Source organism: Thamnophis sirtalis, unplaced genomic scaffold, assembly GCF_051295495.1.
Source record: "Thamnophis sirtalis isolate CommonGarterSnake01/CBP01778 unplaced genomic scaffold, rThaSir2_p1.2 scaffold_4, whole genome shotgun sequence".
NCBI lineage: Eukaryota > Metazoa > Chordata > Lepidosauria > Squamata > Natricidae > Thamnophis > Thamnophis sirtalis.
The window spans coordinates 120,199,525-120,252,248 of NW_028261384.1; the positions used below are offsets into that span (position 1 = coordinate 120,199,525).

At 42.4% G+C, this 52,724-nt stretch overlaps 3 protein-coding genes across 3 annotated transcripts; 1 reads left to right on the forward strand and 2 right to left on the reverse strand.

The window, feature by feature from the left end:
* Positions 1-6,136: 6,136 nt before the first annotated feature.
* On the forward strand, positions 6,137-10,644 carry ZNF784 (zinc finger protein 784). The gene is made up of 2 exons (XM_087713963.1): positions 6,137-6,273; positions 8,470-10,644. Exon 2 carries the CDS (start codon positions 8,493-8,495, stop codon positions 10,467-10,469), a length of 1,977 nt encoding a protein of 658 aa, XP_087570089.1. The 5' UTR covers positions 6,137-6,273; positions 8,470-8,492; the 3' UTR covers positions 10,470-10,644.
* Positions 10,645-19,414: 8,770 nt separating this feature from the next.
* Positions 19,415-28,600, reverse strand: ZNF865 (zinc finger protein 865). Its single transcript, XM_087713961.1, has 2 exons — positions 28,397-28,600; positions 19,415-23,838 (listed from the first exon to the last, which is right to left on the reverse strand). The coding sequence occupies exon 2, from the start codon at positions 23,813-23,815 to the stop codon at positions 20,864-20,866; it is 2,952 nt and encodes a 983-aa protein (XP_087570087.1). The 5' UTR covers positions 23,816-23,838; positions 28,397-28,600; the 3' UTR covers positions 19,415-20,863.
* A 12,223-nt stretch (positions 28,601-40,823) lies between these two features.
* Positions 40,824-44,928, reverse strand: LOC106539208 (uncharacterized). Its single transcript, XM_087711986.1, has 2 exons — positions 44,711-44,928; positions 40,824-42,183 (listed from the first exon to the last, which is right to left on the reverse strand). The coding sequence occupies exon 2, from the start codon at positions 42,139-42,141 to the stop codon at positions 41,020-41,022; it is 1,122 nt and encodes a 373-aa protein (XP_087568112.1). The 5' UTR covers positions 42,142-42,183; positions 44,711-44,928; the 3' UTR covers positions 40,824-41,019.
* Between the last annotated feature and the right edge of the window lie 7,796 nt (positions 44,929-52,724).

Genomic DNA, 52,724 nt, shown 5'->3' on the forward strand with positions numbered 1-52,724 from the left:
ACGCTGGATCTAATCTCTGTCCACAGCCAAAAAAAAGGAGAAAGGCTGTGAATTACGAATAGACCCTAGCACACAGAGCTACTTCCTGCCCCTTTCTTAGCCAAAAAGGGGTGATATCTATGATCTTAATTAGATATACAGACCAGATCTCTGAGAGGAGCTCGGTTGAGCTCTCCTCGGCAACAGGCTCCGCCCCCCGGCTCTCAGGTGCTCAAGTATTCTTGTTGTTAGTTGCAAAGTCTCATCTGACCCATTGCGACCCCATAGACAACGTTCCTCCTTCCTGTCCTCTGCCATCCTCTGGAATCCATTTAAGCTCAGGCCTACTGCTTCAGTGATTTCATCCAGCCACCTCGTTCTCTGTTGTTCCTTTCTTCTTTTGCCCTCAATCTTTCCCGCATTAGGCTCTTCTCCAGTCAGTCCTTCCTTCTCATTAGGTAGCCAAAGTATTTGAGTTTCATCTTCAGGATCTGGCCTTCTGAAGAGCAGTCAGGGTTGATCTCCTCTAGGACTGATCAGTTTGATCACCTTGTAGTTCAAGGGACTCGCAGGAATCTTCTCCAGCACCATAGTTCAAAGGCATCAATTCTTTGTCAATCAGCCTTTTTTATAATCCAACGTTCACAACCATACATTGCAACTGGAAAACTTTTTATGCAGGCTGAACTGGCAGTAATGCTGGTAGCAACCTACCCCTGGCCCTAAGAGAGAACCTTAAGGTATCTCACTGCATACTTCACCCCCATGTAGATCAGTGACGTGCGGTGAGGTTTATGGCTGATGAGGCAAGCGGGCAAAAGCTGCCCTATGTCTGCTGACTTCGGTGGGGCTTTCAGCGCTGTGTCCGCCACAGCGGTGGGGCTTCAGCAGGGCTTTCAGAAAGCTGCGCTGGGGCTTAGTTGCGGCTTTCGGAAAGCCGCTCCGAAGCCCCAAAGCCCCAGCATGGCAGGGCTTTCTGAAAGCCCCGCTGAAGCCCCAAAGCCCCGGCGTTCAGACCTTCACTTTCCGACTGCTTCTTGCTGCTGCTGCACTCTGCCGCCTCACCCCCGCTGCCTCTGATGAACAATCCTCCGCTTTCTTCAGCTCGGACAGAGTCGGGACACCCAAGCTGCTGGCAGCGGCGGCGGGGGCCACCTGAGTGGCCATGATCCCCCCTCCCCAGCCAGCCAGCCAGCCAGCCAGCCAGCCCACCCCCACCCCACCTACTCCCTGCCTGGCCAGCCAGCCGGCACCACTCTTCTCCTCCTCCTCCTCCCTGCTCAAGTGGCGGTGGGCTCCGCGGGACAACGGGTTATCAATCCTCCCCCAGTGCGGCAAGCTCCAGTGGGCTGGATGTGGGTGCAAGGTGCCTGGCGCTGTGGTGGCTCCTCGCTCAGTTGCAGCTGGCAAAGAAAGGGGAGAGGAGGAGGAGGAGGAGGAGGAGGAGGAGAAGGAGGAGGAGGAAAAGGGGAGGAGAGCAGGACGGAGCTCCTGGTGGGGGGAGAGGAGAAAGGGAAGGGGGGCACAGCGGGCAAAAGAAAGAAAGCACCAGCTCACCAGCAGAGGCGGGTAAAAGAGGTGGGCTGCCCCTCTCTTCCCAAACAAGGCTTCCCCTCTCTTCCCAAACAAACTCTCTCTCAAATTGAGAGAGTTTGTTTGAGTGAAGTGAAGAAACAAACACACGCACACACACACACACACAAAAATTACTTACAATAAAAAATTACTTATAAATTACATTAATTTTGAACTCCTCCCCCTCCCTCCGACCCACATACCTTTTCCAGTTGTTTCACAATCACAGAGGATTTCAACTCTGTCTGCCATGATGAAAATGTAAAAAATGTAAAAAGAAAAAGGCAAGAACTGCTGAGGTCAGGCTAGATTAGCTGCTGCCAGAGCCTCCAATAGATGACTCTGCTTAACTGTTTTAAAAAAAGCCTCTAAAACCATGCCCTCTACAGGAGGAGGTGAGAGAACAACGTGCCTCATCTACATAAGGGATTTTTCGGCTTTTAACCCTTGCTTAACTCTGCTCGAGTGATCATAAAGATAGACTAAATGAGGCACATGGTTCTCTTGCCGCCTCCTGCAGAGGACATTTTTTAAGAGGCTTTTTTAAACAGTTAAGTACTAAGCAGAGTCACCCACTGTGACTCTGGCAGCAACTACCTCAGCCTTTTTCCTTTTAATTTTTTTTTCTTTTCATGATGACAGTGGTGAGGCCCTGCCTCCCCTGCCTGCATGTCCCTGATGTAGATGTAGTGCAGTTGGTCAGCCAATTGTGTATCCATCTGCTAGATAGTGGTACTGTCTATTGCACATTGTTCTATCTCACCAAGAAATAGATGGTGGTTTACTTTTTCAAATTGAATTGAATTGAATTGAATTTATTATATTTCTATGCCGCCCTTTTCCCAGAAGGGACTCAGGGCGGCTTACAACCCAAGTCAGGGGGGGGATAGGGGATACAAATAGGGGGGAAAAAGACATGGACAAACAATACCACAATTTAAAAACAACAGGCACACCATTCGAGCGGGGACAGGAACTCATCAGCCCCAGGCCTGTCGGAACAGCCAGGTTTTAAGGGCTTTGCGGAAAGCCTGAAGGGTGGTGAGGGTCCGAATCTCCATGGGGAGCTCATTCCAGAGGGCCGGAGCAGCCACAGAGAAGGCCCTTCTCCGGGTGGTCGCCAGTCGGCATTGGCCAGTGGATGGAATTCGGAGGAGGCCTAATCTGTGGGATCTAATCGATCTATTGGAGGTAATTGGCAGCAGGCGGTCTCTCAAGTACCTAAGTCCAATACCATGTAGGGCTTTATAAGTGACGACTAGCGCCTTACTGTCTTACTGTAAACAAGGGATTTCTTAATTATGCTGGACAAACATTGACAAATCAACCAATTAGTAAAAGAAAATATTTAACACTCTAAACCAGCAGAGTTGCTTATTTTATAAGCAACTATAACTATTACTTTGGGGGATGCTGTAGGTGATTACAAAATGATAAAAATCTTTTCAACATTTCATCATTGTCTAATGATCCAAGACGGTGCTCCAGGAGGGGATGTGGATCATGAAATCTGGCATGTCTTGAGGATCAGAGTATTCACACAATAAGAGTCTGGAGTCTGAACTATCATGATTGCAACAAAGGTCAAAGAACATGTGAGTAGATCGATTCCTTGGAACATCTCTGGATAAGGCGAGGAAGGAGATTGCCCAAAATGTGCTCTGGCTGGCTACTCCCCACAATCAGATCATAGGATGGTTTTCTGCATTTTTGAGTATGAAGATGATAGGACAGTGTTTCTCAACCTTGGCAACTTGAAGATGTCCGGACTTCAACTCCCAGAATTCTAGGAGTTGAAGTCCGGACATCTTCAAGTTGCCAAGGTTGAGAAACACTGTGATAGAATTAGTCATCTTGATCTGTGGTGAAGACTTTCTGTGGTGAAGACTTTCAGAGGAAATTATGTTTGCAAATACTGCCTTTAATCCTGGACCAAGGAAAACTTTAAGCATAAGAATTTAAAGAGTGAATTAAACAACAAAATAGTAAATAAGAGTTTAATCTTAGAAAGTTATAAACAGAGTAAGTGGCCAAATAAAATTGGAATATTGAAACTTTTACAATAAGATTTTAAAATTATTTATAAAATACAAACAGTGGCTTGTAGGAAATAGATCCTGTTTTGCTTTTTTGTAAGACACAAACAATAGATTTCAAAACCTGAACATTAGAGGAAACTAAAGATTTTAGTTAATGAAACTATAATAGGCCTGCCATGTTGGTTACAACAATACAAATACTGAGGAAGACTTTTGAAGAATGGGATCAGTATCCACTATATCAACAATGCAGTAATTAGGTCTGGTTCTATGGATAAACTATGTCCAAATGATATTACTGAAGAAGTGTCAAATATAGACCAAATGTTATATGACAAGATAGAGATGATATCGAAAGTAGATAATTACTTAGAAAAGGGAGTTTCATTGGATCTACAAAAGAAACAGACTGTTTTTTAAATGTTAAAATGCAAATGATAAACCAAGAGAATGACCTGGATATTCTACTGTATTTACAGAAGGGGCTTGTTAAAGCCTTTGAAGAACTCCATATGAAGAAACAAAAAAGAAATTATATTAAACCCTGCAACAATATTTGAGTAATTAAGACTGTTAGAAATAAAAAGAAAGAGTATAAAGTTGGTTTATTTGATCAAGGTTAAAATAAGATATGTTGTTACCTTTCCTGAACTTTCCTGAACTTTCTGCTGACACCAGGACTGAAAATATGATGTTTTATGGATTTGTTTATAGATAAGTGATGGGATATGAGATAGAGATAAATATCTGTAACATTCCATTCTTTGATTGTTTCAGCAACCATGTTGTTGAGGCACATCAGATTAACACCAACTTTTAGTTTGAGAGTAAAGAAGCAATACTATAAAATTGGGACAACTAAGCACTACTTTAAACTTCCTTCATGTGTCACAAAGACATGGCAAAACATAACATCATGACATGTTTGCACTGCAGCTAGGAGGAGTGAGATTTGTCAAATTTATTCTACCATAGAATAAACTTTGCATGGATTAAATTATTGGTATCCTTCCTTTGCCATCAAGTAATTTGGATTTTTGCATCTCAGATATAGTTGCCCTGCTCTACAGAATTGACTTTGCTGAAGGGGCAGGAAAACAATTGTTCTCTTAACTTTTGTTATATTTATTGCACTATGAAAGTCTCTGTTGAGCCATCAAATATGAAAAAATCCACATCACCATTAAATGACCTAACTGAACTACATATGTAAACTTATTTTTGTGACCAATTGGTGATCCTCCGGCTTGCTGCAACATAACCCTAACGTAGAAATGTTAATCCTAGAAGAATTTTAGGATTCAACTGTAATTTACCTTGTGTTATTGTTCCACTGAAAACCACTGTATTTAAACCAGGGGTGTCCAACCTTGGGAACTTTTAAGACTTGTGAGCTTCAACTCCCAGAATTCTGAGAATTGAAGTCCACAAGTTTTAATGTTGCCAAGATTGGACATCCCTGATTTAATGTAAACTTAATGACAGTGTGTATATATGTATGTATGTACGTACGTACGTACGTACATACGTACGTACGTATCAGTGGTGGGTTTCAAAAAAATTTAGAACCTCTTCTGTAGGTGTGACCTGCTTTGTGGGAGTGGCTTGCTGGCCATGTGGCTGGGTGGGAGTGGCTTGCCGGCCTTGTGACCAAGTGAGAGTGGCTTGGCAGTCATGTGACTGGGTGAGCGTGGATAACTTGTAAAATGTGGTGAAACTCACTTAACAACGCTCTTGCTTAGCAACCAAAATGTTGGCTCAGAAACTCTGGCATTTGAAGCACACAAGTCTTAAAGCTGTCAAGTTACAAGACCCTTGCACCCCTAACCCTTTAGGGGGAAAAACCCAGTGGTGTTCAAACTTGACAGCTTTAAGATTTGTGGACTTCAACTCCCAGAATTCCTCCTCCAGTCATGTTGGCTCAGGAACTCTGGCATTGAAGCATGCAAGTTTTAAAGCTGTCAAGTTACAAGACCCTTGCACCCCTAACCCTTTTAGGAAAAAAACCCAGGGGTGTTCAAACTTGATAGCTTTAAGACTTGTGGACTTCAACTTTCAGAATTCCTCCTCTTGCCCTTCATTTTGATGATGTGTGGATGGAGGGGGGGGAGAGAGAGCTGGAACTGGTCACTGTAGATTTGTGGAACCTCTTCTATAGAAGAGATTAGAACTGGCAGGAACCCATCCTTGGTATGTATGTGTGTGTTTGTGTGTGTGTGTGTGTGTATAAATATATGTATGTATGTATGTATATGTGTGTGTGTGTGTGTACACACACACACACACACACACATATATATATATACTGTTTATATATATATATAAACAAAAACACACACGCACACGACTGATTCTCGCGATTTTAAACGAGTGTCTTGTGCCTTTAAATTGGGAGCGGGGGCGGGGGGCGGAGACGATGTGGATTTGCGTTTTTGACGGCCGGCAAAAATAAAGAGGATTGACTCTGCCATTCCCTTTAATTTCTTTTTTTTCTTTTTTCGTTTTCATTTAAAGGGAATGCGCGCGCATGGGAAGAGAACGGCAGCCCAAGAGAAGAGAAGAGAAGCGGGGCGGGGAGAGCTCTCTCCAATCGTTTGTCCACGGAGCGAAGGAAGCCGAAAGTTGCGAAGGGCCCCAGGGCAAAAACCTTGGTGTTAAAGTGAATGGAAAACAGGCAAAGGTGAGAATCCATCCTAGAAGTGGGTATGCAGCCGCCGGATAGGTTCCGGCGTTCTGCCCAGGGATGAGTAGCAACTTCCATGCCTCGGGGGAGGGGGGCACACAAAGAATCCAAAGTGAATTGGGGCGGGGGGGGGCAGCGAATCCACCTTGTAGTAAAGGAGGGGGGACTCCCTGGCTTCTGGCACCTGGCACGCAGCCAGCCAAGCTTCGCGCAAAGCTTCACTCGCGCAAAGCTTTGCCAAGCTCGGGACTATTGTTCTCTGCGCTCTCCGATTTCACAGCCGAAGATTTCGGATTTCGAGGTGGGGAGGCCGCCGCCGCTTATGTCCCTGGCAGCCGGGCTCGAACACCTGGTTTCTGTGCACGTAAAGGCGGATTGAAGGGGGGGGGGAAGGAAGCGAAGGGGGAAGAGGGGTCCTTCGGGAAGGTTGAAGGAGACAGCTCGAATTCCTGGATTTCCGGAGATTCCGGCTTCCTTGGGTAAGGGAGGAAATCTCAGCCAGTTTAAGTAGCAACTGGAGGTATAACTGGACGTTCAAAAGCTGATCTAGTTAAAAACAGAATCTGCTCTCCAGTACAGTTGTATGGCATATCATAAATATGCTAGCAATATAAATTAACATATTACCCAGTATATTTATAGGGCGTTCAGAGGTTCTTCTGCTGGTCCGTTTTTCTGGGTTGGCAGAGAGGGCGGCTTTGTAGCTCAACCTGCTTCAACCTCTAAGAACTGGGGCACAAGGAAGACCCATAAGTCAGCTCTGAGTCAGGACTGTAGCCTGCTGGCAGAGAATGATAGGAAGTGTAGTGCTGATGTCAGCTGGCTTAAGGGAAGCCTAGCAGGGATTCTCAGCCGGTTTCTTGGTTCATGTGTGAGATTTTTTTTTTAAAATCTTACCTCAGGGTAAAGAAGCAATGAAGTTCACACATTGCATAAGCTTTAATTTGATTTATTTGGTTTTGGCATCAGCCTAAACGTATCAGCCAAGCCAGTGGTGGGACACAGTCTATGACTGTGCTGAAATGCAAAAAGGAATTTACTTTCTGCCAACATATAGAACACCATGTCCTAGATTTGTCTGGTGCTTTTGCTTATTATTGCTGACTTCAGTTGGAAACATATATTCTAGTAGCTGTTTGATTTCTCCACAATGGTCAGTTTTTTGAAAAAAGGTCAGGGGGAAAATGCCCTTGGGTTACATTTGACTCCTGGGAGATCAATGGACACAATCACACAGTTTTCCTGGCAAGTGTAGACATTACTTGCCACTGTCTTCTTCCGATGTGCTAACCTACAGCTCTGGGTTTCCCTGATGCTCCAACTATTAACTACGATTAGGTCAACTTTTAATGTCTGAACCTGGACAAAGACGGTGGGGTGCTGTCAAGAGCCATGGTAGCGCAAGGATTAGAGTGCAATACTGCAGGGTACGTCTGCTGATCACCAGCTGCCAGCAGTTTGGCAGTTTGAATCTCACTAGGCTCAAACTTGAGCCTTCCATCCTTCCGAGGTGGGTAAAAGGAGGACCCAGATTGTTGGGGGCAATATGCTGACTCTGTAAACCGCTTAGAGAGGGCTGTAAAGCACTGTGAAGCGGTATATAAGTCTAAGTGCTATTGCTTGAGCAAGATGTTTAGCCAAGATCCATTATTTTGTTACGTGTGGATCATCAGACATTAGGTGCCATGGAGTTATTTTGGGTTCCCAGTAACCACAGGAATCTTCTCCATAGATATCCTCGGGCCTAGGTCAGGGGTCAGCAACCTGCGGCTCTGGAGCCGCATGTGGCTCTTTCATGCCTCTGCTGCAGCTCCCTGTTGCTCAGAATATGTGCCAGAACCGCCAGTGTGCGACACCTGCTGGCACGCAATTTATTGAGCTACCCCCATTAGGTTTTCTGGCTCCCGGTGTATTCTTTTGTGTGGGAAACGGATCCAAATGGCTCTTTTAGTGTTTAAGTTTGCCGATCCCTGGCCTAGGTGAATGAGTACAACAGCATGCATATGAATGAATGGGGAGATCAAATTTGGATGCCTCATTTCTTGCCAGAAAAGCTTCTTACTCCAACCCTTTTTTTTCTAACATCAGGAAATGGTTTCCACTACCCCCCTATTCTCTCTGTGAGCCCTGGTTTCCTTTCCATTTGTTCCTGCTTGGTTCTTGCAGTTTGTGTCTTCTTTCTGCCTCTTTCAGGAACAGATGCTGGGGACCAGCCAATGGAGATCCAGCTAGTAACAGTGAAGGAAGAGATTGGATCTGTTCTGCCCCCTGTGTGCCAGGAAGACCTGCCAAGCCTTGATGGGCCCCAGGAGCAAATCCAGCAGTGCCAAGGGTGCAGAAGCCTCCTTTTAGAGCCTCAGAGCTGGTTGTCCAGCAGTATTGACGCTCTGGTGCTCCCCATTGAGAGGCCTTACAGCTGCTCTTTCTGCCCTAAACACTTCAAGAGGGCTTCAGACCGACGTGATCACGAACGGGTGCATACCGGCGAAAGGCCGTATGAATGTGGCATCTGTGGCAAGCGCTTCACTCAGAGCTCAGTATTGTCTGGCCACTTGCGCATTCACACCGGCGAACGGCCTTTCCACTGCAGTGTCTGCTTTAAATCTTTCAACAACGGCTCCAACTTCCGCAAGCACCAACGCATTCACGGCCCACCATCTGGGTGTAGCGAAGGGAGAGTTGGTGGGAAGGACTGTGATTCTTTGTCCGGAAAGATACCCGCGCAAACGAAAGAAGGAAAGGGTGGCAGATATCTAAGCCGTACCTTTCTGCCAAAGCAAAACGGCAGTCAGCCCGTCATAGAGTTAAGAGAAGGCAAGAAGAAGGCTGATCAAAACCTCCCAGGTAGGCAAAGTTGCTTTTATAGCACTAGGCTAAGCCTAGAGGACTATTGCACCAGCAGCCACAGACAACCAGGTGGTAGCATGGCTGCATTCAAGAGGATAGGTCTGCAACAGGATGATGCCAGTCTTGGTATTAACCTTGCTATAAGGCAGGGCAGCAGAGATGGTCTTAAGGCAGATGCTCTGAAGCAGGCAGCTGATAGCAATGGGCATGCTGGGGAACTGGGTACAAACACCAATTGCCGCTACAGCCAAAAAGCCCTTCCCAATGGCCACAGTTTCAAACAACAACTGCCAAAGGCAAGCACTGAAAACCCCACAGAAGGCTCAAGGCAGAACAGAGCAGGGGGAAGCCACACTCAGGAAGAACAGAAGCAACTGGTCGACAGCTGCCCTGGTAAGTTACAGCTAGAGAGTGGCAGCAGTTGTGGAAAAGGCTTCTTGCCAGTTGGGGAAAACAGGGGCTCTGCTCACAATCAGAGGGGCTTCGGAGTAAGGAGGCCAAATGGCCTCAGAGGGCTCAAGCAGAGCAGAAGTGGAGGTACAGAGGTGAGGCAGAACGGTAGAGGGGAAGGCGATGCAGGGGGACTAAATGAAAAAAGCAACACTTTAGTTTCAGAGCCAGAGGAAAACGATAGCCAGGGAGCTTCTCTCAGTGGCCTTAGAGAAAGAGAGCTGACCCAAGAGAGTAGCACCTATGGAGACTTTCAAACATGTGCCCCAGAAAAGTTGAGTGGTCTCAAAGTAGAACCGCTTACGTGGCCCAAAGATGGCATAGCCTGGGAAGGTCCTGCCTCAGAAATGGACGACGCTGAAGGACCTTCTCCCAGTCTGAAGGCTACGAGATCACCTTGGCAATTGGAGAACCTTGATCCATGTTCCATACCTTGCAATGCTTGTGGGCCTCAGAGATGCCACTCTTTGCAGGATCAGCTTGGAAGCACTGCTCAGCATAGAGAAGGTAAGGAGAGGCCCACCCCTTTTCTTTTCCCAGTTCATGAGTCCTCTGATGGACATGCACTGCCTACGCTCGAATTCAAGCCGTTTCTCTGCTTTGCCTGCCCCAAACAGTTCCGTCGTGCCACAGACCTGAAAGAGCACCTGCGAGTGCACACCGGCGAAAGGCCCTTTGGCTGCAGTGTCTGTGGCAAGCGGTTCACACAGAGCTCAGCTTTAACCACTCACCGGAGACTGCACACTGGGGAGAAGCCCTTTGAATGTGCGGTCTGTTGCCGCCGTTTCAATAACTCCTCTAACTTTGCCAAGCATCGTCGAATACATGGGCCGGACAGCATAGGGCATAGGAATAAACCAGTGGAAAAAGAGCTCTGGAAGGTAAAACCAGATTGATTTTTGTTTTTCAGCAGGAATTCCTACATTGAAAGGTAGAATGAAAAACTAAGGATGAAATGTGTTATTACAATACCGAATGCTGATTTTTAGTTAATAACTGGTTACTTGAGAGACCGCCTCCTGCCAGTCACCTCCCAAAGACCTATTAGATCCCACAGACTAGGCCTCCTCCGAATTCCATCTGCCGGCCAATGTCGGCTGGCGATTCCCCGGGGGAGGGCCTTCTCTGTGGCTGCTCCGGCCCTCTGGAACGATCTCCCCGTTGAGATCCGGACCCTTACCACCCTTCCGGCCTTCCGCAGAGCAACTAAGACTTGGCTGTTCCGGCAGGCCTGGGGCTGTTGAACTATCCAGCCCCCTTCGAGGTTATGACTGTTGTTGTATTTTAAATTTCTGTTTTCTATTTTTATTTTTGTACCCCCTCCCCTTCTGATTGTTAGCCGCCCTAAGTTTCTGGGAATAGGGCGGCATACAAGTCAAATAAAACCATAAACCATAATTTTCCAGACAACTCAGTGCCTCCAGGTGTTTTGGAAACTCCATGTCTATGAACACCAGCCAGCATGTTCATAGTGGGCAATTGTGCCCCAAATTGTTGGAAAGCATCAGGATGTTAGCTGGGACCTGTCATTTCATAGGCAGGTCAGTTGTACCCCACTTTTCTTGACTTACTGCTCAATAACAGCAAACCAGGCACTGGAGATTGCAATCAAATTACAATTTCTGATTCCAGCTTGTGAATAGCCATAGAAGCTTAAAATGCAAAGGCAGGAAGGAATATGCAGATCTATAATACATTTAGGTAACCCCATCCTGGGTTCGGTATCAGGCTTGAATTGAGTCACAGGGATCAGAACAGTTCCAGTTAATGTTTGGCATCATCTATAAATCAATCAAAATCATGTTTTGGCTTGGCATTACAGGAACAGACGAAACTTGAAAAATTAGAATATTGTGCAAAAGTTCATTTATTTCAGTAATGCAACTTAAAAGGTGAAACTAATATGAGATAGACTCATTACATGCAAAGCAAGATAGTTCAAGCCGTGATTTGTCATAATTGTGATTATGGCTTACAGCTCATGAAAACCCAAATCCACAATCACAGAAAATTAGAATATTGTGAAAAGGTGCAATATTTTAGGCTCAAAGTGTCCCACTCTAATCATCTAATTAAGCCATAACACCTGCAAAGGGTTCCTGAGTCTTTAAATGGGGTCTCAATTAGGAATCACAATATGGGAAAGATTGCTGACCTGACAGTTGTGCAGAAAACCATCATTGACACCCTCCATAAGGAGGGAAAGCCTCAAAAGGTAATTGCAAAAGAAGTTGGATGTTCCCAAAGTGCTGTATCAAAGCACATTAATAGAAAGTTATGTGGAAGGGAATAGTGTGGAAGAAAAAGGTGCACAAGGTCAGATCGCATAGAGTAGGCCTCCTCCGAATTCCATCCGCCAGCCAGTGCCGACTGGCGACTACGCGGAGGAGAGCCTTCTCAGTTGCAGCTCCGACATTATGGAACAACCTCCCCGTGGAGATCCGTACCCTCACCACAGTCCAGGCCTTCCGCACAGCCCTCAAGAACTGGCTATCCCGTCAGGCCTGGGGATAGGATTACATTAACCCCGCCCGAATGTTGAGTGAATGTTGTGTTTTTACGATTAATTTTCTTTTTATCACGATTCTTTTCTTTTTAAGTCTTGTCTCGCACTCCCTTCCCTTATTGTTGTAAGCCGCCCTGAGTCCCCTCAGGGAAAAGGGCGGCATATAAATTTTCAATAAAATCAAAATCAAATTAAAATCAAAATCACAAGCAGCAGGGATGACCATAGCCTGGAGAGGATGGTCAGGAAAAGGTCATTCAAAAGTGTTGGGGACTTTTACAAGGAGTGGACTGAGGCTAGAATCAGTGTATCAAGAGCCGCCACCGCACAGAAGGATCCTGGACATGGGCTTCAAATGTTGTATTCCTCTTGTCAAGCCGCTCCTGAGCAACAAACGTCAGAAGCGTTTTACCTGAGCTAAAGAAAAACAGACCTGGTCTGTTTCTCAGTGGTCCAAAGTCCTCTTTTCTGATGAGAGCAACTTTTGTATCTCATTTGAAATCAAGGACCTAGAGTATGGAGGAAGAATGGAGAAGCACCCACTGCAAGATGCTTGATGTCCAGTGTGACGTTTCCACAGTCTGTGTAAATTTGGGGAGCCATGTCATCTGCTGGTGTTGGTCCATTGTGCTTCATTGTCCAGGATCAATGCAGCCATCTGCCAGGAGATTTTGGAGCACTTCATGCTTCCTTCAGCAGACGAGCTTTATGAGGATGCTGACTTCATTTTCCAGCAGTACTTGGCACCTGCCCACACTGCCAAAAGCACCAAAACCTGGTTCAATGACCATGGAATTACTGTGCTTGTTTGGCCAGCAAACTAGCCTGACCTGAACCCTATAGAGAATCTATGGGGCATTGCCAAGAGAAAGATGAGACGAGACCAAACAATGCAGAAGAGCTGAAGGCCGCTATTAAAGCTTCCTGGTCTTCCATAACACCTCAGTAGTGCCACAGACTGATAGCTTCCATGCCACGCTGCATTGAGGCAGTGATTGCTGCAAAAGGGGCCCAAACCAAGTACTGAGCACATGTGCATGCTTATACTTTTCAGAGGTCCGATATTGTTCTATGTACAATCCTTGTTTTATTGATTGCATGTAATATTCTAATTTTCTGAGATGGTGGACGGGGTTTTCATGAGCTATACGCCATAATAATCACAATTATGACAAATCACGGCTTGAACTATCTTGCTTTGCATGTAATGAGTCTTTTCTCATATATTAGTTTCACCTTTTAAGTTGCATTACTGAAATAAATAAACTTTTGCATGATATTCTAATTTTTTGAGTTTCACCTGTAGTTCTCCACTTAACAATCACAATTGGGACCAGAATTTCTGTTCAGTGAGTCGTGCCCAACTTTTGCCAATTGTTAAGCAAATCACTGCAATCGTTAAGGGAACCTTGTGGTTTTAGACAAATCTGACTTTGTCTATCCCCGTTGGAAGTCATCTGGGAAGGTCGCAAATGGTGATCATGGACACTGCAACAATCAAATACATGCCAGTTTCCAAGTGCCTGAATTCTGATCACGTGGCCATAGGGCTATTTGCAATGGCCATAAATGTGAGTACTGGTTGTAAATCATTTTTTCTGTGCTGCTGTAGCTTTGAATGGTTGCTAAACAAATGGTTGTAAGTGGAGGACTACCTGTTTATTAAAGTGAAACTAATGAACAGAAGCCTTAAAGTTTGTACCAATGCCTGTGAAGTTTCTAAAGTGGGGCACAGAATGGAAAACAGACTTGGTTAAATTGTGGGATTGCCTATATGCCCTTCTTGCTAGCTCAATGGACTGTGTGCTCAGCCAGTGTGAGTAACACAAGATGCCGTGCAAACTCACCTAACTTATGGTAGTCAAGTTAGTAAAACATGGTTCTCTTAATCATAAGCTAGCATGCTAGAAAAAAATGACACCTACAAATTTAAAGTACCTGGGAAGTGAATAGTTTGTGTTGAATTTCTAAACTTACTAGCCTGGGCACAAGTCCCATGGAATAAAACTGGCCTTAATTCTGACTTTATATTTTATGTTGGCATGGAATATAATTTTGCAATACATGTAGCTGTTACAATCCACTCATTTTAATTATGACTGTATTTTCAACTAGGTATAAAAGTATTTTAAGAATATGCCGCAAAAGATTTAAGTAAATAAAAACTTCTAACATTATGCCAATGAAGTAAACTCTGTGTGTGTGTGTGTGTTTGTACATGTATGGGGTGTCTCTATTGGCAAATATCCAAAGCCAAAATATTTACTGACATTCTACTTTGTACTTTTTAAGAGCCATAGTGGCACAGAGGTTAGAGTGCAGTATTGCAGACTACTTCTACTGAATGCTGGCTGCCTGCAATTTGGCAGTTCGAATCTCACCAGGCTCAAGATTGACTCAGCCTTCCATCTTTCTGAGGTCATTAAAAATGAGGACCCAGATTGTAAAGCACAATATGCTGATGCTGTAAACTGCTTAGAGAGGGCTATAAAGCACTGTGAAGCTGTATTAAGTCTTAAGTGCTATTGCTATTGTAAATCAAAGCATGTCAGACAAAATAGTTTATATCTACACAATTGATTTACATATAAATTTGAAAATCTATATAAAAATAACTGAATGACCTTTAAGAAATTAAATTGCTATGTTGCTACCGAACATATTTAGCTCAAATTCTCTTATCAATTTGAATACCTTTTTGTTAATTGAAGTGAAACTGATGTTTTCCATTTTTAAAGGAACTTTATAAAGCTCTATAAACTTGTTAAGATAAAATTATTTCTCAATTCTGCATTTTCTCACTGTTCTTATTTAATATAAACATTTTAAAATGTCCATGATGGATTCTCAACTACTTTCCACATGAATTGCACAATGACACTGGACAATGTCCATACTATTCTACTAGTCTCATGATGTAAAATATATCAAGAAACCCCATTTCAATCTGTATCCTCAAATTTTTCTGCAACACTTCATCTCATCCCATTATTGATTTACAAGAATAGATGAGCATGCATAAATGTTTCTAAACACTTTATTTTCAATAGTAATATGATTTGCCTTATTTAAGAATAAGGAGATGCAAAAGAGGTTTATTCTCTGTGGTGTCTGAAGCTTCTCTCACCTGCAGGAGTGGTTTTGAGCAAATAAAAAATATGCTCTGATTTGCTGGAGAAAATAAGCCAAATCTCAAAGAACAATAAAAGCCCTTTTTCTCTGCAATAGAGAAGATATATTTGTACCAGGATTACCTTGATCTATCTAAGTAAATGCAGCTTCCTTTTGTTTTTTTACACAGGATAGCAATGATTCAAAAGTGTCTGCTATTGCTGCTTTACTTTTTTTCTTCTTTATTACTTTGAGAATTATAAACCTAGTTATTCTGTGCTAATTCTAAGAGTATACTCACATTGTTTGAACATCAGCTTGTAACACAACCTGGCTTAGCACAAACAATATCCAAATTCTTTTTTTTTAATGTTTGTTTAGTCTGTACATTGTAAATCAGACACTTAAAATGATTGCTTGGCTTAAAACACAAAACACATTCCCATTCCCCCACCCGACTGAGAAACACACGCTGTACAGTTCCCAAGGGGTACAATGAGGGAAGAAGAGACAGGTTATCATTTTAGGTGCATTAGCTATGTGGACAAGAATGGGGTCCTATACATATTTTAGTACACATTATCATAGGGACATAAACCTTGGCATTAAAAGAACTGCACTTCCTGCACTCTGGCCAATGGGAAAAGGAGGGGAGGTTATTAAAAAGAAGTATTTATATAGAAATGTATTTATATATCTGTATTAATATAAAAAGTCATTAGCTAACATGATTGCGATGGGTTGGGTCCTATCAGTGGCGTACTCTTCACTAGTTTGGGGATGTTCATGTCCATCTCCCTCTATGGGATGAGAAAGGAGAGTACAGGACAACAGTACCAGTCAGAGAACTATAGAATCCATATTCCTCAAAGAACAGGAGGGTTGAAGAAGTTCTGAGAAGATGGCTGTGTATCAGGTAGCATCTCAAAAAGCAAAATCAGGTCTGATGCCAGCAAAAGATGGAATTATCTTCCCTGCCTTCTGCTTCATAGTTCCAGGATGGAGCAAACAAAGCCAAGGGGATAGTTGGGCATCTGTAAGATATCCAGCATCCTAGTCCAAGAACAAAGGCAAGGCAGTAGAGTACAGTGGAAAAGATGGTTGATCCTTCTTGATTACATACTCCAACCAACTGGTTCTTCAAAAGAACTCTATTTCCCAGCCACAGACTACTTCATCTCAATAACTCACCATTCCCTTAAAAACTCTTCCCACATAACTCTGTCCATGGAATATTGCCTTCTAGCCCCTTATTCTGGACTAGTCCTCATACCTTCTATATCAACAGTTCTCAACCTTTTCTTCATCACAGACCTCCCTTAAAATACCTTTTGTGGCCACGAATCATGGCCACAGACCTCCAAGCCTTAACTCAAGATTTAAAATCATAGCATTTCTTCAAGCGTTCGCAGACCCCCTTTGATGACATCACGGGCCAATAGGGATCCGCAGGCCACAGGTTGAGCACTACTGTTCTACATAAACTAGAGATTCTATGTATTTTGTCACTAATACATTTTGAAGTTAAAATGAATTGTACCTGCCAACAAAACCAACAGAGGAAAGAGATTTGGACAAATCAAATGGTTCCTAGGATGAGGAACGGATGCAAATAATCCTGACATTAAGAGTGATCAGATATGTCTCTAATAACAAACACTCTGCCCATCCACCTTTTAAGTATTTAGTTTGCTAGAAAAATAGAAAGGGCAGCTATTTTGCACTCTCAGCTTCTTCTCTTTGTCAACTATACATTAAGAGTAAATATATTTCCACTTTTGCTGTTTTCCAAACATTCAGATTGTAAGTAACATGAATTATAAGAATTAGTTAAGGTCAACTAATTCCTTTTAAGAAAGATCATAAAAATAAACATATTTGGATGGCTGTCCTGTCTTCTGACTAGGAAACAGGTCACCATTTTGAATTAAGCAAGACCCTAGCCAAATATGTTTGCACCAATTCTATAACTGAAGCAAGCATTTCATAGGCATACACAATCATAAAATTTGTGTCCCATATTCTAGGCCTGCCATTTTAAAGAAATTCTTTAGAAATCCTGTGTCCTTGAGAAAAAGACATAAAGTTCGTGATTTTGGGAACACAGTATGTTTTTTGATCAACTTTTGATCAAAAAACACAGTATGGTTTTTGTTTCTCCATTTTATATTCCACTGTCCATTTGGGAAGCTATTATGAAGCCAGTTAACAGGAACATCATCTATTGATTAGTCATGGTGAACTCATCTTTCCCCCCCAATATGAAGGAATGGGTGATATTAACCAATAACAGCATTTCCTGTAAGAACAAGTTCCCAGTTTGAGAAGTTGTCAAGGAGGCTTCTAAATTATATAGAATTCAAAAATACTTAGTCCAGGAAAGCACAGATAGTACATATGAGAAGGAAAACTAATAGATAGTCCTTGACTTACAACAGTTCATTTAGTGATCGTTTGGAGTTACAACAGTACTGAAAAAAGGAACATGACCATTTTTCACACTTATAACCATTGCAACATCCCCATAGTCATGTGATCAAAATTCAGATGCTTGGGAACGGACTCATTTATGACAGTTGCAGTGCCCCAGGATCTTGGGATCACCTCTTCTGACTTCCTGCAATGGGGAAGCCAGATTCACTTAACAACCATGTCACAAACACCTGCAGTGATTCATTTAACACCTGTTTCAATAAAATGGGGCAAAACTCATTTAGCAAATGCCTCACTTAGCAATAGAAATTTTGGGCTCAATTGTATTCGTGAGTTGAGGACTACCTGTATTAAACTCAGTTCTATTTGCAAATTATGAAGGCAGGGAAGAAAAACTCTGAGGAAAACGATTTATGTAAAAGATAGGCTGACGTATAATAGCCACCACAATTCACTGAATTTCAGTGACAAATTCAGACCTTTTAACTATTTAGTAAGAAGGTAAAACAAGAAAAAGAACATCCAGTTGCAATCACTTCTGGAGATAGAAAAGGAACCGGTATGTTTCAGACAGATGCTAATCTAACTGGGCCGACTCAATGTAGAGAACATGATTTGCCCTCCCCCCCCCTGTGCTCAGCCAATAAGGAAATTGTCTGGAAGGCTGGAAAACATTTTAGTCATCTTGTCGTCTCTTTTACCATCTTTGCACTCATCATCATACTTCTATATTTGGCCACCAAATTCTGCGGCAATTCCTTCAAGAAAGTATTTGTAATGGTGCCTTTCACAAATACTGCCACTATCCATTATCACCCCTCCCCGTGTGCTCACTGAGCAGAGTGTGATTAGCTATTGTAAGCCAAAACTTCTGGGGGTTTGGGGGAAGGCTGCCTTAAGAAATTCCTACACTCAATAAACTCCAATTTTTATTCTCTTTATGCTCAAAAGGCCTTTGGCAACTTTTCCCCTTCTAGGCACTGGACAACCAAGTATAAACAGTACATCTTTGGATCCTCATAATCATAGATTGCCACTCACCAATCTGGGAACTATGGGTGTGAGCAAGTGGGTGGTAGACCAAAAGCAACACTAAGCAGCTTTGAAGCAGCCATCTGGTAGAAGAGATGCTTTCACTTTGCTAGACTGGAGATGCTGAAATTACTTTCTATTGTACCGTCAGCTTGGGTTACAAGAGGGGAAGGAAATGGGAATTACCTGTTTGGTGTCCACAGTACACACAAGGGAGCCTGTTTTTAGAACTCTTTGGTTGCAGCTAGCAAATTAGTTTCCTCTCCAGTCTATTTAAAGGTGTGCTCTAATGTCTACAATTTGCTGGAGGAGGATTGAGGGGGAAAAGTTATTGGGGGGAGTCAGAGACTTTGCAAAGGATTTTTTTTAAAAAATAACACTCATGCCCGGGTCAGCATTCTCCACTTCAGGTGCAGCGAGGATCCAATCAGACTGGTGTCAAGTATGTATAAAGGGGGGGCTTTGCATTTCTTCAGATTTGATAAGGTGCTTCGGAGTGCTTGGGATAATGAACACAACACCCGTTGGTGACTTTTAGACATCTCCAGCAGTCACACAATCCCCCGATGCTGTGTGTGTGCTTTGAAGAATCTTTTTGGAGTCAAACCTGAAGCATTATATGAGTCTAATAACCATGGAGTTACAAGGTGAGGGCAGTTAGCTCAATGAACTATGTGGATACAACATGTTTTACTAGGAAAGGCTTATGGATCAAATCCCCAGGGAAAGCAGGAGAGCAGCTGAGCAGCCAAAGCACTGTGCAATCCTGGTAGACCCACCAATTAAGTTTATTTTTCTCTCACACAAAGTTTTATATCCAACTTTCAGTGGTGGGCAGAAGAAAGGCTAACATTAGGGAAGGCTAACAATGTACAGTCACAGCTCTCATTCCAAACCCACATTTCATTTTAGGGCTCAAAGTAAGGTATTATTCACACATGAGTTCATCTATATTAAGTCCAACAAATTAGGAAGAGCGTTGAGAACAAAGGAAGATTGCTAATCCAAGGGGGAAGGAGCCTAGCCTACTTCTGTGTTTCCCCTCTATTCCTGATGGGCCAACTTGAACATTTAGAAAAGCACACAATACAATTATCCTGGGATTTTGCTCATTCAGGGATGCATAATGGGAACAATAACAATTCCAAATGCTTTTTAACATTCAGTGCTCCCTAAATGTGGAAAATGGCATGCCAGGGAAGCTTGGCTAGAAACCTTCTGGGCTCAACTTTTCTTTTGTAGGTAAGGTTTTTGTGAACCTCCAACTGCATCGGGAACTGGTACTGTTCTGGAGGCAGGAATATAATAGAAATGTTATGGCACAACAGCATTTAGACAACAGGTGCCACACACTAGACAATTCAAGCAGACTCCGTTAACTTTCTACTGTCCACAGCCATGTCTCACTACCTTCCCAGGTCTTAAAAAAATTGAGAACTAGCCTATTTTCTTTATACATATGAAGAAAGGACACTAATTAAAGTCTTTCTCTTAGAATGCAAGCAAGGCTTACCTAATACAGATTACATAGTTGAGTTTACACAAGATTGATGGACATTCCTCAAGTGCTGTATCGTGGTCCTTCCTGTTTTATTCCCAAATGAATGAATTAGGTCTAATGTTTCTCTCTAGGTAAAGGGAACTACAGGAAGCACCAACTCTTCTTGTGAACTGGAATGCCATACAGTTTCCATTCCAATGGAAAGAAAATGGAAAGAAAAAATGTCATTCTACCATAACCTCATTTGCTCCTATTTGCTCAGAAACAGGAAAAAAAAACTTTCATCCCCCCCCCAAAAACACTGTGGCCATGCTTGACAGGCAAAGGTCACTTCTATGATTGCTATCTCCAACTCACTTTCCCCAGGCAATTAGTATAAAAATTCAGAGTGGTCAAGGTATTCTGTTAGAGAGCTGAAATCTAGCAAGTAACTGGCGGCTACCTCTTGTTAATTACATACCCTATCTTTACAATTCATTCTTGCCTCTATCTGGCTTGTCCTGCTTGTGACTTTATGATTTGATGACTCTTCCAAATCAGTGCCCAACTGGAGCATCTCACTGCTAACAAGCACATCTTAGTTTCTATTCATGGAAATGCCTTGCCATCGTGGCTCACAGAAACCTGGAACTAGCTTCACATCCCATCCTACAGTACCAAGATACGGACCACCCATATTTTTTTTTTCTGCTGCTACCATTGCAACATTAGGGCTGTTCCTTATGAGCCCCCATGGCAGCGAAGCGCTCCATCTTGTGAATGTGGCGGTGCTTTTTGAGGCCGTAAGTATTGGAGAAGGCTTCCCCGCAGGTGCTGCATTTGAAGGGACGTCCTCCCTGATGGGCCTGGAGGTGTTTGCTAAAATACTTGGGGTCTTTGAAGAGCTTGAGGCAGGCCCCGCATCTTAATTCACGCTTAGCATCATGGGAGCGTTGGTGACGCAGAATGGATGACAGGTAGAAGAAGCTCTTGGAGCAGCGGTCACAACGGTAGACTTTCTCTCCCAGGTGGACCCGCTGGTGCTCCAAAAGGTTGCTACGGTAGCGGAAGGTCTTGCCACAAGTAGGGCAGCGCTGAGGCCGGGCAACTACGTGAAGACGCTGATGTTCTGCCAGGCTGGATGACTGGGCAAAGCGCTTGTTGCAGAGGGCACACTTGTAAGCACGTTCACCTGTGTGAACCACTTTGTGTTGGCGCAGGTACCATGAGCGCAGAAAACCACGTCCACAGACAGCACAGCGGTACGGGCGCTCCTCGGTGTGGCAGCGCTGGTGACGCATGAGAAGGGCAGCCTCCCAGAAGCGCTTGCCACAGACTGGGCAAGAGAAGTGCCGCTTTTGCAAGTGTGTGCGACGATGCAACAGCAGGTCATAAGCTCCAGCAAAACTCTGTCCACAGACTGAGCAGGCCAACGTGCGACGCACCAGGTGCACATACTTATGAGTCACGAGTCCCAGGAAATGCTTGAAGGTCTGGCCACAGATAGAGCAGGAGAAACGTTCTCCACTTGGCAAGGTCGGATGATCTTCGTAAGATGATATGTTCTCACCACTAGCTAGCCCGTTCTCTAGTGGGGCGACAGCAGCTGCTGTTTCATCTGGTGGTATAAGTCTCTCAGGAGCAGCTTGGTGGACAAGTTTGTGCCACATGAGATTCTCAATGAAACCAAAACATTTGCCACAGACATCACAAGGGTAGGGCTTCTCGGCCACATGGACCTCCTTGTGGCTCATGACATGAAAAAGATCAGGAAAGCGCTCTCCACAGTCAGAACAGCCATAGGTTAGCCCCTCAGGGGGTGGAGGGAGAGAAGGGCCCATGGGGGTCAGGGAGGGCCCCATGGGTGGTAAAGAACAAGGTAGCTGTAATCGGTGAATCTGTTTGTGCCGAGTTAAGCTTTGAGGGTAACCAAACACTTTCCCACATATTTCACATTTGTACGGCCTCTCTCGAGTATGCACTACGTGGTGTTTGCTGAGGTGAAAAGATTCACGGAAACGCTTCCCACAAACAGCGCACTGGTGAGGCTTCTCACCTGTGTGGATCCGCTCATGACGCTTCAGTGTCTCCCGTCGTCCAAAGCCACGGCCACAAATCCCACAGCAGAAATTCTTGCCTGCCGCTGTCCCCACCAGCAAGGGGTGGGCGCCCAAGAGGCCATAGGATGTTGGCTTGGTGTCTCCCTCTGAGCCTTGTGGGTCTTGTGGAAGGAGGTAGGCCCCTGGTGGCAGATAAGACAAGGTATTAGTGCCATCCTTGGACAGCTGGGCCCCCTCGTGTTGGAGCTGCCGATGGCGTAGTAGATTCTGGGGAGCCACGTAGCCCTTGCCGCAAATGTCACATTTGTACTCTGGTCGTGGAGGTAAGCTTCCAGGAGGAGCGTGAGTGGCCTGGTGCTTGAGGAGGTAGGAGGCATCCCGGAATTCTTTGCCACAAACCCCACACTGCACTCGCAACAGGTCTGAGTGTGTCCGCACGTGTCGTTTCAAGCTCTCACGGCGATTGAAACTCTTCTGGCAGACGGAGCAGGAGAATGGCTTCTCACCGGTGTGGATAATCTGATGCTGGTGAAGGTGACTTGGCTTTTTAAACACTTTCCAGCACAGAGAGCAGGTAAAAGGACCTTCAGCTTGTGCTATGGCAGCACTGAGGGCAGACGCGGCTGATCCTCCAGATGGTGCAGCCACTGATTGAGGGTTGCCGCTTTGGGAAGGAGGCTGGGCTGCTCCTTCAGCACCAGGTGCTGCTGTTATGCTGGCGGCGGCGGCGGCGGCGGCCGCTGCAGCCACCACATTGGCGGCTGCTACATTGACGGCCGCAGCGTTGGCAGCGGCTGCATTAACGGCTGCAGCGCTGGCAGCAGCAGCAGCAGCATCCTCAGTGTCTTTGTGACAACGGCGATGCCGGATGAGGCTGGAGATATGGTTATAGGTACGGCCGCAGGTGGTGCATTCGTACGGCCGCTCGCCTGTGTGCACCAACATGTGCTGCACAAGATGGGATGACTGCTTGAATGACTTCTGGCACACACCGCATGGGAAGCGGCGATCAATGAAATATTTCAGTCGGCGGAAATAGTTCTTATCGTCTTTGCCTGCCTGACTGTCAGGGGTTACCGTGGCTGCAGCTGATGGGGGAGCCTGCCCACGTTTCAGGCTGCTGAAGAGATGCTGGTGGCCAGAAAGGTCTACTATGCCCCACTGAGGAGTGTTGTAAGCTGCTGCTGCAGCAGCAGCAGCTGCTGTACTGTCAAAGAGAGGCTGACCTGCTGTTTGTACCACGGCTGGAGTACTATATGGCTGCTGCTGCTGCTGTTGCTGCTGTGGGGGTGGAGGTGGTGCAGGGCCCCCTGGTTCAGCTTTCTTGACTTGAATGGTACCAGATGAGGTGGCTGAGGAAGACGAGGACGGGCCCTCAGCTTTGGGTTTAGATGTGCCAATGGTGGCAGCAACACGGTCAAAGTGAGCAGGTGGACCAGCTGCTGGTGGCTGGGCGTATTCATACTGTGGCTGTGGGCAAGGCAGGGCAGCAACGGCTTTGGCGTGTTCGTGGTTGTAGGCCTCCATAGGTTCAAAGCGCTGGTGGTTCAGGAACTCCAAGAAGTCAAAAGGGTAGCTCTGGAAATGCACACCCTCATCGCTTGCTGCATTGGCTTCCATCTCCACCCGGGAGGGGGCACTGCCTAGAGAAAGGGGAGAAAGACTATAGCAATATGTATATGGGATACAGGTTATCCATATCAGCAGCTGCACAGTGGCATGGTGTTTTTTCTTGTAATGTCAGAAACGCAGTGAACGAAAATGTAATAGACCTAATTTATTGTCCACCGGAAGATATTTTGGCTGACCTCATGACAAAGCCAATGAATATATAGAAAAACACAAGTATCTTATGGAACAATTTGGTTTAAATGCTGTCCAGTTATATTAAGAGATTTAAAAATTTAATAGCTGGAGCAGTGAAGGGTTGGACAATGAGTAAGAACACAGTTATAGCTAATTGGTTAAAGAGAGTGGGCCATCACATGAGGAAATCTGAGCTATAATTGGAGTAAAGGTTCCCCCCCCCCGCTTGTTTCCCATGTGGTGTGTGTGTTTTTGTGTGTGTGTGTGCTCTCTGTAATTTACCTGATATTCCTGCCGTGTTGTTTTACCTGACATTTGCCTATTATTTACTGTAAATATATTTATTTATACAAAACTGCAAGTTTGTGTCAAGGTCTCTGACTCCATTTGGACGCTGGTTACACAATTCCCTCACATTTTTCTTAAGAAAATTCAGTTTCTATTTGTCCCATACAAAAAATTGGGAATCCAAAATTATGAACATGTGCATCTATTTAAAAAGTTACCATTGGAGTATATTGTTGGTACACACTTTTCTAGTGCGGTGATTTTTATCATTTGTTTGTAATATATTTAGATGTAAGTGCATACTAATTAAAAACCAACAGTGGAATACAAAATGTGTGCTGTACAATTGTTTGAGTTGAAGAAATGTTACAACAAAAATTCCCGTGGGTACTAAGAATTAAAACAAATATCACCACAGAACTTTCATATATCAAAATTGCAAAGCTAATTTTACCATGTTTTATATCTCAAAACATACTTCATAAATATCTTCACAATTATATCTATTTCTCCTTTTTTCCAAGTTCATGTAAAATATTAGAAAAATGGACTAGAACAGCATGGAAAAGTTACATTTTAATTTAGTATTTTGCTGTCTTAAAAGAAAGGTATTAATCCATTTAATTTCAATACAGAACTACATTTTAGATGTGGCCTCAGCTTTTTTCCCCAAAGGTCTTGCTTAGTTACCAAGAATGATGAGAATGGCAGTCCAAAATCATCTGGAACATTCTTGTTCAGTCATGAAGCAGAAGTTTAAGATAAGTAATACACTGAACAAATGATTCAAAGGCAGCCATGGAAAACTGGAAAAGATGCAGAGGGCTCATTTAGAGATTTCAGAAATCTATGTCTCCTATTTCCCATAGTTGCTACAATATGTCTCTGGAGATTCTCAGTCATCCAGGTCATGGTTGTCCCAAAGATGCTTTTTTCAAGAGTTCAGTTGCCTCTTGAATAAAACACCTTTGGGACTGTCTATACAGTATGTTTTGCAAAACAGCATCTTTGTATAATAGGAATAGAACTGCACTCTTACATATAGAGCACCACAAATGTTACCCTTCCATTTTAAAAAGCTGAGGTATACTGATTTTAATTGTATTTGTTTCAGGACATACTTCAGTGGCATTCCTAAAAGATCTACTATCCCAGGAGATTTATTAGCAATGTATGTCTTTAAATCAAGGCCTCTTTATACTTTAGCCATATTTTAAATGATTTCTATGACAGCTAACAATGATTTTAAATGAATACAGTTAATTATACAAAATAGTGTACTTGCCTATGGATGGGACATAAAAGCCTTGCCTTTTCAAGATTCATTCCTATTAAATCAGCTTTGCCAAATATGGTATTGTCAAATATGCTAGGTTAGCAAATCAAAATCCAGTCCAATTTAGTGGGCATCACAAGATAATAGAGGACTGTGGCCACAATCCAAAACAAAGGGATTACATAAAGATACTACACACCCTAGGTATGCATTCAAATGGTACTTTGAATTTGATTTCAAAATAGTGTTCTATTTTATCTATCAGCAACTCTTTTAAAAGCAGTCACCTCTTTTCCAGGAATCACATGATAACTACAGAGAGCAGCTATGCAAGTCAGGAAAGGTGCAGATAGATTCTATATTCATGCGTCTAAATTATTTTCTCCAAATAATTTCCAAAATGTTCCTCAATCTTAAGTGGACCTTTTTAACTATTGCATTTGTCCATGAACTGTATGGCAAATGATTATTTCTTACATTTCTGAGGTACTATAGAAATGATCCCCTTGCTTCATGGAGGAAATAAATTATGTTAGAATTAATTTGATAAGCCATTGATAAGCCATCTTCACTCATGTTTGTTAGCCTTAGGATACAAAATAAGTTTTTTTCTTTGGGAAAAGGTTTAGGAGATAACAAACGCCTCATGTGTCATTTATATGGAGCAAGCATAAAAAAAGCCATGGCCTACAGTAGCATTATACATATCAATGTGTATCTATTTACACATTGGTGTGCTGCATTTCTTCATATATATATAAAACATACTACATATGTGTGCATGCAACAAGTGGCATGCATGGATGTTGTCACATGCAGTGATTTACGTGTGGCTTTCATGCTTCTTGGCTACATGAATAGCTTGATCTCTGAGCTAGATGGAGATATTTGCCAAAAAAGAGAGCTAAGCAAAGCAAAAGGTAGATTACACAGCGCAATGAAAAAGAGTAAAAAAGTAACAGCTCTGTGAAGGTTATCTATTTTGCCTTGCTCAATGATTCACCTTCAACACTTTTTTCAGTTAATTTTCAGTTAATTATACTTAATTTAAACTTTACTGTAAGCTATGTCAGGGTTTATGTAAATAGAAAGGAGGGCTATACATTTTAATTTAGCTTTTATTTAGTTATTTAGTCGCAAGAAATTAAGATCCCAAATTATCACTTTCTTTTCTGCACTTAATGAAAAATAAGGTTGAAAAATGTTGTCATCCAGCTCCATCCCACTTTATCAACATGGATGAATGAATCACATTTTTTCCTATTTTAGCAAGGTATAATGCAAACGATGAAAGTTTGGAAATCAATTCCTAGGATTCTCAGGTAAAAGAATATGGCACAGCAAGGAGTGAGAAAAGGCCAGTTTCCTGAAAGGGAGTAGTCTATTACAAACATCTGTGTTTAATGTCAAAAAGAAGGTGTACTAAAGGCAAAAAAATAAAACCAAAGTACCTAATGTTGTACTATACATTAATATTAGTAACGGTGTGATTCAGTGATTAAGGAATTGGACTGACATCAAGTTCAAGTTCAGTGAGTTAAACATGCAGAAAATGGGTAAGAGGGATGTATTGAGTATTTGGGCCATTTTAGCTAAAGAGTAAATGAGAACATCTTGCATACAGCAATGTAAGACAGAGCCAATCTCGTTAGTAAAAACAAAAACATTGCAGTGTACTTATGTACTTTTCTGACTAATAAGATATGTAAGAAGGAGTTCAAGTCTACAATCTGTTACAAAGCAGACAGGAAGAACATGAAACAATAACAAAGATAAGGTGGGCAGAAAAATAAGAGCTAATACATTAAAGCGAATAGAATGTTGTAAGAATGTCTTGTGGGCTGATTAGAGGGCTATCTTCCTGCAACCTGTTACTGAAATATCCAAACTAGGGAGGTGCTGTTATCTTCATAACTAGGCTTGTGAAGGTCACCCATCTGAATCACTGAAGAGCCAATACCATAGCAGAAACAGGAAAAACCTTAGCTTTGTTGCCTTGAATTATATTTATGTGCAAATCCATTCATTCCTAGGAACCGTTAACATTTATGTGAGTTGCAGTCCAATGCATCCAAGCATTAAGATGGAGAGAGCTGCTATAGACAAAAAATAATTTTGTTAGACCCAAGATCCAATTAGATATGAGGTGCCATTCTAGATTCTTAGAAATTTTTAAAGAACTGGCAGACAATTAAACAACAAAAAATATGGAGTTCAGGTAACATTTGAGGCAAGTAGCAAAATCATAACTTTCTGGATGAAAGAGACTGTATAATTCATTTACAGGCTGATTGAAGGTATATTTATGAAAACATTTATTTTATGGGAAAGAATATGGAATCTGGCCATCTTTTCGACGCCTACGGCGAGGCGCCCTTTCGTGGCTCCGGGTGGCTTTAAGGATGAAATGAGAGGACAATAGTTTATTGTGGAGGCAGAATTTCGGGGCTCATCTAGGGGAAAGTTGTGCTATAAAGGACTATATAGCACAACTTTCGCCGGGCGGGTGGGGAGAGACGACGACAAAAGCGCGGGACTTCGGTTGAGGGTGGAAGCCAGCTCTTCAGAGGCGAGGACGGGGCAAAAGGGAGAAGACGCGAAAAGGGCGCCAGCCTGGGCCGGAGGGGGGGGGGTAAACCAGGATGGCAGAATAGCCGGGGTGGGGCTGTTCAAAGGGAGCGGAAGTTAATCAAAGCCGCGCGCTGCGGTTGTTGCTATCTGCGCGGGGTTTTTTTTTCCTTTTTTTTTAATATCTCGCCTTCGGGATCCAGGTACGGAGGGGAGGGGGGGAGGATCGAAGGGCCAAGAGTGGGCTCCATGGTGGCACTCACCGGTGTGTGGCGCTGCCCCAGCCTCCTCCGCGCCCCAGGCAGGGGCTGGTCCTTGGGTAGCAAGATTTAGAGTGGGGGGAGATGTCCCCTGGCCCTTCCCTTACCCCCAGGATACGCGGGGGGGCGTTTCTGCTCCCTCACGGGTGGGGGCAGGGGGGGGCACTGCCAGGCTGCAACTCACACAGGCCCAGCCGGAACCGGAAGTTTCCCTCCCCAAGCAAAAGCACTGTTTCCTGCTCTCTCCCTCCCCCCCCCATACCCACAGGCCTCTGCGACTTATATTCCTTTCCCTTCCCTACTCCACCCCCCTCCGCCTGCGTCGCTTCCCAGAGCCCCATGCGCTTGCCCACTCGCCCTCCCTCTCTCTCCCCCACGCCCCGGAGCTTCTGAGTCGTCGCGAGAGCGATTATTATTATTATTATTATCCTGTAAAAAAAAAAGAGGAGGGTGTGAAGGGGTGGGTGGGACGCACATCCACGCTTTCCTTCTGGGCTTTAAAGTAGATTGACAGGGAGAAACCTCAATAGGTACAGCTTTTTTTTTTTGTCCTGGCATGGAAATAAAGAAATGAGGAAATGCAAGTTCTGTAACTCTATCCTTTGGATACCTATCCCTAAAATTACGGGGCTGTGCATTAAATGGCTGGGAGCACGACTATTTCGGCTTGTGTCTGAGCCGCTGTATCTTAATACCATCGCCACCTTATTATTCTGTAATTATTTCCTAATAAATACTGTTGGAACAGTTTATTGCCAAATAGGATGGACTAATTATATTCTTCCTGTTTGCACAGATAAAAGGTATGGTAAAAGTGATAGGAAATGAATCAAAACATTTAAAAAGCAATAGGTTGGGACAGATTACACAGTAAACCCAATGGGTTGTGTAACACCTAACACAGTAGGATAGTATTTCTTAAAGTGTGATTCTAGGGTTCCTGGAGTTCACCAAACCCCTCTTGGGAGTCAGGCAATCAAAATTATTTGTTGGCCTGTAATGAAAGATAACGGCAGTAAATGCATCATTTTTAAAAAAATTTAACTTGGTAAATATAACCTGTACAAGCAAGAACTCTTTTGGGGTCCTCCATAATTTTTAAAAATGGAAAGGGGTCCTGAGGGAAAAATGATTAATAAACATTGCAGCAGAGTATAGAATATCTTGCAAATTGATAAGATATATAAAATGTATTTATCCTCAAGCATATCACCTACTCTTCACTATCCACATTCAAACTCTGGAGCCAAATCTTTATTTTGTAGGTTAGGCAGATTATTACAAAATATCAACTCCCACATACTGGATGAGTATCACTTTTACAAACACATATCTGATGCTGGCTATGTGCTTTAAGTACAGGTTAGCCTTAATTTAAAATCATTCATTTAGTGACGGTTCAAAGTCATGGCACTGAAAGAAGTGACATATGACTCTTCTTTCACTTATAATCATAGCAGCATCCCCATTGCCATATAATCAGAGTTTGGGCACTTGGCAACCAGCATCTATTTACAATGTTTGCAGCATCCCAGGCTCATGTAATTATGATCTGCATCCTTCCCAAACTGCTTCCTACAAGCCAAATCAGCGGGAGAAACTGGATTCTTTTTCACAACCATGTGATTCTCTTAACTGCTGTGATTTGCTTAACAACTGTGGCAAGAAAAGGATATAAAATTGGATGTGTGTCGCTCATTTAACCACCTTGCTTAGCAAATGGAAATTATGGTCCCAATTGTGATCATAAGCTGAGGACTATCTGTATTCCCAAAATACAGGGGGATGAACCAAGGAGGAGCAAATGGTATGGATGTGGACACAAATTTCATCCATATATAACTACAAAGTAGATCCGATTTTTCTTAGTACTTATCATAATAGAAAATGAAATAGAAGAGTTTATATCAGGGCATGCACTTTACTATGTATTTTAATACAATAACTTTGCTTTGGAAATGGTTAATTGTAAATACAGACAAGATTCAGGAGTTGCTTGGTACCTCCTTAAAGTCTCATGTTTTATCTTCTTGAATTAAACAATATGTTGCATATAAGTACCCCTATCCTGTTTGTTAGTCTCAAGGTGAGAAATCACTATGCCTCATTTACTGCCAGTGCCTATGATAAAGTAGAATAAAAACTGTTGTGCTTAAAAATTCTGACATCATTGTCACATTGTTTGAGCACATGGAAATTGACATGGCACCTTTAAAAAAAATTAATGCAGGGCAAAACATTTTTTTCAGACAGAACTGAAATAAAGGCCAAGAAATAAAACATTGAATACAGTTGTAGATAAAATCTACCTTCTACCTTCTAACAGTTACTGATGAAGATACAGTTTCATTAGCCCAGTGAAATTCAAACTGGCTGTAAAGCAACGAGAGGAATTCGTCAATCAAACAGGTGGAAAATAAGGGGGAAATAGTGTGAGAAATGTATGTATTCTTTATTATACCAAAAGGTCCAATGTACTTTGAAGGAATCTATTAGAAGAATCTCTATTAGAGGAAATAAAATACTATGTTTACAATTTATAAAACAAGCATATGCATGTCCTGTGTTTTAGCATTTCTTTGTTTTCTTTTTGCAGGAGGTATATACACATATGGTTTCTCTGCATATATTAACAAATGTTTTAGGCATATTTGAAATTTATTTCATAGATTGTAAACATGTAACTTCATCTCTTTTTCATGCCCCTGAACAACAGGTATATCAACAGAAAGCTGAATGCCTCAATACTATCGGATAAAACTTAACAGGCATTTTGGAACACACAGTCAACAGAAAATCTAACAAACTTCAGAAACACAATGCCCTATAAAGGAAGCTCACGTTGTTCACTTCAAAGCCACAAGATGACAACTCCAACTCATAGATCGAAAATCTATCCAGCAGACCTCTGTCAGATGACAAAAAATGCCATCCTCACACACAACCTCAGTTTCAACACCAAGGATGCAGACCCAGTCTATTTCCTAGCTAACTTTGAATCCATATTGAAAACAAACAACCTCAGTTACGAGACACAAGAGGACCTCAGGCAGAGAATCATCCCCAACATGCAATGAAGCAAACACAATGAAACATTCAACCAGAAAGAAAAGAAGGTGTTAAAGAAATTGCGACAAGATGAAAACACTGTCATCCTACTGGCAGACAAAGACAGACTGACTGTGATAATGGACAAAACCAATTATATCAACAAAGTTGAAGATCTGCTGAATGACACCAATAATCAACATCCAGATAATCAACAACGATCTAATGCACATCACCCAAATCATGACATACCACGTAACCAGCCACAACATGGAAACAAACTTTGCCATACATCAAAGGAATGTCAGAAATGGTGGTCAGAATTCTACAATCACTGGGAATAATGGTAGCTCACAAACCACCATTCATACTCCAACAAGTGCTGTCCAAAACCAAGGACAAAATACTGAAGGAAGAGAATAGCAACATTGTCTACAAGCTCAAATGCAACAATCGAGGCCAATTCTGTGTCGGCACATAGGATGAGGATGTAATTCGGAAAATCTTAGATTGTCCTGAGATGGGCAGACTAACCTTAAAAATAAAAGATAAAGAAGACACAGAATATTACTTGATACGGAGTAGATTTATGAGTGGTTAGAGATAAGAGGTAGAAATTAGATGCAGAAAGATTATGAATATATGAATTAAATACAAAGATGGTTTATAAACTATAACCAATATACTTAACAAAAGTATAAATAAGGTTATATAAAAAGAAATTTAGTAAAAACTATTTGGTCATATTATTACTATTATTATCAGTATATAAATATTTTAATCTTTCTTTTTTTGTTCTTCTTTTGTAAATGGTATACCCTGACAATACACTGTATTCAAAATGTTTTAATAATAATAATAATAATAATAATAATAATAATAATAATAATAGGATAACAACTAAAAATGAGAATCCATGAGCACTGACTAACAATCAACTGGTATGATCACAAATCTCTGCTTTTTGAAATATATTTTTTTATTTATAATTTTCAAAACAAACACAACACAAAGAATCCTCCTTTTTTACATATTGTAGAAAGTGTATCAGTTGGTTACAAAAAATGTTCGTGGTCTCTTCCACAATCATCAATCATAATTCATATTAACACAAATATTTTAACTCAGATATTTATACATATTACCATAATCTCTGCTCTTTTTTAATAAATTTTTTATTTATAATTTTCAAAACACACAACACAAAGAATCCTCCTTTTTTACATACTGTAGAAAGTGTATCAGTTGGTTACAAAAAACTTGCGTGCATCTCTTCCACAGTCATCAATCATAATTCATATTAACACAAATATTTTAACTCAGGTATTTATACATATTACCATCATCATACCTCCATTTTCATTTGACTACAATTGTTTAAACATCCTTCATCATAAAATATATCAAGGTTTAAAACATAACCACATACTGGCATTTCACTTGCTATTTCTAAAATCCTCCAATAACACTGAATCCTTATGGCCTATTCTAGCTAAACATCCATAATATCTAGTAACAAAAAATTCTAGTCTCTCCTTACCAAATCACTGTTTACAATTCACATCCAGTTTTCTGATGTTGTACCCATACATATATATTTTCCTTTGTATCATTATCCCTCCTTTATTTGACTATGGCCTATATCATAACATTTTCCCCCTTATAATCAAAATTTAATTGAATTTAACTTAGTTCTTTTTTATTAGCTTTTATATATAACCAAAAAGATTTCTAATTTTCCTTTCATGGGTACCATTCAAATATTCATATCCAGTTATTATTTATCATAACAATACATATGTATATATTATTATCATTATCAATTATTTATTTGACTATATCTATTGTCACTAAATTTCATTAAGTTTAACTAATTTTAAATTATGCACTTCCATCTATCAACCTGTATCTTTCTAGTAATAAAACAGTCTCATATCTTCTGCCATTTGTGGTATCAGTCTTCTAATCATATATTTAACCAATTTGTATGGACTCCTCTTAGCAACTCATTGCTTATTAAGTCTCTCATGTAATTTTGATGCCCTTCTTCTGTTTCCTTAATCAGCTCATCTTTAATTGTTGGTGGTGGTACCAATGATGTTGCTAATAAAATTTCCCTCTTTAAATCCATAAATTCTTTTGTTTTTTCTTCTTCTGTATCTTGCCATCTGGGGTAGAGTTCCCCTCCATTTAATTCCTCTTTCAGTGTTCCACTCTTTCCATTTCCAGACACAAACATAGATATCAGTGGATTTAATTTCTTTATGGTCATTTTCCTCTTCGGTTTTTAGGACTCCAACCTCCACTTTTTCCACTTGATAAACATCTCCAACTTCTTAATCATATTTTACTGTTAGATGCTCTAGGTTTTCCAATTTCTTCTCTGTTCTCTCAAATGTATTTGATAATTTCTGAATTTCTAACAATATCTTTAGCAGGCTTAAATTTTCTTTCTGCTGTTGAAGTTGTGCCATTATCTCCAGCTGACAAATACTGCTGCTCTGGCTTAGAAGGTTTTTACAAGATTAAACATAAATTCACAATGGTCTTATTTTCACTTTTCTCTGGTTAAAGATATACTTCAAAGGAACATCTGTATGCTTTTCTTATCACCCTCTATAAACAAACAAACAGTGAGAACATGAAGTGCCAAGCCAGAATAATCAGTGAGGAAAGTGCTTTGTTTCTAATACATAAACCTCCAGCCTCCGAGCAGCAGCGTTTTTCTTTCCCTCTGTTGTAACAATTTTCTTTGTTTCCTTTTGTATCTTTTTTATATTCCAAGTTATACAAAAGCCAAATTCTTGAATGGGTTAGAGAAGAAAAGGGGAAAAACACCCACAGTAGTGAAGAAGTAAAATTTTAGTCCATAGGTTACAAGAATAATAATAAAAGAAAAAAATAGAAGAAGAAAACTTAATCCATTCGTTTTAAAAGGCATAAATTCCATCCATGAACATAGCATTTAAAAAGTAAGATAACCCACTGTCCAAAACCATTCAAAGCTTAATTACACCGCTTATTTCTTCTGTTCTCAAATTCAAATTAACTAAGTTTTTTATAGGCAGTCTCTTTTAAAACGGCAAAAATTCCTCACCAGCTGGAAACACTTTCTTTTTCTGTATCTTTCCATTTTGGAGCTGCCCCGACTTCATCAGCCTAATGGCTGGATTTTTTGTTACCGGCTTGAAGAACTTCTCTTGGATCCATCAGGGACTTTGTGATGTCCTGAGTTCAGCAAGACGTATTCTTCCTGTTCACCATCTCTGCGAGACGGTTTAGGTCCGATTGGACCACCCAGCGCAAAAGTATCAGCTGCAGTCTCGTAGCATCGAGACCGCAAGTCCGTATCGTTGCGATGTTGGCTCCTCCTCTCACAAATCTCTGCTCTTGACCCATGCTGGGATCGAGGAGCGCCAGTTCAACTGGGACAGAAAAAAATCATTGGCCATGCCACCACAAGCCAGGCATGCGAATTCATCAAAGTCTGGTATTCAACGAATAGGTCAATCAACAAACATATCAATCTGGAACCAGCCTAGAAGCCCATATAAGGAGCTGGATCAATCGGATGACCAACCAATGACAGCACTGGCCACTTCCTCATGTGGTGACCTTCACACTATGCAACCAACTGACCATGTCACCACTTAGGATAGATAAAGGCAGAAGGAAACTGAAACAAGAAGCTGTAACTGAAGTCCTGTTGAAGATGTTGCCTAGCCTGGCGACAAAACATTCAGAAACCAAACAGCAAGCTCGAAGAACAAACCACCGCCACCTCTACCACCCGAATTACAAATATTTTCCATCATTTCCAAAACAGGTATTCTTTCAAAATTTGCTGGGTTTTTGATATAATAAATAATATACTTTTTCCTCAGACCAGTTTTTTTAAAATTTTCTACCTGTTCTAAAATTCATAAAAATCTAGGCATTATATCAAGAAATCTGGCATTTCAAATTGAAACATGCATTAACTGGCACTGTGTCTTTTTCACAGAGAAAATCTGTGAGGAATTTTATTATGTTAATATTTCAGTATTTACAGTAATTGACTGTTAAATCCTCAAATTAGACTCTCAAGGCAGCATACGCAAATAATGTGATTATAAATACAAATAAAAGTATTGTTTACAATCTATGAAATAAATTTCAAATATGCCTAAAACATTCATTAATATATGCAGAGAAACCATATGTGTATGTATCTCCTGCAAAAAGAACATCTCATTGCTATATATTTCTTTCTACTTTTCTACAAAGAAAGGGATTATAGAAGACTAAAAGCAGCTGTCACTAGATTTAGGGCATCTTTATCTCAGTTCCTTTGGTAAAGAGTTGGGCAATTTTATGGTGACCAATAATCACATATTATATGCATTTGGGAAGAGTCTGAGCATATGAAAAGGGCATAGCCACCTCAAATAACTTGTTTGTACAGACAGTTAGGATTTTGTTTTATTTTTAATTTCAGGCCTTGTATTACAATTTTTATCTATTTCTTAATCCAAAATTGGAGAAAACTGGTGTGGATTTCAGCAATTATAGTTTGTGGGGGCTGCAAGTACCACAAAAATGGGACTTGGGAATGGGACGCTGGAGCATAGGATTCTTATTTCTGCTTTAGGGTATGGTGGCTGCATGTCTATTACACCAATTGGTGACTGGAGCATCAGGCTTGCATCTACTACTGCTCTATTACGTGTGTGTGTGTTTGTGTGTGTTTTCATAGATTTTCACGGGTATAGGTATGCTGGTCTTGTTGTATTCGGATCTTTTCTCATGTAAGATTGAGATTGTTTTGACCTCGCCGAAATGTTGCCAAGACAATCTCAATCTTACACGGGAAAAGATCCGAATACAACAAGACCAGCATATACATACATACAAGACCAGCATATACATATATACATACATACCAACTTTATTATATATACACACCAACTTTATTATTTTTACAAAATCCAGCATATCCTCCTCCTTCTATTTTCTCCACAACAACCCTCTGAGTGGGTTGGGCCGTGAGAGAATGACTGGCCCAAGGTCACTCAATTGTTTTTCATTGCTAAGGCGGGACTTGAACTCACTGTCCCCTACTTTCTAGGCCAGGGGTGTCAAACTGGCAGCCTGTGGGCCGGATGCATCACATGCAGGCTACGCCTATCCCAGCTCCACCAGTGGGGAAAACATCGCGAAACGTGACATGATGGCAACATGATGCGGCACGTTTGACACCTGTGTTCTAGCCTGATATTGTAATCTTTAGACAATATGTAGTGCAGGAGTAGGTAACGAAAGTAGGGAGCTTCTGCCAGGGCAGGTCACTTTCCCCTTGGCTATCGTAATGGTTTCTCCACCCACATAGTGCTATGAACAAGAGCATCAGAATAACAGAGTTGGAATGGACTTTGTTGATCTTCTAGTGCTCAGCAGGAGACCCTATACCATTCTGGCAAGTGGCTTTCCAGTCCCTTAATAGTGGTAAAGCACCTACCATTTCAAAAGGCAAGCCATTCCATTGATTAATTGTTCTCATTGTCAGGACATTTTTCCTTATTTCTAGATTGGTTCTCTCCTTGTTTAGTTTCCATCCATTGTTTCTTGTCTTGCTTTCTGGTGCCGTGGAAAATAGGTTGATCTCCTCTTCTTTGTGGCAGCCTCTCCAATATTGCAAGACTGCTATCATGTCATCTTTAGTCTTTCTCTTCACTAGATTAGACCAACCCAATTCCTGCAACAATTCTTCATATGTTTTAGCTTCCAGGCCCTTCATCTTTAAATCTTAGTCTCTTTTTTTATGTAAGCAGGTCTCTTCTGCTATCAGAAGGAAACCCTGCAAGGATGCTTTTTCCTACTTTAAAAAAAAAATAAATATGAAACATTGACTATTTCACATCAAAATTCAAAAAGAGCTCAAATAGAGAATGATCCTTGAGGACCGGGGATGGATTGGACCAGCTGCGGAACAGATGTCTTGGGCCACTTTTTTGAGAAAGTGGCGCGAATGAAACCATTTGCAGTGTGTTGCACTAAGATGAGTGCAGAATCCTGCATCCATTATTTTGTTTCTCTGCTTTTTGTCTGAACATATTGCTGCAGCTAAGGGAGAGACAGGAAAAAAACAAAACAAAACACCAGGAGTGAGATAGTATTTTTTAAAACCCTCCTGCAGCTTTCACAACACCCAAGGCCTTGAGGCCTTTTTTTAACAAAGATTCTGCTTGGAACACATCAAACTCCGTGCTCAAGGTGGTCTCCATGGCAACAAAGATAACTTGGAGGCCTGGGCAACAAGAGAGCCCTGGAGGTAGTTCAAGGCAAAGCTGGACTCCATTCTTCCCACTCAGATGCTGTCTGCTGTCTGTGTGTGGGTGTGTGGGTGTGTGGGTGTTATCTTCATCTCTGGTGGTGCTAGCCCCAAAAACAATTAAAGGAATTGAGCTTTTATATGCTCACTGCTGGAAAATGTGAAAAGTTCATTTGCCTTATTTACTGGTTACAGAGTAAGGTGCCAGTGCCAAATACAATTCCTTGTGGTAGAATATAAAGTGGTATAATTTCTCACAGAGGGAATTTGCACATACTTTCTCCTTCCCTACCGTATACCAAGTGAGAATAGAAATGGCCTTGATAACTGCCGACATAATCAGCGCTGTTAAAATCTTGACGTTTTATACACAAGAACATGATTTGGGCCCTCCTCACAAAATGGAAAGATGAGAGAGCTTTTTGTGAATAGACGTGTGTTGCATGGCTCATTTGAATTTGCTGGTTTGAGGTACTCTTACGTGATACGTAAGAGTACCTCAACGTACAAATACATACTGTGTGTTTTTGAGAAGCTTATTCGTACAGAATTCTCCCGCTTCCTATTTTGTATTTTCAGCTTTTGGTACAAGAAGTAATTATGACTTCAAATGGAGTTTGGAAATGTAAATAAATAAATGAAGAATTCACACAGTTCTTGCTATATAAATTGCAGATGTCAAGTCACTTCATAAAGCCTTCTAGACTCAAGGACATTTGTTTGATGCTACAACTCCTATAACTCCTCCTTTATCATCACTCTAGGTCCATTTCAGACAAGCATTTAAAAGTAACCTAAATCTTTCTGACAGCCATTCTGCGTTATGAAGCATTTGTGGCTCACATTGTGAATTAGTGAACTATCGCTCTGTCTTCAGCAAACAATAATCTGAAATGCTTTGCCGTGCTGTGGAAATGAAATCACCAGAGCCACTGCAAAGAAATGGCTTGTAATATTGAACAAATATCACACAAGTTCAACTCAAGTTCTTCCTGCATATTATTACTGTTTAGGTGCAAGTAAAAACTTGTTAAAAAGGAAAAAGCATTGGCACGAACAACACACATCTATGGATAAAACGGAGATTTAGTCTGTAAGTAGGATTGCCCACAAAGAAGCGTAACAGAAAATGACAGCTATTTCTAATCAAATATTATAGACAATATCTGTCTGACCTTACATACAGGAATGTTTGCTATTCAGTATTGTGCATGAACAAATTTGAGAGTCTTATGAAATGCAAGCCTTAGAAGGAGAAGAACCTATCCTTTAGAAAAATATTGCAGACCAATATTTGCATTACCAAACACATATACATTAAGTACAGGTTTCATGGTTCAGTATTCTTGTTTCTGTTTTGCAGAAATTACCTCTTTCTTGTATCAAAAGCCTAATGCTTTTAATAAAGGTAAAGGTTCCCTTCACACATATGTGCTAGTTGTTCCCAACACTAGGGGGCGGTGCTCATCTCCATTTCAAAGCCAAAGAGCCAGCGCTGTCCGAAGATGTCTCTGTGGTCCTATGGCTGGCATGACTAAACACTGAAGGCGCACAGAATACTATTACCTTCCCGCCAAAGTGGTCGCTATTTTTCTACTTGCGTTTTTAGGTGCTTTCGAACTGCTAGGTTGGCAGAAGCTGGAATAAATAACAGGAGCTCACTCCATTCCACAGCGCTAGGGATTCGAACCGTTGAACTGCTGACCTTCCTGATTGTCAAACTCAGTGTCTTAGCCACTGAGCCACCACGTCCCTTAAATGCTTTTAACAGAAGAGTCCAACTCTCTCTCAGAAAGACTGAGCTCCTACACTTAGAAACACAATGCTGATATCTTGTTATAATCGGCATGCACATCGTCTCATGGAAATGAAATGGCATTATCAAACATACATTTGGTCCAGGAAGCCATAAGTATATTTCGACCAAAGTCAAAACACTTCCATCACCATTTTTATTTCTTTACTGTTACTTCATGATTGGACCGCTGGCGGCAATTATCTGAAATGACTAGACAGCCCTTATTTTTCAGTTTTTACATATCAAAGACTGTGCATGTAAACTTATAGCCCCTAGCTTGCTTTTCTTTAATCTGCTTGTTAATGTTAAAACTTAACATTATAGAGAAGATTTCCAGGGTTTTTTGAAGGGGACTAGGGAGCTATTTGTAATGCAAAGCTGCTCAAAATTTTGACTGCAAATATTCAGCAAATAACACCCCAATGTTTCCCGTTACATAAAATGTAAATATTATTTGCAATTGAAACACTGAGAATCTCACAGTTTGTGACAGCTTTGCATAACTTCTTGTTTCCCTTCAAAGAATCTTGGAAATACAATTCTGTGAAAGGGCTAGGGTAGGAATTTATAATACCTTGGCAACGTTTACCTCAAAGGACAATCTTTCAGATCTTTTTAGGATGAGACATGACAATGTAAATTAGTGCTTCCATTGAAGTGCTAACATAAACTGCCTTGCTCATTCTTTGCCTGAATACCATCATTCTGGATTGGATGAAAACAGTTATATAAAAGTTATTTTGATTTATTTCAATGAATTCAAAGTTTGTGTAAATATCCAGCTGTAGAGAAAAGACAGAGAGAGAGAGAGAGAGAGAGAGAGAGAGGGAGGGAGGGAGGGAGGGAGGGAGAGAGAGAGAGGGAGGGAGGTTAAATCCCTCATCTTGATTAAAGTGGAATATGAAAAAAGGGAAAAAGACAGGACTGTTTTGCATATGTTAATTCATTAGTGCTTGCAAACAGAATATGCCCCGTTGCATCGATATTGATTTTTAAGGAAAACAAAACAAATAGCAGCTTAGGTGTGTGGACAGGGCAATTCATTTTACAGAGGATCATCATGTATCAATGTTTTGTTTGGTACAATTGTGAGAGGAACACAACTCTCTCTCTACCAATTATTCAGGAAAGCACAGGAAATTTAAGAAAACAGTATTCTCGGTTTCATTTCCACCTACGAAAGAATTAAAAACATGAAATGTTCCCCTATCTTCAAAGCAGCTCTGGATATCGTGATACAATGTTGAAGGGGGGCAGCCTCAATTCCCTGTCCCCAACAGCCTTCTCTAGTCTTTGGTGATGCCCATACAGTGCTATTTGAAAGGCTTAAACACTGTAGAACAGTTCTAGAAGATACTTCTGTTACTTTCATGTCCTTTCTTACAGAGAAAAAGTTTTAATCCAACAGATAATGGCAGAACAAACTTATTTAAAGATCCTTCAGTGTCTGTCTCTCCCACTTCTTCATATTTACGGGAGTTGAATCTCAGGTTTGTCTTTGTCTTTGATGTGCTCCATCTGTAATATCTGTGTCATGGCTCCAGGCAGGCTTCCCACCTGCCTTTCTGAATCTTCCCTCCAGTGATTCCCACCCTCAACCCAGTCTTCCACTGGTTCACTGCTCCAGCCACTCCCAATCTCCTCTGTGGCCCAGTCCCCACTCCCTACCACCATTTCTGATTCCCAGTCCCCTGCCGTAGTCCAACTGCCCCCTCCTTCCTCCACAGAGCGCTGATAGTAGGTCTCACGGGCATGTTTGCGCTTGGCATGCCGACGGAGGGTATTCCGTTCTGTAAAGCGTAGTCGACAGATCTGGCATTGATAGGGCTTCTCCCCAGTATGGACCCGCTGGTGGCGCAACAGTTCACCTGATTCCCGGAAACCTTTGCGGCAGACGGGGCAGCTGAAGGGCCGCTCACCAGTATGGATGTGCTTGTGCCGCTGAAGGTGGGAGGAACGCTTGAAGGCCTTGCCACATTCGCGGCATACGTACGGCTTACTCTCTGAATGGGTGATGCTATGGCGCTCCAGGTCAGACTGGTAAAGGAACGTCCGCAGGCAAATGGGGCAGAAATACAGCTGTCGTGGTGGTGGAGCAGAAGCCAGCAACTCGGGCTCTGAAGACTGCATTTGTCCAGCCAGCTCCACTTCCTCTCGCGACACAGTGTGGGGCACCCCTTCTGCATCAATCAGCACCAGGGATCCCTCGTCCGTGGCATCTCCTTCTCCTGCTGGACCCAGGTGCTTAGAATTTGGAGTAGAGGCTTGTGTGTTTGACCTTCCTCCCCTATGTCTAGTCAGTGCAGAATGCAACTTGGGACCCCACAGAGCAATGCTGTAGATCTCGGGCGGCCTGTCTTCTGTAGCCACTTGGTCCTGCGTGACATCACTGCTGAGTGGGCCCTGCATATAGTGGTCCCAAGGCGCTGGAGGGCAACTTTCTATCACCTGGTTCTCAAGCCTGTTGCCACCACCATGGTTTTCCAGTCTCGGCCAACTACTATCTCCTGGCACCAATACCTGAGCCTCTGCCTGCAGCTCCGCTGGATGCCCATCACCCCTGCTGACATGCCACCTGTGAGATGGCTCCATTGGGCACCAGGAACAAGAGTGCAATCAGCTACAGGGACATCGCTGCAGAAATGGGAGAATAGTAAGAGCTATGAGGAAGTACGCCCACCCATAAAATGTACACAATCACTTTAACACACTGTCATGAGAATACATTCAAAATAATCCATCCAGAATTAAAGTGGTAAAAAAACACCAAAGCAGCTAAAAGCCCAGTAATACCAAATGTAACTAAGGCTCAGTGGGATTTACTTTCAAGTAAAACTTGCTCAAGACTCTGCCAGATCATGCCTTGTAAACTAATACACTTAAAATTCTTCAGCCTTTTTATGGTATGATGCTTGCTCCAAAATGAGTTAAAATAAAAACTAAATCTTTTATTATTTATATGTAGAGTTCTTTCAAAATGTCTAGAAAACTGTTGGCATGGCAATGCATACAAGCATGGATATTACTGCCTGGTATTATGTGTTCAGATATTTTCTTGTAAATGCAAATATCTGTGTGTGAATATTTGCCTTATAAGCTGAACTCTAAGCACCTGCAGCACATGGGACCGCAAGGTATTTGCATGAACACCTGTGATTTGTTGTTATAACCACAAGAAAGATTTTGTTTATCATACAAGCTAATCTGGAGGACAGTAGTGGTTAAAGGTGCTAGATTAGAATCTGGGAGTCTAGTCCTACTTCAAACATGAAAGCCAGTGGGTGACTTTGGGCCAGTCCCTGTTTCCCAACTTTGAAAAAAAAAATTGGCAAACCACAACCAAAATATTTACTAAGAAAAGTGCAATACTTTTTCTTGTATTCACTAAGAGCCAGGGCTGATTTGAAGAAGCATAACATTTGTACCATAATTTTGAATTATCATTTTCATAATCGGTTTGTACAAGAGAATGGTTGATTCTTTTCCCCTTTTGAAAGGTGCTTATGAGTAAAGTGAGGATCTAATCTGTGTTAACCTCTGTAAGGAAGTAGAGCAGAGAGCTACTTCAAGTAAAATGCAAGGAATACAAGCCCCATCATCCAGAGGCAGGAATAGAGGCAATTTGCAAAATATATTTATATAACTCTGGCTTACTTTCTTCTCTTTACACTGCAAAGCTTGTGCACACGTTATACTTTGCAAAATGTATCACATTTTTGCAAGTAGAATATAGTAGTTTACAGATGCTATAATGGTGTAGACATTAAATTTGTGTCCTAATTCTTGAAAGTTCTAATTCTCAGAAATGTTTGGAGGGTACCAACTCTTTCCAAATAGCAAAGATTGTCATTTGCAAAGCTTCTCTTGTCATATCTGGTCTTTGTACTGTTTAGGTCCAGTCCTTGTACATAGCAGATGCTTAGGAGAATCTGGGCCAATAACTATCTTTCAGTCCAGCCTACTTTGCAAGGTTATTGTGAAAGTAAAATAGAAGACTCTCCTTTGCACCAACTTGAGCTTTTAAAGGAAAGACAGCATATGCATTTTTTACACAGTTTTTAACTATCTATTAATACCTCAGATGCTAGTAGTGAAATACAGCCTAGAATTGGAAGTTGCATTCAATTTGAAATGTGTCAGATTTAACACTTAATTTTAAACATTTCTGTCATTTTAAGAATTTAAAAAAAATCAATCTTTCTTAATTCTAGGTGATTAATCTTAAATCATGCTGTGAAGTTTTGAAATCCATTCCTTTGCACTTTTCTAAAAGAGCAGACACTAAAATCCCGCATGATCTATGACTAGAAATACTAATGTGGAAAGACAAAGATAGTGAAAGAATGAAAATAGGGAACACAGGTTGCAAATGTTCCAGTCAGTGTAATTTTGAACAAGCAAGCCTCTTCCACTTTGCACCATCAAATGTATTTTTGTCCACAATTTGCCAATCTACATTTTTCCTACACCTGAAAAGGCAAGGAACACATGCACTACTTTCAGCTAAAATCATGTGATCAAGCTTCTGTCACAGCTGTAGAAAATTACACACTTTCACTGCTTAACCCAAACTGAGCCCTTGTAACAATCGAACCAATAAATGTTTTAGACTTCCCTAAGAAATTCCGGAAGGACCCCGAGTGCTGTTTTGGTATTCCTCCCCCCCCCCATTAGACAGTAGAGAGCACCTCTGGGCATGTGCCGAGTCCCTTCCTTTATCAATTGGAATAGCACAAGCCAGCACCTAAAACACCTGCAACTCAGTGAGAAGAAAGACAGGTTTAAAAAGCACACTGATGTAAACATACAGGAGAAGGTTTCCAAGCAGTCTTGATCCGTGGTATCCCATAAAAGGGGGAAATGTCCCATTAAAATTGTATTTTACTTTTTAAAGAGAAATCTATTTTTCTCTCTATCCCTTATTCTTCCAACAGTGTCACCAAAAGCAGAGGATTCAGAGCCATGAGACCATTTCTCTTCCATCACAAATATCCAAGATCTCTCTTCCCTTCCTCCTTGCGCCCCCAGCCTGCGGATAAGCGGTCAAAGCTTTCAGAGCCCCCCCTCCTCCCCCCCCCGCAATTCTGCCTTGGGCTATGCTGGCTGAAAGGAAGGACTCTACCCACCCCACCTAGAGGACCCGAGGAGGAGCAGCTAATACCTGTTTTGCATTGTGATCTGAGGCAGTGAAGGGTTTCAATGGGCCAGGCAGCGGGTGGGGAAGAGATGAGCGTCTGCTGGAAAGCCTCTCAGCCGGCCGGCCGCTGCAGAACAAAAGAGGTTGGCTGGTCTTATCTGGGCATCCGAGAGGCATTCGGACCCAGCCGGGGGAGAGCACGATTCCTACATTCAAGAGCGGCTCCTGGGTCCTAGTGCTACTGTCTGGTCATGAGAAGAGGACACCAGGAACTGCAAGCAAGCTCATAGTTATGGGTCCCCACAGTGAGGGCTGTTGTCACCTCGTGCCTTTGAGAGAAAGTGGTTCATCTGTCCAGTTACGATTTTCCAACTTAGCTAGCCCTGCTTTGGAGAGGGTGATTTAAACACTAGTTAATACATAGAGACTTAGAATAACTTTATTGTCACTTTGAATGTACACTAATCAGCATACATTAAACTGACATTTTGCTGCATAAAGCTCTCAAAGGATCACCACCTCCAATATACACTACATAAACATGACAAAATAAATAAATGCAAAATTATGCATATACCCACATATATAAAATGTCAATGATGGCTAAACTTTTTGTCGCTATGTGCCAAAAGCCTGTGGACACGTGTGAACAGCTCCCATGGATGTATGCACCCATAATGTAATGTGCATGCAATACACACACACACACACATACTGTGCCGTGCCCCCTACACCTGCTCGCACGACACCCCTGCTCTCTCCCCACACTATGCACATACGCAGCAGAGACCTGAAAATCAGATGACCTGCGGGAGGCGCATGCGCATGCCCAGTGGAGCTGAGCTGGGGTGACAGCTCACATGCCTGCAGTGAGGGCTCTGCGTGCCACCTGTCCCATGCGTGCCATAGGATCACCATCATGGTTATATGACATAGAGAATAAAATGATAAATTTGGCTAACAAACTCATAATAAAGACAAACATATCCAACAAGGGGCCTAACCATCTCCAGCGGGAGTCGTATTTCAGGCTAGTTAATCTGGCACGTTAGGTGAGATCACCTATGCAGTTAATTATTCAGTGTATAGGCATATGTAGCCAATAGAACTGTAGTTCGCAGGTCACCAAAACGGAGCTAGGTTACTTCTGCTGAACCATTACAGGATTTCTTTGTTCCCGTATCCTGTATTCTGGTTTGAAAGGTATGGAGTTGTAGCCTTCCAGGGTCATTGAGCAGGAGTGGGACATAAAGATTAAGTAAAAATGGCAGCCCACTGCATATTCAAAAGCAATGTGGCATCAATCATGCAATTGGAACTTCCATCATTTATTATATTCTTAGATTTTTATTTCACCTTTATTGCTTTATATGTAACTCAAGGCAATAAGCATGCTCATTGTTGTGAGTTATTTGTAAAAAAATAATAAAGGTGAGATGTAAAATAACTTCCTCCTTGTCAGGGTTCCAAGTAATAGACCCATTGCAAGCAAAACTCCGATATTTATTTCCAATAAATTATATTTATTGGAAATATCATATTGGCACATATCTGGTCTCTCAGTTTTCACCTAATTAAAAGTGAAAGACACCTCCCCCTCCCAAATCCCAAACAGTCACATAGCTCAACCAGTGCAGCATCGGCTGATCTGGTAACATCACTCCTCCTTCCTCTGGCCAGGTGTGAGAACATCACTGGTTCCCATGAGAAAGTATTTTATTTTGACTACACAACCTCAGCTATCTGGCTCATGACTTTTTAAATCCCGCTTGTGAATGCAGATTTAGCATTATATTTCTTAAACAATTTCTGTTTACTGTAAGACACCTCTGTACTGGCTTCTCTCTTTTAAGTGTTATGGATAAAGTTGATTTTTAACAGTTTCTGGTGCTTCAGATGTGAATGCATTCCTTTGCAAAAGGAAAACACCACCTGTGCCACCCAGCCTCTTTTCCTACAATGACTGTATCAACATTGTGCTCTAAACATTTGGCAGTGATTATTGATGAATTATAGTACAGTAGCATGCTTTAATATTTTTAAAATAAACACAATAATATAAGAATATGTTCAGTTCTTTAACAAAAATACTCTAAAAGTTTAGAAAGCTGAAAATTATCATAGCATGTACAGGTAGTACTCAACTTATGACCACAATTGAGCCCAAGACCTTTCTTGTCACAGTTGTTAACCATTGCAGTTGTTAAGTTAGTAACACGGTTGTGAAGTGAACTTAGCTTTCACATAGACTTTCTTGTGACAAAGTCACAAAAGGGGATCAAATGGCCCCGAACACTGCAACTGTCATAAATATGAATCAGTTGCCAAGTATCTGAATTCTGATTATGGGACCATGGGAATGCTGCAATGGATATAAGTGTGAAAAACGGTCATAAGGCACCTTTTAGTGTTGTAACTTTGTCACTAAATGAAGTATCTGATCAAGATGGGAAGAAAAAGCTACAGACCTTTAGCATTATAACTGAAAGGGGTGAACTAGGGTAAAATATACAAGTAGTTCTCCCTTAGTGACCAATAACTCCATTGCTAAGCAATGCAAGTGAAATCTTATGATTGCAATGGACTTACACCTTCACTTCTCTTTTTATTAAGTGAGTCACTGTAGTTTATTGAGCAAGGCATCATGTGACTGCAACTTGCAATTTCATTTTTGGCTTCTCAATTGACTCAGCTTGTTGGAAGTCAGTTACGAAGTGTGCAAATGGCAAACACATGATCTCGGGGACACTGTGATGGTTGCAAATAAGAGGACTGGTTGTAAATATACATTTTCCCACCATCACAACTTTGAACTGCCATTAAACAGGACAGACTTAAGTCTGACTACCTGTAATAGAATTATGTTTCAGGGATAATGTTTCAGGGATCTATACCATGACAGTGAAAGTTGAATCTTATTTTTCCTATAGTCCATACTGTTCGATATTGAGACTGGAGCAATAGGCTCCACCAAGGTCCTCCATTACAGCAGGAAAATACTCAGAGCTGATCGGCTGAGCCATCTGGCAGCTCCCTATAAAAGGGCTAGCTGTCATACAGGCCAGTGCTGGATCTGTATATAGTTGCTGAATAAAGAGCTGTTGCTGTCACTGAAGCCTGAGTCCTGTCTCATCTGTTCACCCTATCTAACACTGGTGATGTAGGTGGGATGCAGGAGTAAGGCGGTCCCCAGCCAAAAGCCTCAGCAGCGATTTGTGGTTGGTAATGAGTTTGAATTCCCAACCATACAATACTCATGGAACTGCTTGATCCCTGCCACCTCAGCCAGTGCTTCCTATCAAACCGGCTATAGTTCTGTTTTATGGAAAATAGGGTCCTTCAGTAGTAGGCGATTGGGGCCTCGGTTCCATTGGGCAGACAGTAGCTGAGGACTGCCCCTACGCTGAAGGGTGATGCGTCACAGGTCAAAATCAAAGGGAGAGTCTAGTGGTACTGAACCAGGAGGCTGTCCACTGACAGCAGCCGTTTGACAGCAGCGAATGCTGCGGCTTCAGATCTGCCACAGGTCCACTTGGCTTTCTTCCCCAAAAGTCGAGGCAAAGGTTCCATTATAGTTGCCTTCTGTTGCAAGAAGACGCTGTAAAAATTAAGAAGGCCAAGGAATACCTGTAGCTCAGTCTGGTTGTGAGGTGTGGGGGCGTCCTGAATAGCCTTAATTTTGGAATTTGTGGGGTGTATCCCGGAGCCGTTTACCAGGTACCCCAGGAATTCAACCTTGGGCATTGTGATTTTATACTTCTCTTTTTTCACGCTAAGGCCCTTTTCCCTACATTTGTTTAGGACGAATCTCAAGAGTTTGAAGAGCTGTTCCTTATTTGCAGCAGATATCAGGACTACTCCTCATATCCCTTGCAAAAGTTGTTCCATGACACTTAGGAATAGTCCAGTGGCTATGCTGACTCCAATCTGCAATCTAGTGCATTTGCATGCACCCCTGTGTGTCATGATGGTTTGAGCCTCTGTGGTAGCACCATCTACTGGCAATTGCTGGTAGTCCTGTGCCAGATCTAATTTGGTGAGTATTTTTCCTGGTCCAAGGGAATGAAGTAAATGCTGAACAATAGGTACCGGGTATGCACTTTGCTAGACTGCTTTGTCAGGGTGCACTTATAATCTGCGCAGTTGCAGATCGACCCATCAGGCTTAACTGGGGTCACTATAGGGCAGTGATGGCGAACCTTTTTGTAAAGGCATGCCAAAATTGTGCGTGTGTGCTCACGCCCACAACTCAATGCACCCCACCCACCTGCATATGCGTGTGCGGCCTCCCCCATGCATGCGCACATAACCCACCCACCCGCGCATAGGTTTCTCCACAGCCTGTGCATGGAGGGAAATGTCCTGCAGTCTCATGCAATGGTTTTTTTCCTTTCGAACCAAAGGCGGCAAACTTCATGCTTGCTATCAGATGAGAAATCACGTTTGGCGTTCTCACGATGTACCGCGACAGTTCAGCGCACGTTTTTTGGGCTGCCATGCTTTTGCAGCATTTCTGTCAACTTAGTTGATTATTCTGTTGATTATTCTGTTGCTTTGGCTTAATCCAATGTAATCTGTAATGTGAGGTTTATTTTTGCCAGCAGCCTCTGCTGCAGGTTAATGTCTCTCACCCCAGATTATTCGATCGAGCAGCAACTCGTACAAGTCTCTGAACTCACAGTACGCTGCGAATTTGTGAAGCACAGCAATGTACTAGTTGATGGTCTCCCCTTCTCTTTGGTTGCACAAATTGAATTCATGCTGCCGCACGAACATGGATGGTTTAGGCTCATAGTGCATCTTGAGCATATTCGGTAGCATGGACCAGGTGACCTTCTGGACCGGAATTGATTTGACCAGTTAACTCCAGTCATTTAGCATAGGGGATAAAGTATATGCCAGTGGTGGGTTCAGCTGAACTGGTAGTGATTTGGCGGCCTGGGTCACTGGAACAGCACCGATCCAGGCCTGCTATGGCCCCAAACTGGTTCTCCGGGAGGTGCCATAGGTGTCGCCATCTTTTTTTTTGTTGCTTCTGAGCATGTACAGAACAATTTGTATTGTATTGCGCATGCTGTCCATCCACGAGCGAACCGGCAGTAGTGGCTGCCAGAACCCACCCCTCGTATATGCCCACAATTATGCTGGGGATGCTCTCTGGGTTCCTGCCACAATCTTTGAAATTACCAGCCCTCGCTCTTACCGATTAAAGCTCAAGGACGGTAGAACCTGGAGAAGACACATTGACCAACTCTGAGGCTGACTCAGCCACTCCATGATTAGGTAATAACTCCAACACGAGTTAGCCAAGGCCCTACCCAAAAGTAGTCTTCACAGACTACTCAAGCCTGAAAGAGCCGGGGAACTTAGCTTAGGAAGCAGGAGTCCAACGGTGATCTCCAGGCAAATCGGCTCCAAGAACTTCGGCCATGGCCCAGGGAAACTTCCAGGCATTTCCATTGGTCGAGCCAGGAGAAGCAATAGGTCCGTCTGAACAGACCACTGCGTCCGCTCCAACTGAGCTGCAGAGATCTGAAAGGGTTCCCAACACCCCGCCTACCTATGGGACTATGTAACAAATTGGGTAATCCCAACTAAGGGGGGAGGGGTGTTAGATATTGAGACTGGAGCTATAGGTTAACATTAAAGAATATTTTGCTAACCTTGATGCCGTAATATCCCATCTAATTAAGGATAGGAAGAAAAAAAAGGAACACAGAGAAAAACATTAAGCCACCAGACTAGATAGCAGGAGACTGTGAGTGCTAGTTCCTCCTTAGGTATGAATACTGTCTGGATATCTTTGGGTCAATCACCAGGAGATTGTGAGTTCTAGTTCTGCCTTACGTATGAAAGCCATCTGGGTGACTTTGTGTCAATCACTCTCTCAGCCTAATCCGTCTCATAGGTTGTTGCTGTGGGGAAAATAGAATGGAATAGAATATAGAATAGAATAAAATAGAAAATAAAATAAAATAGAACTGGAAGGGACCTTGGAGGTCTTCTAGTCCAGCCCACTGCTCAAGAAGGAGAACCTATACCCCTAATGGCAAACGTATGGCACATGTGCACAGGGAGCCATTTGTTAGGGCATGCGAGGCGTTGCCGTTAGCTCCAGTGCACATGCACACGCTGGCCAGCTGACTTTGGCCTTCTTTGAGGCCGTTTTATGCCCTCCGGAGCCTTCAGGAGGCTTCCCTGAAGGCTCTGGAGGGCAGGAAATGGCCCTATGAGCAAACCGGAAGTCACCATTCCTGATCTTCCAGGGATGGCCCTATGGTGAACCTGGAAGTTCAGGAATGGTGACTTCCGGTTTGCTCATAGGGCCATTTCCTGCCCTCCAGAGCCTTCAGGGAAGCCTCTTTTTGCCCTCCCCAGGCTTCAGGAAAGCTCCTGAAGCCTCTGAAGGGCCTCCAGTGGGGGCTGTTTTCGCCCTTCCCAGGCTCCTAGAAAGTCTCTGGAGTCTGGTTAGGGTGGAAAAAAAAACGCCAAAATTGGGGGTGGCATTGGTCATGCACCCATGCATGCCGAGTCGTGTGCATAGCGTTAGGGGTGGACATGCCTGCACACAACCCCGCTGCGCTCCCCCCAACTTTTGGTATGGGAGCCAAAAAAGTTATCCATCACTACTATTTCAGATAAATGACTGTCCAGACTCTTCTTAAAAACATCCAGTGAAGGAGCACCCACGATTTCTGAAGGCAAGCTGTTCCAGTGGTTAATTGTCCTCACTGTTAAGAAGTTTCCAGGTTGCTCCTCTTTTTGATTAGTTTCTATCTATTGTTTCTTGTCCTGCCCTCTGGTGCTTTGTAGAACAATTTGAATCCCTCTTCTTTGTGGCAGTCCCTCAAATACTGAAATACTGCTATCATGTCACCCCTCATTCTTCTTTTCTTTAGACTAGCCCAGTGATGGTGAACATTTTTTGGCTCATGTACCAAAAGCGGGGGGGGGGCGCAGGGGGGTCATGTGCAGGTGCACCACACCCATAATGCTATGCATATGACCACAGTGCCCATGCACGCACAACCAGCTCTCGCCCCCATTTTTGGCATGCTTTTTTCGCCCTCCCCAGACTCCAGAGGCTTTATAGGAGCCTGGGGGGGGGGGGCAAAAACAGCCCCCCCCCTGGAGGCCCTTTGTAGGCCTCAGGAGCTTCCCTGAAACCTCCGGAGCACAAAAAACTGGCCTTACGGGCAAACCGGAAGTTCAGGAACGGACTTCCGGTTTGCTCATAGGGCCGATTTTAGTCCTTTGGAGGCTTCAGGAGCCTCCAGGAGGCTTCCCTGAAAGCTCCAGAGGGCAAAGACTGGCCCTACGAGCAACCTAGAAGCCTCCTGAGGGCTCCTGAATGCTCCGGAGGACCAAAACCGGCCCTATGAGCAAACCAGAAGTCCGTTCCCGAACTTCTGGTTTGCCCATAGGGCCGTTTTTTCGCACTCCGGAGGCTTCAGGGAGAAAAATGGCCTCAAAAGAAGGCCAAAGTCAGCTGGCCAGCACAAGCATGCGCACTGGCCAGCTGACAGGACAAGCCTCACGTGCCCTGACAAATGACTCCATGTGCCACCTGTGGCATGCATGCCTTAGGTTCGCCATCACGAGACTAGCCAAACCCAAATCCTGCAGCAATTCTTCATATGTTTTAGACTCCAGGCCTTTGATCATCTTAGTTGCTTTTCCCTAAACATTTTCCAAGGTCTCAACATCTTTTGTGTACTATGGTGACCAAAATTGGTTGCATTATTACATGTGTAGTCTTATTAGGGTTTTATAAAGCGATACTAATACTTCACGTGATCCTGATTCTATGCCTCTGTTTATACAACCCAGGATTGTATTAGCTTTTTTGGCAGCTGTAGTACACTGCTGGCTCATATTCAAGTGATCATCCGCTACGACTCCCAGGTCCCTCTCAGAGCTACTGTTTTTGAGCCAGACCTTGCCTAATCTGTACTTATACCTTTAATTTTTCCTGCCTAAATGTAAAACTTTGCTTTTCTCCACACTGAAATTCATTTTGTTGGATAGGGCTCATTGC

Excerpts from the sequence above, each read along its gene's own strand:
- ZNF784 (XM_087713963.1), top strand. The coding sequence starts at position 8,493 with ATGGAGATCCAGCTAGTAACAGTGAAGGAAGAGATTGGATCTGTTCTG.
- ZNF865 (XM_087713961.1), bottom strand. The coding sequence starts at position 23,815 with ATGGAAGCCAATGCAGCAAGCGATGAGGGTGTGCATTTCCAGAGCTAC.
- LOC106539208 (XM_087711986.1), bottom strand. The coding sequence starts at position 42,141 with ATGGAGCCATCTCACAGGTGGCATGTCAGCAGGGGTGATGGGCATCCA.